Source organism: Pristiophorus japonicus, chromosome 19 (genome assembly GCF_044704955.1).
Source record: "Pristiophorus japonicus isolate sPriJap1 chromosome 19, sPriJap1.hap1, whole genome shotgun sequence".
In the NCBI taxonomy this organism is placed as follows: Eukaryota; Metazoa; Chordata; class Chondrichthyes; family Pristiophoridae; genus Pristiophorus; species Pristiophorus japonicus.
The window spans coordinates 62,655,294-62,727,382 of record NC_091995.1 but is presented as its reverse complement, the minus strand read 5'-3'; the positions used below and the strand labels follow the sequence as shown (position 1 = coordinate 62,727,382).

Genomic DNA, 72,089 nt, shown 5'->3' with positions numbered 1-72,089 from the left:
ATAAAAGACTAAGGTCACACTTTACATTGACCTTACAGTATCCAGTCAGATTCTTCATTCATACAAAACAATCATATTGAATGGTGGTGCAGGCTCGAAGGGCCGAATGGCCTACTCCTACAACTATTTTCTATGTTTCTATGTTTCTATGATGATGGGTGAGAGAGAGAGAGTGTGTGCAAACCTGCTGTGCGATCTTACTGTGCATTTCATGTCATGTGAGAAAAAAGGCATTACGTGCAACTTGAAGCCATACTGATTTGATTGGACACTCCTTCGAGGACTGTCTGACAGTAGAAGAATCTGCTGTGGGATTTTGCTATTCGATATCTTAAAGAAAGCAAAATGCACATGTTAGAAACATAGCGATTTCAGCCAGGGCTTGCGTGTGGGCTGTGTGACATGATTAACTCCTACCCATTTATTTTCAAATTCCAATCAAATCAAATCAAGACAAAACAAGACATGACTAATTGACTAACTTTGTTTCTACACACATATATATGTATATATATATATATATATATATATATAGTATCTTTATATATATTTATATGCAATGTATATATCCCTAGTTTTTCTTTTCTGTCGGCACTGGCCTCTGTTGCTTTTAACCTCTTTCAGAGCACAAGCAGCTGCTGTCAGATCCTGCCATTGCACATCTGAAAAATAGCAGAAAGACACACGCCACTTTAAAAGATCGCCATTGCACCTCACATCTTCCCCCGTGGCTTCTCTTCCACGATGGGCTTACTGTGTGTATGGGTATTTACTGCGGGCTCCCGCTGATTTCCAATGCTATCCATCCAGACACACAGGCTAAGTTCAATCAAAAATATGTAGGTTAGTAATTTATTATTTATTTGTTTAAAACAAATCAAATTCAATTTTTTAAATAAAGTTTACGTTTATTTATTTTTAATACTTTTAAATATATCTATATTTTTAATTGGCTTTTTTTCTGGGCTGGTTTTACGTCACTCCCTCTTTCCTGCCTGTCTATCACCTGGGGCTTCAATAACGGTCCTGAGCCCCACGTTCACTCATACACTGCACAATTGCCTTCAGGATGAAGGAAATCTCACTTTCTTCTTTTCAAAAGGAAAAACGGAACTGCTGTCAGTCAAGGATCATTCTGCATCTGTGTAAAAGGGATGTGCTGGACATTTTTTGTCTGTTTAAACGGGATGGTTGATAGTTCCGGTTCATAATATGTCCCTTTAAGAAGGATTTTCTCATCAACCAGGATCCTCCGGTATATTTTTAAAAGGTGTGCGAATTCAGCTGTGATGACCGAATTGTTAAGCTATTTGTTTCAAGTCATATTGGGGTTGCCTGTGCCGGTGCACATCCAGATCGCTGCGCATCTGTTCATTTACTCAAAATATGCTCATCTTTTCCTTAATCCACTCCTTGATAGAGCAGTTGCCCTGATTTTGCTCCCAATATAAACAACAACACATTGCTCGCTGACCGGGCGGCCTCATTGCCTAGTGGATAAGGCATCCGACTTTGGTTATAACTGCGAAATTATTAGAAGATTGTAGGTTCTAGTCCTGCCGCGGTCAATAAACTCGCTGTGGGAAATTTTATGTTCTCTGTTGTGAATCAGCCGCAAAACCAACCACGTCGTACAGTCGCTCGCCTGAAGTAAAGGGCGGCTGTTTTCTTTCAGAAGCAAATGGCACACATTCATCATTGGTTGCACGGGCAGAACAAGCGGTGAAGTGGATTTTCTTGCAGAGTATTTCTGTTTGGATGCAAAAAGAGGATTGACTGGCTGAGGTTACTGCATAACGAAGACGAGGTGGCCGAGTGGATAAGGCAATAGACTGCTACTTCACTGTACTCTGTTCGAATCCCATCCACGTCTTTATTGTTTTAAGCATTTGACCCTCTAATTGTTTTGTCAATCACATTTAACCTCGTGCCAAATTCACCTGTTACTGACAAGGATGCTGCATTTTGGTCATGTCATGTCTCAACTTAATAATATATTCATCAAAGGGAAAACATTAGCAGGACTATGGAGAGGGGGACTAATTAGATATGTCTCTTAGGAACAGCACAAGCACGATGGGCCGAATAGCTTTCTTCACTACCGTCAGAATCTGAGAGCTACGCTCCTCACATCGGTGGCTCGTTGGTCTTGCTTAGGGATTTTCACAGTTTAATTGGTGCTAATTTACCAAAATTCACTGGATTCAGGGGAGGTCCCAGCAGATTGAAAAATTGCAAATGTAATGCTCCTATTCAAAAAAGGAGGTAGAAAAAGCAGGAAACTATCGACCAGTTAGCCTAACATCTGCGGTTGGGAAAATGTTGGTATCCATTATTAAAGAAGCAGTAACAGGACTTTGAAAAAGCAACATTTAGTCAGGCAAAGTCAGAATGGATTTATGAAGCGGAAGTCATGTTTGACAAAATTGTTGGAATTCTTGGAGGACATAATGAACAGGGTGGATATGAGTGCATCCTGTTTTCTCTCGAGCTGAAAAGAAGTTAGAAGTTGTCTGTTGAAATAGTCCTTTGGCTGCCGAATTCAAACCGGAGAGAAAATCAATACGGGGTGGCCAAGTTGCCTGGTCTTAATAAAAGGCGTTGGCACCTTTTATTTCTGGCCTCAACATCAGTTCAACATATCGGATCATAAGCACCGCTCCCATTGTCTGGTAATGGTTCTGCTATTCCCACTAATACTGGAGGGGCCCGATGGTTAGTTTGTACTACCCATGGCTCAAGCACTCTCTGATGCCAGTCTTGTACATGTTGTTAAGTTTAAAATATTGCATTTTTCCGCACTGGCAATGCATTGACTGATAGCCGTGCTGTAATAACCCGGGTTGATGTGGCGCAAAAAGGTACATGAAAGGCTAAAGAAAGCCATCATTTACAGTGCCTATCACCAATTCTCGTTCCATTTGTTGAGCGAGGTCTAGTCATTTACTACTGACTTTAAAACAGCAGCACAGAATAGTATTTTGTATCACTGCAGATGTGCTTCTGATGGTTGGGGAAGCAGCAGTGCGATATTCAGTAAATTTGGTCAGTGACAGCTGTTGAGTTTACAGTTCCACATCCGAAAATGCACTGTTCCCTGACCGGGAACTGATTCCAGGCTAAGGCGGTGTAAGTGCCGAATCCGAACCAATAGACAAGCAGGAAAGCTGCTGCAAATGTCTTTCCAGCAAGCACATCAATGCAGTCTTCCCTCCTTGCTCCTTCGAAATTCACATCACATTTGTGCCAGGTAAAACTGTTCGGAGAAAGTGGCATTTTTGTTGAGAATACGAAAGACATGTCTGCGCAACCATAGCATTACGTGTGTGTAGGCATCCACTGAAATCTATTTCGTTCTGTCCTTTTCTCTGGATTTTTCACTCTTGGTGCCGGTTGAACACTTCCTTTGGTGTATTTGTCCTCAACTGCAGCCTTTTGCCCATCTCGGGGAGACAGAACCGTTCTGTCTGTCTATTCCTGCTTAGGGCCATTTATCAACAAACCAAGAAACACAAATAAACAGAAAGATGTGCCTCTCGACCCTGGCGGCAAAGAAGCAATGGATGTTATTCCAAATAATTCCAATCCCTTAGGATTCTGTGTGAATTTGTTTCATTAAAAAGATTGGATTTAAATGGTACGAAAAATATGATCAGTAGTACTCGAATGACTCTTAAGGGGACCAAACCCACGGCCTTGGCATTATTACTACCACGCTTTAACCAATTGAGCTAACCGGCCACGAAGTGCACTGAGGGCGTGTGAAAGCCCAGCCTGAGGGGATTGCGTTTCCGGCTCACACTGGGTGACAGAGTTACTGCACAAACATTGAACACATCACATCGTTTAAACATTGTTCACTGTTCATAGACAAAACTGGGCAGTGTGTAAATAGAAAGTAACAGAAAAAGAGCCCTGAATGTAATAACATTCATGCTGAAAAGTATTATCACGCAACCGCTGAACAGCCCATTCCTCAAGCACTGTCCCGCTATAAAACCAGTCTCTCCCCTTAAAATGAAGGGAACGCAAAATAACCAGAAATTGCCAAAATCTGGGATTGAATCAGGAACCTTTAAATCTTCAGTCTAACGCTCTGCGAGCTGAGTTATTTTGGCTCCACAGCAAATGCAGCAATACCTGCTCACACCTTTAAAAAAGGAAACCTAAGCGCGGGAGGAACTGCCCCGTCCACTAAAGCCTCACTTCTCGGCAATGGGTCCCAAACAGATCTCACAGCCCTGGTTGTGTTAATGTAATGTGTAATGATACTGAAAATCTTAATGCTCAGGTTAAGTTATCACTGCCCACGATCCAGACACTCTCTGATTCCGGTCTTATACACGTTGATGAGTTCAAAATGTGCATTTTTCCGCACTGGCAATTAACTTACTGATAGCCGTGCTGTGATCAGCTCGGTTTGTTAGCGTGATGCCTCGCAAGAACATACATGGAAGGATAATGATGATTGTGATTGTTCTCACACAGCAGTTAAATGTTGGCAAAACGTATAGTATCAATCAGCAATTCTAGTTCCATATGTTGATTTAATTTTCTGCTGAGGTTTTCATAAAGACACAAAGATTGCACACCAGGCTAGATCTCACAGTGTTGAAGACACAGTGAAATATACTGGAGAGTTTATAACTGTTTCAGAACATAAAATGTCAGTAAAATTCCCCGTTCTTTTCTTGACACTGATGGGTTGTGAAAGGGAGACGGGCCGAAGTCCCACTGAGCTGCACTGACCCCGAGCCAAGGTGAAATTATCAAAGGTTCAGTCCTTAGCAGTGACATGCTGAAGAGAGATAAGAGTCGCGAATCAAGGATTGATTTAACAATACTGATGTTGAATCTCGTTCAGATCAAACACTCCATGATTTCTCTGCCGCAGAATTCAGAGCTGGGAAATCACCTGTGAACCCTAAACAGAGACACACAGTGAGCCAATGTGCAATACAGGACGGGCCCAGGCCAAATGAATATATTAATGCTCAGGATAAGTAACATTAGGCATTATCAGATGCCAGTCTTGTACATGTAATTAAGTTTAAAATGTTGAATTGTTCCACACTGGCAGTGCATTGATTGTTAGCAGTGTTGTGATAAGTTAGTGTGATGTGGCACAAAAAGTTACATGGAGGACTAATGATTACCATGATTGATCTGACATTTGCAGTTAAATGTTTACAACACTTACAGTGTCAATCCGCAGCTCTAGTTCCACTTGTTGAGAGAGGTCTAATCATTTACTGCTGAGTTTAAAACAGCAGTGTATTTTGTATCGCTGGAATGAATGATGCGCTGCTGATGGTTGGGGCAGCAGCAGTGTGGTGAGCTGTGAATTTGTTCAGGACCGGCAGATTACTTCGCATTTCAGACAATCTAAATCACACTGATCCGCACTGACCCCGAGCCAAGGTGAATTTATGTTAAGTTCACTCTTTAGCAGCGAGAAGCAGAAGAGAGATAATAGTCGCGAATCAAGGAGAGATTATCTGATGATGATGTTGAATCTCCTTTATATCAAACACTCCATGAAACTCTTTTTGGAGTTCACCTGCAAAACAAAAACATTAATCGGTGCCACCCGCCCTGGATGACACACCAGACATTTTTTTTTTTTTTTTGGGCACTAAAATCAAATTTTCCTTTTTCCAGTGCCCCCTATAAAAGGGGAGGGGGACACTAAAAGCACCGGCAATTAAAACAAATTAAACTTTAAAATGTAAAATCAAATTAAAATTTGGTTGCCGGGCGTGATGATGCACTCCAGTCCCTCCGGTGCCCACCTCTCGCGGAAGGCCGCGAGCGTACCGGTGGACACCGCGTACAAACACTCCATGAATCCTCTGCTGGGGGATTCACAGCAGGGGAATCACCTGATTAATCAGCTTAAACATGTGAAACTACAACCTCAGTCTCTGCTCCATGTCTGTCATTGCAGGGAGGCAGCTGCTGGCTCCGCCCCAGGGGCTCAGCTTGTGTGGATTTTGCACATCTCACCCGGTGTGGTACTGAGCCCCACACAACAGAATGCATTCAGGTTCCTTCCTCGGCCTTGCACATGTTAGTTTATTGCACGCGGTGTGGTATGAGGCCACACAGAGCAGTGGAAGTCCAGGCTCCATTCCCCACCTGTGGTATGTTACTCCATGACCTAGTGTGGTACTGTGCCCCACACAGAGCAGGGAAATCCCAGGCTCCATTCCCCACCTGTGGTATGTTACTCCATGACCGAGTGTGGTACTGAGACCCACACAGAGTAGGATGGGTCCAGGCTCCATTACAGACTTGTGATTCCTTGTTGTCATTTTGTGTGCTACTGACCCTCATATAGAGCAGAAAGAGCAGGTCCCATCATTGGCCTGGGCTCTAGAGTGTCTGGTTCCCAGGGCACCCAGTGAAGCAACCACGTGTATATCTGATCCCTACATTGAAGAACAAGTACAATAGCAGAAGAACTCGTGGAAAGGTTCCAACAGTTGTGCGAAACCCAGATACCATGTTAATTGGTTGATGAACCATTCTAATAGTTCAACGCGGGTTTTCTGATCAATTTGTTTGACGTATTTTCTTCCACCAACCATTTGCATGTTTCCAAATTGAATGTTGCGTTCTTTATTGGGATAAGTAAACAGATACTGGATAGTTGCTATCTTACTCATTGTGATCTGAAGTTTTAGTTTGGTAACTGCCTGTTTTAGCATATGTTGTTACTGACAATTTAATTTGTTTCTGTGGTGCAATTGATTGACACGTTCGGCTGTTAAATAAAAGTTTGGTGGTTCGAGACCACTCAGGGTCTGCTTTTACTTCCAGATTTTCAATATGTGCTTCGGCTGCAAGAAAATGGGGTTAAAACTGTGCCAGATTGAATTCAATGTTGGAAAGTGTGAGGTCTTCCAGTTGGATCAGAGAAAGCCATTTTGTAGTATTTTCTTAATGGTGAGTGACTAATAGGAAAAGGAGGAGACCATCCAGCTCTTCAGACCTCGAGACATAGAAAAATAGAAATTCACAGCGCAGAAGGAGGCCACTTCGGCCCATCAGGTCTGTGCCAGCCGACAAAGAGCCGTGCGACCCTTGGTCAGCAGCCCTAAAGGTTACATATAAACATATGAACAATGAACAATGATGAAAGGTAAAGAACACTCACCCCAACCAATCCGCCTCACACAGGTGCGACACCTCTTAAACTGAAACATGCTACATTCCACCCCAACCGGAGCCATGGGATCTCGTAGGAGAAGCAAAAACCAAGTAAAAACCTTGGTCAATTTTGGGGGAAAAAATCCGGGAAAATTCTTCTCCTACCCATCCAGGCGATTTTAACTAGTCCAGGAGATCACCCTGGCAGTATTCGATTCCGTGCAGTACTTAACATCATATCTGCACCGGCCAACAAGAGGTTATCCAGTCTAATCCCAATTAAGAGCTCCAGGTCATTAATCCTGCATTTGCGGCACTGCAATTGCCCACCCAACTATCTCTTAAATGTGGTGAGGATGTCTGCATCCACCACTCTTCCAGGCAGTGAGTTGCAGATACCCATAACCCTCTGCGGAAAGAAGCACCACCCCCATCCCCTCTAATCCAATCTAAGTATTCTACCAACCACCTTACAACTATGCCACTTATAACAGACCCCTCCATCAATGGAAATAGGCCCACTATATCCAGGCCCCTCAATATGTTGTACACCTCAAAGAGGTCTCCACTCAACCTCCCCTGTTTCAATGAGAACAGACCCAGTCTATCCAATTTGTCATCACAACTAAGATTCTCCATTCCAGACAGCATCTTAGTAAATCTCCGCTGCACTCTCTCCAGTGAAATCACGTTCTTCCTATAATACGGTGACCAGAATTGCACGAAGTACTCCAGCTGTGGCCTAACCAAAGTTTTATATAAATTTAAGCATAAACTCCCTGCTCAGATATTATGTGCCTCAGCCAATAAAAGCAAGCATTCCATATGCCTTCTTAACCACCTTATCCAGCTGGCTTGCTAGTTTCTGGGATCTGTGGACAAGCACTCCAAGGTGCCTTTGTTCATCCATGCTATTAAGTAGGTCACCGCATAATGTGTATACCCTTTCCTTATTAACCCTCCCAAAGTGCATTATATCACACTTCTCTGAATTAAATTCCATTTGCCACGGCTCTGCCCACCTGACCAGTAGATTGATATCCTCCTGCAGCCCAATATCAACATCATAGCAAATTTTAATGTTGTCTACAAACTTCTTAATCATACATCCCATATTCAAATCTAAATCGTTGATATATACCACAAAAAGCAAGGGGCCCAGTACTGAGCCCTGCGGAATCCCACTGGAAACATCCTTCCATTCACAAAAACAACAATCAATCATGAAACTTTGCTTCCAACCTCTAAGCCAAATTTGGATCCAACTTGCTACTTTGCCCTGGATCCCATGGGCTTTAATCTTTGTGACTGGTCTACCATGTGGGTCCATATACACTACAACATACACACTACCCTCATCGACCCTCTTGGTTACCGCCTCAAAAAATTCAATCAGGTTAGTCAAACACTATCTTCCCTGCTGACTATCCCTAATTAATCCTTGCCTTTCCAAATGTAGATTTAGCCTGTCTTTCAGGATTTTTTCAATAAAGTCACCACCACTGTGGTTAGGCTGACAGGCCTGTATTTATTCGGCCTTTCCTTTTCTCCCTTGTTAAACAAGGGGACTACATTAGTGGTCCTCAAATCCTCCGGCACCATGCCCAAATCCAAAGAGGACTGGAAAATGATGGTCAAGGCCTCTGCTGTTTCCTCTTTTACCTCGCTCAACAGCCTGGGATGCATTTCATCCGTCCATGGGGCTTATCTACTTTCAAAGCTGCTAAACCCCTTAATACTTCCTCTCTCACTATGTTTATTTCATCCGAAATATCACACTCGTCCTCGATAGCAGTATCTGCATTACCCATTTCCTTTGTGAAAACAGATGCAAAGTTTTCATTAAGAACGTTACCAACATCTTCCGCCCTTCACACAAAGATTACCCTCATGGTCTCTAATAGGCCCTACCCTTTCTTAAGTTGCCCTCTTACACTTAATATATTTATAGAACATCTTGGAGATTTACTTAATTTTACTAGTCAAGAATGTTCATGCTCTCTCTTAGCATTCCTAATAGCCTTTATAAATTTTCCTCTTAACTTTCTATATTCCTCCAAAGATTCTATACTATTTAGCCATTGGTATGTGACATAAGCTTCCATTTTTATCTTTATTCTCGCCTGTAACTCCCTAGACAGGGGCTCCAGAATTGTTATTCCCACCCTTTTTCTTGAAGGACACATGTTTAGCCTGAGCCTTCCGGATCTCTTCCTTGAATGCCTCCTACTGGTCCGACACTGATTTACTCAAAGTAGTTGTTTCCAGTCCACTGTGGCCAAATCATTCCTTAACTTTGCAAAATTACCTTTTCCCCAATTTGAGAATTTAATTCCAGGCCTATCCTTGTCCTTATCCATAACGAACTTGAATCTGACTGAATTATGGTCACTGGCACCCAAGTGCTATCCCAGTAATACCCCCTCAACCTGCTCAGCTTCATTCCCCAAACCTAAATGCAAAACCACCCCCTCTCGTGTTGGGCGTGTTACATCCTCATTGAAAACGTTTTCCTGAATGCATTTCAAGAATTTCGCACCCTCTATACACTTCACACTATATTTGTCCAATCAATATTTGGATATTTAAAATCCCCGACTATTACTACCCTAAGGTTTTTGGACTTCACAGCAATTTGCGTCCATATTTGCTCCTCTATCTCCCTCCCACTGTTTGGGAGTGTATAATACACGCCCAGCAGTGTGATCGCCCTTTTTTATTTTTCAGTTCGACCCATGTGGTCTCATTTGATGACTCCTCAAACATATCATCCCCCTCCATGCTGTAATAGTTTCTTTAATCAATACCACAATGCGTCTTCCCCTTTTATCCCCCTCTCTATCTTGTCAAAAACCCTGTAATCAGGAATATTAATCTGCCAATCTGCCCTTCTTTCAGCCATGTTTCTGTAATGGCTATAATGTCAAACTCCCAAGTATCTAACTGTGCTCTTAGCTCATCTGCCTTATTCGCTATACTCGTTGCATTAAAGTATATACCATTTAGCTGTTGTATCATTCAAGTAGATCAAGGCTGATCTGCATCTCAGCTGCAGTTACGCCTGGATACCATATCCAGCTTCATCTGTTTGTCCTCTCATTTTAGTTAAGCCTGATGCTGCTCCTGGCAAGCTCTTCTACACATCTCATTGAAACAGGTTTGATCTCCTGGCTTGAAGGTAATGGTATAGTGAGTGATAGGTCAGACGAGGACGCTGCAGATTGTGGTTGAATATAATTCTGCTGCTGCTGGTGGCCCAAAATTGTAGAGTGAAAATATATGGGGTTGTATGCGATATTTTACTTTATTCATATTTAACCACAAAATGAATTCAGTTTTTAAAATATTGATTCAGTTTTAATGGGGAAGGTTTTCAAAATGTTCCCACCTGGTTTCGCAGTGGGGATTTTTTGTGTGTGAGGCGATAACCACTGCACTACACAAATTCTGCTCCGAGAGGTATCGTAAGAACATCACAGAAGAGAACATGGTCCACAAATGCAGGTCCTGGATTAACATTTGTATAATACACCTTATCAGAATTTCAAAAACAATTTAAACTCTATTGGAAGATGAACCATTGTTCTAATTGATGCATCAACTTTCTGTTTCAGACTAAAGGACATTGCAACATGGTCACCGAGTGACAGGCAAATCTTTTATAAGTGTTTTGTCTTTTGCTTGTGATACATTTTCATCAGCTCTAATTTTACAGAGGGTATTTTATTAGTTGGTTAAGAATGTTCAGTGTTTCTCACACCGGGAATCTGGTACAGCCGTTGTTCAGTGTAACAGGAAGCAACAATTGTCGCCACTTTTACACAGAGGAGTAAACTCGCCCCTGGAGGTTCGCGTGGAGCAAGTTCCAATTCATTCATTCCACCCGGGATCCCGACTTTTTGCGTGTGAAGCGAGCGTGAAATTAGCTGCAGTCCCGAAACCTGTGCTCAGTGTGTCAGCCGCATGTCAGAAGGATGTGATAAGGGAGAAGGTGAGCCACTGACTCACCTCTCTCTGCACCGATTGAGATTGTGTCGCTTCTCCATCAAACAATATCACTTCTGCCACACACAAAAAGCTCACATTCCTTCTCCTCTTTCACAAACATCTCACAGAGCAAAACTACACCACACACCTGGAAAAATTCTTCATTTTAGAATCAGAAAACTCCTGAAGGAGCAGCAGGGACAGACTTCATTCACCAAAGGTGGAATCTGAAGGGTGTGGGTGTTTTTTCATCCTGAGAGACCACAGACCAGGGACATGGATTTCCTTGGAGTGTATGTCCACAGATCCCTGAAGGTAGCAGGCCGGGTAGATAAGATGGTTAAGAAGGCATATAAAATGCTTGCCTTTATTAACTGAGGCATAGAATACAAGAGCTCGCACTATAAACACTGGGTTACAGTATAGAAGGACGCAATTTTGGACCATCACACCTGTGGCTATCGACAAAGAGCTATACAGCCTAATCCCACTTACCAGCTTGTGGTCCATAACCTTGTTGGTTACAGTACTTCATGTGCAAATGCAAGTACTTTTTCAATGTGGTGAGGGTATCTGCCTCAACCACACTTTCAGGCAGTGAGTTCCAGACCTTCACCACCATCTGGGTGATGAAATTCCCACTCAAAACCCTTCTGAACTTTTTACCAATTACTTTAAATTCATTCTCCATGGTTGTTGACCCCTCTCCCAAGGGAAACAGGTCCTTCCTATCCATTCTGTCTCGGCCCCTGATCATTTTATACATCTCAGTAAGGTCTCCCCTCAGCCTCCTCTGTTTCAAAGAAAAAAACCTAACCATTACAATCTTTCTTCAAAACTAAAATTCTCCGGTCTAGCCAATATCATCATGAATCTCATCTGTACCCTGTGCAGTACAATCACACATTTCCTATAATGTGGTGACCAGAACTGCATGCAGTGCTTTAGCTGCAGCCGAACTAGTCTTTTATACGTTCAAGCATAACCGCCTTGGACTTCTATTCTATGCCTTGGCTAATAAAGGCAAGTATTCTGTAGGCCTTCTTAACCACCTTATCTACCTGGCCTGCTACCTTCAGGGATCTGTGAACATGCACTCTAAGTTCCCTTTGTTCGTCTACGCTTCTCAGCTTGAAGGAATTCAAGCATCCACCACATGAGATGGCAGCCTGCTCCAGAGATCCACTGTTCTGTGGGGAAAGAATCAGCTACCGACAACTAACCTAGATCTAGCCTCAAACACCTATTCCCTTCATTATCGTATCAGCCTCAGTCAGATCATCGCTGAGTCTACGCTTCACGAAAGTGTAGAGTCTCAACTCTTTCACTCTATCTCGAAAACAAACTTGGAATTAGTCTAGTGGCCCACCTCTGGACCTTTTGCAAAGGCTCAGTATCACCCAACGAACGAGGAGACCAAAACATGACACAGTATTCCAAGTGTGGCCTGAATAATGTCTTCGACAAAGACAAAATAGTAAGCTTCGTCTTAGCTCAATTGTCCCATGGATTCACCCCAGCACTCTATTTGCTCCAGCTATCGATTCATGGCATTGCTCAAGTAATTTTAAAGATGTATGTGCTAGAATGCCCAAATCGCTTTCTGTCTCCACCTTCTTTACTGCTTATCCCTGATGCATGAATGAATGTTGAGCATTTACCCTGCCCACGTGCATAAGAATGCAATTAGTTAAATTACACACCATTTGCCAGTCATGATACCAATCTCCCAAAATAGCAAGATCTGCCTGAAGCAGACGAGACCCGAATATTCGCACAAATCTCGGTATCCTTTGTAAATTTGCAGATTATGCCACCATTACCGACATCCAGATCATGAATAAAAATACTATATTAAAAATAATCTCTATCGCTAAAGAAGGAGTACTTGGTAAAATAATGGGACTAAAGGTGGATAAGTCCTCTGGACCTATTGGCTTGCATCCGAGGGTCTTTGAAGAAGTGACTGCAGAGATGGTGGATGCATTGGTTGTAATCTACCAAAATTCCCTGGATTCTGGGAAGTTTCCAGAAGATTGGAAAACCACAAATGTGACACCCCTATTTAAAAAAGGAGGGAGAGAGAAAGTAGACTAGTTAGCCTAACTTCTGTCGTTGGGAATAACCCTGGAGTCCATTATTAAGGAAGCAGTAGCAGGACATTTGGAAAAGCATAATACACACAAGCAGAGTCAGTATGGTTTTATGAAAGGGAAATCATGTTTGACAAATTTGCTGGAATTCTTTGAGGAAGTAATTCGCAGGGTGGATAAGGGGGAACCAGTGGATGTGGTGTATTTGGATTTCCAGAAGGCACTTGATAAGGTTTCACATAACAGGTTAGTACAAGATATAAGTTCACGGGGTTGGGGGAAATATGTTACCATGGATAGAGGGTGGGCTAACTAACAGAAGCAGAGAATTGAGATAAATGGTTCATTTTCTGGTTGTCCAATGGCAATTAGCGGGGTGTCACAGGGATTAGTGCTGGGGCCCGAACTATTTACAATCTATATTAATGATTTGAATGAAGGGACAGAGTGTAATTTAGCCAAGTTTGCTGATGATGCGAAGCTGGGTGGAAAGCAAATTGTGTGGAGGACGCAAATAATCTGCAAAGGGTTGTAGAAAGCCTAATTGAGTGGGCAAACAATTGGGAGATTGAGTATAATGTGGAAAAGTGTGAGATTATCCAGTTTGGCAGGAAAAATAAAAATACAATTTATTATTTAAATGTAGAGATATTACAAAATTCTACAGTACAGAGGGTCCTCGGGTCCTTGTGCATGAAACACAAAAAGTCAGTATGCAGGTACACCAAGTAATTATGAAGACAAAAGGAATGTTGGCCTTTATTGCAAGGGAATGAAGTATAAAAGCAGGGAAGTCCTGCTACAACTGTACAGGGTATTGGTGAGACCACACAGAGTACTGCATACAATTTTGATCTCCTTATTTAAGGAGGGATATATTTGCATTGGAGACAGTTCAGAGACGCTTCACTAGTTTGATTTCTGAGATGAAGGGGTTGACTTATGAAGATAGGTTGAGCAGGTTGGGCTGATACTCATTGGAATTTAGAATTGTGAGATGATCTTATTGAAACAGATGATACTAAGGGGGCTCGACAAGTAGATGCAAGGAGGATGTTTCCAATCTTGAGGAAATCTAGAACTTGGGGGCATAGTTTAAGAATGAGGGGTCGCCGATTTAGAACTGAGATGAGGAGAAATTTCTTCTCTCAGTGTTGTAAATATTTGAAATTCTCTACCCCAGAGAGCTGTAGAGGCTGGGTCATTGAATATATTTAAGGTGGTGATAGCCAGATCTTTGAGCAATAAGGGAGTGAAGGGTTATGGTGAGCAGGCATGGAAGTGGAGCTATGTCCAAGATCATATCAGCCATGATCTTATTAAATGGTAGAGCAGGATCGAGTGGCCAACGTCCTACTCCTGCTCCTATTTCTTATGTTTATTTAAAGGGTGAAGAATGAATGCAAACTTAATCAGCATTTTTTTTTAGCTGACCATTTTTACATTGATTAATTTGTCAAATATCCCAAAAATTAAACTACAGCCCAGTTTTAGAGGGAATCAATATCAGCAGAAAGAAAGCCCAACTGTCAGAATGGACATGATTCAGTCTGGGACAACAGCAGAATCCAAACCCTGAAGTCACTTGTGAACTCCTTGGTGTCTCAGCAGGGTGCATAACTGAGTGAATCCCTTCCCACAAACAGAGCAGATGAACGGCCTCTCCCCAGTGTGAATTCGCTGGTGTCTCAGCAGGTGGGATGAAGTAATGAATTCATTCTCACATACGGAGCATGTGAACGGCCTCGCCCCAGTGTGAGTGTGCTGGTGTCTCAGCAGGTGAGATAACCGAGTGAATCCCTTCCCACACTCAGAGCAGGTGAATGGCCTCTCACGTGTGTGAATTCGCCAATGATCTAGCAGGTTAGATGACTTAGTAAATCTCTTCCCACACTCAGAGCAGGTGAACGGCCTCTCCCCAGTGTGAATTCGCTGGTGCTTCAGCAGGGTGGATGAGGTAATGAATCCCTTCCCACACTCAGAGCAGGCGAACGGCCTCTCCCCAGTGTAATTCGCTGGTATTTCAGCAGGGTGGATGAGGTAATGAATCCCTTCCCACACTCAGAGCAGGTGAACGGTCTCTCCCCAGTGTGGACTCGCTGGTGAATCAACAGGTGAGATGAATGAATGAACCCCTTCCCACACTCAGAGCAGGTGAACAGCCTCTCCCCAGTATGACTGCGCCGATGAGCTTCCAGCTCAGGCGGCTAATTGAATCTCTTCACACAGTCTCCACATTCCCACGGTTTCTCCGTGGTACGGGTGTCCTTGTATCTCTCCAGGTTGGACGATCAGTTGATGCCTGGTCTACACACAGTAGACGTGTATGGTTTCTCCCCGCTGTGAATAGTGAGATGTTTTGTCAGGCTGTGTAACTGGTTAAAGCTCTTTCCACAGTCTGTGCAGTGGAACACTCTCACTTGGGTGTGTGTGTCTCGGTGCTTTTCCAGTCACACTGATGTTTGCATGGCAGAACAGACAAATGTTTCTCCTTCCACATTCAAAGTCCGATGATATTCAGGGCCTGAGGAATTGAGTGATTCTATCAGATTTTGACGTGATATTTGGATTCAGTATCCCGTCTGCAAATCCTCCCCTCCTGATACCCTGGAAAAGGAATTTACAAAAATGATTACTGCAAGTACAGGACAGAAATTCAGAACAGACAATTCTAGAATGTAAGGAACATTCTTTCCTCTCTTGTTCCTCCAAAGCTGGAAATCCCCGTCCCATGCAGTCTTCCCCCTCACTGTCCTGAAATTCAAACACATCGCACGTCTGAAGGCAGCTTGTCCTACGCTCTCAATTATCATCATTAACTCTGGCTGGGTTCAGTTCTACACTCACCATGTTCAGTTCTACACTCACTGGTTCCCCTCCCCTGAAGGTCTTACTCTGGCTGGGTGCAGCTCTACGCTCACTGGTTTCCCTCCCCTGAAGGTGCTGACTCTGGCAGGGTTCAGTTCTACAAATCACTGGTTTCCTTCCCATTCCTCTTGAAGTGCTGAGTCTGGCTGGATTCAGTTCCACATTCACTGGTTCTCCTCCCTTTCCTCCCTTGAAGGTGCTGAGTCTGGCTGGGTTCAGTTCGACGTGCAATGGTTCCCCTCCCTCTCCTCCCCAGAACGTGCTGACTGTGGCAGGGTTCAGTTCGACGCACAATGGTTCCCCTCCCTCTCCTCCCCAGAAAGTGCTGACCGTCGCTGGGTTCAGCTCTACACTAACTGGTTCCCCTCTGCTGAAGGTGCTGCATCTGGCTGGGTCCAGTTCTCCAATAGGTTCAGTGCTTTATTCATTGGTTTCGCTCCCTCATCTCCCCTGAAGGTGCGGACAATGGCTGGGTCCAGTTCTACACTCACTGGTTCCCCTCCACTGAAGATGCCGACTGTGGCTGATTTTAGTTCTACATAGAAATATAGAAATATAGAATGAAGGTGCAGGAGTAGGCATTCGGTTCTTCGAGCCTGCACCACCATTCAATATGATCATGGCTGATCATGCAACTTCAGTACTCCATTCCTGCTTTCTCTCCATATCTCTTGATCTCTTTAGCAGTAAGGCTCATATCTCACTCCATTTTGAATATATCGAATGAATTGGCATCAACAACTTTCACTGGGAGTGAATTCCACAGGTTCGCAATTCTCTGAGTGAAGAAGTTTATCCTCATTTCGGTCCTAAATGGCTTAGCCCTTATCCTTAGACTGTGACCCCTGATTCTGGACATCCACAACATCAGGAACATTTTTCCTGCATCTAACCTGTCCAATCCCGTCAGAATTTTATATGGTTCTATGAGATCCCCTCTCATTCTTCTAAATTCGAGTGAATATAAGCCTAGTCGATCCAGTCTTTCTTCATATGAAGTTCTGCCATCCCGGGAATCAGTCTGGTGAACCTTCGCTGCACTCCCTCAATTGCAGGAATGTCCTGCCACAGATTAGGAGACGAAAAGTGTACACAATATTCAAGGTATGGCCTCACCAACGCCCTGCACAACTGCAGTAAGACCTCCCTGCTCCTATCCTAAAATCCTCTCGCTATGAAGGCCAACATGCGATTTGTCTTCTTCACCACTTGCTGTACCTGCAACTTTCAATGACTGATTTACCATGACATCCAGGTGTCTTTGCACCTCCCCTTTTCCTAATCTTTCACGATTCAGATAATATTCTGCCTTCCTGTTTTTGCCAGAAAAGTGGATAACCTCACATTTACCTACATTATGCTGCACCTCCGATGCATTTGCCTAACCTGTCCAAGTCACCCTGTAGTCTCTTAGCATCCTCCTCACAGCTCACAGTACCACCCAGCTTAGTATCATCTGCAAACTTGGAGATATTACACTCAATTCCTTCATCTAAATCATTAATCTATATTGTAAATAGCTGGGGTCCAAGCATTCAACCTTGCAGTACCCCATTAGTTACTGCCTGTCATTCTGAAAAGGATTCATTTATTCCTACTGTTTGCTGACTGTCTGCCAACCAGTTCTCTATCCATGTCAATCCATTACCCCCAATACCATGTGCTTTAATTTTGCACACTAATCTCTTGTGTGAGACCTTGTCAAATACATCACATCCACTGGTTTTCCCTTGTCCATTTTACTAGTTACGCCCTCAAAAAATTCTCGAAGGTTTATCAAGCATGATTTCCCTTTCATAAATCCATGCTGACTTGGACCGATTCTGTCACTGCTTTCCAAATGTGCTGCTATTATATCTTTAATAATTGATACCACCATTTTCCCCAGTACCAATGTCAGGCTAACCGATCTATAATTCTCTGTTTTCTCTCTCCCCACTTTCTTAAAAAGTGGGTTTACATTCGCTACACTCCAATCCAGAGTAACTGATCCAGAACGTATAGAATTTTGGAAAATGACCAGCACTATTTCTAGGGCCACTTCCTAAGTACTCTGGGATGCAGACTATCAGGCCCTGGGGTACAACTGCAATAAGACCTCCCTGCTCCTATAATCAAATCCCCTAACTATGAAGGCCGACATACCATTTGACTTGTTCACCTAGCCTGTTGTACCTCCATGTCAATTTTCAATGACTGATGTACCATGACAGCCAGGTCACGTTGCACCTCCCCTTTTCCCAATCTGCCGCCATTCAGATAATATTCTGCCATTGTGTTTTTCCACTAAAGTGGATAACCTCACATTTACCAACATTATACTGCATCTGCCATGCATTTGCCCACTCACCTAATCTGTCCAAGTCATCCTGCAGACTCTTAGCATCCTCCTCACAGCTCACACCGCCACCCAGTTTAGTATCATCTGCAAACTTGATATATTACACTCAATTCCTTCATCTAAATCATTAATGTATATTGTAAATATCTTGGGCCCAGCACTGAGCCCTGCAGCATCCCAATAGTCACTGCCTGTCATTCTGAAATGGACCCGTTTACCCCGACTCTCTGCTTCCTGTCTGCCAACTTGTTCTCTATCAACGTCAGTACATTACCCCCAATACCATGTGCTTTAATTTTGCACACCAATCTCTTGTGTGGGACCGTGTCATAAGAACATAAGAACATAAAAATTAGGAACAGGAGTAGGCCATCTAGCACCTCGAGCCTGCTCCGCCATTCAACAAGATCATGGCTGATCTGGTCGTGGACTCTGCTCCACTTACCCGCCTGCTCCCCATCACCCTTAATTCACTTATTGGTTAAAAATCGATCTATCTGTGACTTGAATACATTCAATGAGCTAGCCTCAGCTGCTTCCTTGGGCAGAGAATTCCATAGATTCACAACCCTCTGGGAGAAGAAATTCCTTCTCAACTCGGTTTTAAATTGGCTCCCCCGTATTTTGAGGCTGTGCCCCCTAGTTCTACTCTCTCCGACCAGTGGAAACAATCTCTCTGCCTCTATCTTGTCTATCCCTTTCATTATTTTAAATGTTTCTATAAGATCACCCCTCATCCTTCTGAACTCCAACGAGTAAAGACCCAGTCTACTCAATCTATCATCTTAAGGTAACTCCCTCATTTCCGGAATCAGCCTTGTTATGCGTCTCTGTACCCCCTCCAAAGCTAGTATATCCTTCCTTAAGTAAGGTGACCAAAACTGCACGCAGTACTCCAGGTGCGGCCTCACCAATACCCTATACAGTTGCAGCAGGACTTCTCTGCTTTTGTACTCCATCCCTCTCGCAATGAAGGCCAACATTCCATCCGCCTTCCTGATTACCTGCTGCACCTACAAACTAACTTTTTGGGATTCATTCACAAGGACCCCCAGGTCCCTCTGCACCGCAGCATGTTGTAATTTCTCCCCATTCAAATAATATTCTCTTTTACTGTTTTTTTTTCCCAAAGTGGATGACTTCACACTTTCCGGCATTGTATTCCACCTGCCAAACCTTAGCCCTTTCGCTTAACCTATCTAAATCTCTTTGCAGCCTCTACACAACCCGTTTTTCCACTAATCTTCGTGTCATCTGCAAATTCTGTTACACTACACTCTGTCCCCTCTTCCAGGTCATCTATGTATATTGTAAACAGCCATGTCAAAAGCCATTTGAAAGTCCAAATACACCACATCCACCTGTTCCCCCTTGTCCACTCTACTTATAACATCCTCAAAAAATTCCAGAAGATTTGTTAAGCATGATTTCCCTTTCATAAATCCGTGCTGACTTGGAACGATCCTGTCACTGCTTTACAAATGCGCTGCTATTGCATCTTTAATAATTGATTCCAACATTTTCCCCAATACTCATGTTAGGCTAACTGGTCTATTATTACCCATTTTCTCGCTCCCTTCTTTTTTAAAAAGTGGTGTTACATTAGCTACCCTCCAGTCCATAGGAACTGATCCAGATTCGATAGACTTTTGGAAAATGATCACCAATACATACATTATTTATCGGGCCACTTCGTTAAATACTCTGGGATGCAGACTATCAGGCCCCAGGGATTTATTGGCCTTCAATCCCATCAAATTCCCTAACACAATTTCCCTCCTAATAAGGATTTCCTTCAGTTCCTCCTTCTCACTAGACCCTCAGTCCCCTGGTATTTCCGGAAGGTTATTTGTGTCTTCCTTATTGAAGACAGAACCCAAATATTTGTTCAACTGATCTGCCATTTCTTTGTTCCCCATTATAAATTCACCTGATTCTGACTGCAAATTACCAACATTGGTCTTCATTAAACTTTTTCTCTTCACATATATATATAGAAGCTTTTGCAGTCAGTTTTTATATTCCCGGCAAACTTCCTCTCATACTCTATTTTCCCCCTCTAATTAAACGCTTTGTCCTCCTCTGCTGAATTCTAAATTTCTCCCAGTCCTCAGGTTTGCTGCTTTTTCTCGCCAATTTATATGCCTCTGCCTTGGATTTAACACTATCCTTCATATCCCTTCTTAGCCACGGTTTAATTTTACTCCAGACAGGGATGTACAATTGTTGAAGTTCATCCATGTGATCTTTACATGTTTGCCATTGCCTATCCACCGTCAACCCTTTAAGTATCATTTGCTAGTCTATTCTAGTCAATTCACATCTCATACCTTCGAAGTTATCTTTCCTTAAGTTCAGGACGCTAGTCTCTGCATTAACTGTTTCACTCTCCATCTTAATTAAGAATTCAACATATTATGGTCACTCTTCCCCAAGGGGCCTCGCACAACAAGATTGCTAATTAGTCCTTTCTCATTACACATCACCCAGTCCAGAATGGCCAGCCCTCTAGTTTGTTACTCGATATATTGGTGTAGAAAACCATCCCTAAAACACTCCAGGAAATCCTCCTCCACCATTTTGCTATCAGTTTGGTTAGCCCAATCTATATGTAGATTAAAGTCGCCCATGATAACTGCTGTACCTTTATTCCAAGCATCCCTAATTTCTTGTTTGATGCTGTCCCCAACCTCTACTACTGTTTGGTGGTCGGTACACAACTCCCACGAGCACTTTCTGCCCTTTGGTATTCCGCAGCTTCACCCATACAGATTACACATCATCCAAGCTAATGTCCTTCCTTACTATTACGTTAATTTCATTTTTAACCAGCAACGCTACTCCACCCCCTTTTCCTTTCTCTCTATCCTTCCTGAATGTTAAATATCCTTGGATGTTGAGTTCCCAGCCTTGGTCATCATGGAGCCATGTCTCAGTGATGCCAATTGTATCATATTCATTAATTGCTGCCTGCGCAGTTAATTTGCCCACCTTATTATGAATACTCTTGCATCGAAGCACAGAGCCTTCAGGCTTGTCTTTTTAAACACACTTTGCCCTTAGAATTTTGCTGTAATGTGGCCCTTTTTGATTTTTGCCTTGGGTTTCTCTGCCCTCGACTTTTACTTTTCTTCTTTCTATCATTTGCTTCTGCCCCCATTGTACTTCCCTCTGTCTCCCTGCATAGGTTCCCATCCCCCTGCCATAATAGCTTAACCCCTCCCCAACAGCACTAGCAAACACTCCCCCGAGGACCATCCGGTTTGTACTGGTGCAACCTCCCCAGAACCAGTTACAATGTCCCAGGAATTTGAATCCCTCCCTTCTGCACCATTCCTCATACCACATATACATCTGAGCTATCCCGTGATTCCTACTCTGATGAGCATGTGGCACTGGTAGCAATCCTGAGATTACTCTCTTTGAAGTCCTATTTTTGAATTTAACTCCCTAAATTCAGATTGTCGGACCTCATCACGTTTTTAACCTATGTCTTTGGTACCTATATGCACCACGACAACTGGCTGTTCACCCCCCTCCTTCAAAATGTCCATCAACCGCTCTGAGACATCCTTGACCCTTGCACCAGGCAGGCAACATACTATCCTGGAGACTCAATTGCGGCCGCAGAAACGTCTATCTATTCCCTTTACAATAGAATCCCTTACCACTATAGCTCTCCCACTCTTTTTCCTGCCCTCTTGTGCAGCAGAGCCACCCACAGTGCCATGGACTTGGCTGCTGCTCCCGTCCCCTGGTGAGTCATCCCCCGCAACAGTATCCAAAGCAGTGTATCTGTTTTGGAGGGCGATGACCGCAGGGAACCTCTGCAATACCTTCCTTCCACTGCTCTTCCTGTTGGCCACCCATTCCCTATCTGTCTGTGTAAACTTTACCTGCGGTATGACCAACTCACTAAACATGCTATTCACGATTCACGGCATCGTCAGCTTCGCGGATGCTCCAGAATGAAACCACCCACAGCTCCAGTGCCACGATGTGGTCTGTCAGGAGCTGCAACAGGATACACTTCCTTCACATGTAGTTGTCAGGGACGCTTCCCACATAGCACAGAAGGAGCAGGACACGTGTCTGAGCTCTCCTGCCATGACTTAACCCCTAGTTTCATTTTATTTGGCAACAACAATGATAAAGGTTACCTACTGATAAAGTGAAAAAAAAGAAAAAAGAAAAACTACTCACCAATCACCAGCCAATCACTTGCCCCCTTGGCTGTGAAGTGACCATTTGATTTATTTCTACTTTTTTGTTTACCTTCTACCCCTGCTGCAGATGCACCAGCTGGCCTCCGACTCACCGGACTCCTGCCTCTCTTGGATCTTTTATAGGCCTCCGACTCCCCAAACTGCAGCTCGACGAACTCCCTCCTCTCGCGGGCCTTTTTTCGGCCTCTGACTCCCCAAACTCCCACTCCACGAACTCCCACCTCTCACGGGCCTTTTATAGGCCCCCGACTCCCGAAACTCCCACTCCACGAACTCCCGCCTCTCGACTCTCGCAGGCCTTTTACAGGCCTCCTCGACTCCCTGGAAATCCGTCCACAAATTCCTGCCTATCGACTCTCGCGGGCCTTTTATAGGTATGTGAATGAGGATTGTACTCTGTATGTCAGTTTTTGATCCGAGAATGTGGGTTTTATCCTGCACCTGTCAATTTCTGTAATTGCTTGTGGGTTTAATTCTGTATATTTTCATTCCTGGTGTGTGAGTGTTTGTTTTGCACTGTATCTGTCCATCTCTGTTATATGAATGTGCCATACCCGTCATTCTCCAGTATGTTAGTATTATTTTACTCTGTACCACCAATTCCTGATAGAGTATTCATTTTACTTTCTGTCAATTTTTGATATGGAGGTGAGTGTTTGTGCTGAATGTATCGGTCTCTGATATGTGAGTTTGAGTTTTACTCTGTATCTCTCTGTCACTGGTATGTGAGTGTGGGCCTTTCTCTGTATCTCTCCTTTTCTGTTATGGGAGTCTGGGTTTTGTTCTGTACCTATTAGGTTCTGATATGTGAGTGTGGGCCTTACTTTATAACTGCCAGTTTTGCTTGATTAAAAGTGGGCTTTCCTTTGTATCTGTCAGTTTCTGATATGGAAGAGGGGACTTTACCCTGTACCTGTCAATTATTGGTAAGTGAGTATGGGTTTTTCACTGTATGTCACTTCATGTAATGGGAACAGGATTTTAAAATGTCAGTCTCTGATGTATGAGTGTGGGTTTTATACTGTATCTCTAAGTCTCTGATATGTGAGTGTGCGTATTATTCTGTACCTGCCAGGTTTTGGCATATGTGAGGGGGTTTAAGCTGTGCCTCTAAGTTTCTGGTATGTTAGTCTGCCTTTAATTTCTATGTATTAATCTACGTGGTTGTAAGTTTTATGTTATGTGTGTGAAGCATTTATTCTGTATCTGTCAGTTTCTGGTATGTGAGTGTGGGGTATAATCTGTACCTGTCAGTGTCTGGTATGCGATTGTGGGTTTAATCTGTATCTGTCAGTCTCTGGTATGTGAGTGTGGGGTATAATCTGTACTGGTCCATTTCTGGTATGTGAGTGTGGGGTTTAATCTGTACCGGTCTGTCTCTGGTATGTGAGTGTGGGGTATAATCTGTACTGGTCCGTTTCTGGTATGTGAGTGTGGGCTATAATCTGTATCTGTCACTTTCTGGTATGTGAGTGTGGGGTTTAATATGTACCGGTCCGTCTCTGGTTTGTGAGTGTGGGATACATTCTGTACCTGTCAGTTTCTGTTATGTGAGTGTGGCTTCAATCTGTACCTGTCAGTGTCTAGTATGTGTACTGAGGTTTAATCTGTGCCTCTCAGTTTCTGCGATGTTAATCTGGGATTAAGCTGTAACTATTTGTTCCTGCTACTTGATTATATGTTTTAGACTGTACCTGTCAGTTCCTGCTATGTGAGTGTGGATTTTACTCTGTATCTGCCAGTCTCTGGTATGAGAACGTGAGAATGAATTTAAGTTTTTACCTGTATTTCTCTGATATGTGAGTGAAGATTTTGCCTTCTACATGTCATTTTTCTGATGTGCGCATGTTGGTTTTACTCTGCCCCTATCAGTTTCTGCGATGTAAGTAACAATTTTACTTACTGCCTTTCAATTTTCCAATATGTGCACATGGGATTTACACTATACCTGTCATTCTCTGGTATGCAAATGTGAATTTTATTCTGTTACTGTCACTTTCATATATGTGGGTGTGTGTTTCATGCTGTATCTGTCAGACTATGGTACGGGAATGTGGGTTTTATTCTGCACCTGTCATCTTCTGGTATGTTCAGGGGGTTAAATACTGAATCCGTCAGATTCTGAAACATGATTATGGCTTTTACTCTGCACCCGTCAGCTTCTGATATGCGAATGTGGTTGATGCTACCTGTTTTTCATTTTTTCTGATAGATGATTGTGTTTTATTCTCTAGCTGCCAGATTCTGGCAAGTGAGTGTGGTTGTTTAATTTATCTGACAGTGTGATCTGTTTCAATGGTGAAACAGCATCTGATTCGACTGCTCTATGTGGCTGTAAGATTCACAATGTAACTCTGACACTTCAGATCACTGTGAGACTGACAATTTTTGCTGCCTGTGACAATAGGATTGAGGCCAGTTCTGTGTCTCTGTGCTCTACGAGTGGTAATCGACTTAGTGTGTGAGAGAAGGAGCTGCCTGCGCTGTTCCTTGTGTTCTGGTGGAGGAGGAAAGCTCACATTTGTTCAGGCTGGTTAAAGAATTTTGCTCTGAGAATAATAATATGAGAATATTAGTTCTACGATATGGAGGTGAACATGATGTTGCTGAGGGAGCGACAATGTATAATCTAGAATTTTTTGAGGATGTAACTAATAGAGTGGACAAGGGAGAGTCAGTGGATGTAGGTCCAATACAATAGATTATTGTGCAAAATTAAATCCCATGGTATTGGCGGTAATGTATTTATGTGGATAGAGAACTGGCTGGCAGACAGGAAGCAACGAGTAGGAATAAACAGGTCCTTTTCAGAATGGCAGGCAGTGAGTCGTGGTGAAGCGCAAGGTTCAGTGCTGGGAACCCAGCTATTTACAATATACATTAATGATTTAGACGAAGGAATTGAAGGTAATATCTCCAAATTTGCAGATGACACTAAGCTGGGTGGCAGTGTGAGCTGTGAGGACGAAGCTATTAGGTTACAGGGTGACTTGGACAGGTTAGGTGAGTGGGCAAATGCATGGCAGATGCAGTATAACGTAGATAAATGTGAGGTTATCCACTTTGGCGCCAAAAAACAGGAAGGCAGAATATTATCTGAATAGTGACAGATTAGGAAAAGGGGAGGTGCAACGAGACCTGGATGTCATGGTACATCAGTCGTTGAAGGTTGGCATGCAGGTACAGCAGGCAGTGAAGAAGGCAAATGGCATGTTGGTCTTCATAGCTAGGGGATTTGAGTACAGGAGCAGAGAGGTCTTACTGCAGTTGTACAGGTCCATGTTGAGGCAACACCTTGAATATTGTGTACTGTTTAGGTCTCCTAATCTGAGGAAGGACATTCTTGCTATTGAGGGAGTGCAGCGAAGGTAACCAGACTGATTCCCGGGATGGCAGGACTGACATATGAAGAAAGACGAGATTGACTAGGCTTATATTCACTGGAATTTAGAAGAATGAGAGGGGATCTCATAGAAACATATAACATTCTGACGGGACTGGACAGATTAGATGCAGGAAGAATGTTCCCGATGTTGGCGAAGTCCAGAACCAAGGGTCACAGTCGAAGGATAAGGGGTAAGCCATTTAGGGCAGAGATGAGGAAAAACGTATTCACTCAGAGAATTGAGAACCTGTGGAATTCTCTACCACAGAAAGTTGTTGAGGCAGTTCGTTAGATATATGCCGCTAAAGGGATCAAGGGGTACAGTGAGAAAGCAGGAATGGGGTACTGAAGTTGCATGATAGGCCATGATCATATTGAATGGTGGTGCAGTCTTGAAGGGCCGAATGGCCTATTCCTGCACCTATTTTCTATGTTTCGAAGTTTCGGTTCTGGAGAACTCAGCTCACCGAAACAATATAACTGGTCTTTAAAATATATTCTCCTACACTCCTCTCCTGGTGCCTGCAATAGATGCACTTTGTGAAATTCTCCATATCCTCACTGTCAGGCTGTGTTTCCACTGCTCACTATTCAAGAACAACAGACACGTTGAGATTGGAACTGAATCAGGAACATTCACTACTGATTTGGGGAAAGAATGCAGCAATGATTTGAAAGAGCGAGGTGGTTTACTTTCTCTATTGCCTTACACTATCCACACACAGCCCGAGAATGGCCTCTCACTTCCCCCACTCCCACCATGTTCCGGATCTAGTTCCTCCTTCACTCTGCCTCTTACACACAGCCCCCGACGGAATTAAACCAGGAACATCCACGATTGGTTTGGAGAGAGAAAGCAGCAATGATTGTAAGTAGCAGATTCTGCCCATTCTGTCTCCCTTACCATGGACACACGCTGTCCATACACAGCCCGAGAATGGCCTCTCCCTTCCCCCACTCACACCATGCACTGACACTGCTTCTTGGTCCACTCTGCCCCTTACACACAGTCCATGACTCCCCCCGGACTCAATGTCGATCTCTGAGCCCAACTGCGGACACGCTCCCAAAGCACTGCGCTGCTGTAAGGAGGCTGCTGCTGCTCGCTGCCTTACCCCGGGGCCGCGACGTTTCCAATCCAGGCTGTTTTAAACCATCTTCTTCCGATCACTGAGTAAATAGCGATCACAGGCAGGGCTGGGGGAGGGGAGGGCGCACGCGCTCTTCTGCTCATGGAAATCGACACAGGGGGCGGGGTTTAGCGGCGCATGCGCAGCTCTCTGCACTAATTCAGCCTGTAAAACTCAAAGTGCACTTTTCCCAATTTACTTTTATCAGAATCTGAGCAAAGGAACTGGGCCTGGGGGTAAAGGACAGAGAATGATTAAAGCTGGGAGCCTTGTCCCTTGGAGATGCTCAATTTGGGATCATTCCGTGCAGGGTGTTTCTCTCCATGAGCCCGTCTTCACAAAGCAATCCTGCAGCTACATCGGAGGGACGAGGAGTGGGAGTGTTTGCTGGGACCGTGCAGGAGTTAATATCTGACAGAAGCAGTCCGAGATCAGTTTAATTAGAGTAAAACACTCGGTCACTGAGAGTAATACCGAGCGGCCCTGAGCTGCAGGATTGCAGAGATTACAACAGGCAAGCGAGGATTTAATGTGGGCCATTGTTTCTCTCACTCTCTGACACTGTCCCGCAGTGTGGGATTAATAATGTGTCTGTCTCTGGTACAATATCAGTGAGAGAGGAGACTGCATCTTCTGTCTCTCCAATGGGAACTTTCAGGATAAAACGGGACTTCACAGGTCAGTCTGGAACTGATACTGTGCATGTCTTTCTGTGTCTCACCGCCCTACCTCGCAATCTCCTGCCTCTCGCTCTGCCCTCTCCCCTCGCTCTGTCTCTCTGTCGCTATCCGCTCTTGTACTGGTTACGAATGTGGGATACTGTTATTTAGCGTGATGTGGAAACACTGTTGGAAGTGTAAGACTGATAATGTCTCTGTTTCTCTCTCTGGTGCAATACGTGAAGGTGTGAATATTGTTACTGAGCGTAATATGGAGACACTGATACAAAGTGTAAGACTGATACTGCGTCTGTCTCTGTCTTTTCCATTGGTGCTGTACATGAATGTGTGATACTATTATTGAGCATAATATGGAGACACAGTTCGGGAGTGTAAGACTGATACTGTGTCTGTCTCTCTGCCGCTCTCACTGATAGCCATCTCTGGGTGTTGAGTATGGGATGTCACCATCATAGGCAGTCACTCGGAATCGAGGAAGACTTGATTCCACTCTAAAAATGAGTCCTTATGTGGTGAACAGTCCAATACGAGAACCATAGTCCCTGTCACAGGTGAGACAGATAGTCGTTGAGAGTAAGGGTGGGTGGGACTGGTTTGCCGCACGCTGTTTCCGCAGCATGTGCTTGAATTTTGTATGCTCAGCGATGAGACGCGAGGTGCTCAGCGCCCTCCCGGATGCACTTCCTCCACTTAGGGTGGTCTTTGGCCAGGGACTCCCAGGTGTCATTGGAGAGGTTGAACTTTTTCAGGGCGGCTTTGAAGGTGTCCTTGTAACATTTCCTCTGCCCACCTTTGGCTCGTTTTCCGTGAATGAGTTCTGAGTCGATCGCTTGCTTTGGAAGCCTCGTGTCTGGCATGGGAACAAAGTGTCATGCCCAGCAGAGCTGGTCAAGTGTGGTCAGCGCTTCAATGTTGGGAAAGTTGGCCTAGTCGAGGACACGAACTGTGGTATGTCTATCCTCCCAGGGGATTTGTAGGATCTTGCAATATGGGATGGATAGGACACCAGTTACTCAAATGGCACTCATTTTCAGAGGAGAGAGAGACAAAGAGATGCCGCAGGGGCGGTGAGTACATCATTTGTATTTTCATGTTAGTCAAACATATTTCTGCACTCGAACAATATAACAACTTAAAGCAGAGATGGGTTAAGCCAGCCACAGCTATGATTGGCTCCTGCCCCTGACTCTGGGAATAGACACTGTGAGGAGCGCCGGCCTCAGAGTGTTTAACATTTACTGAGCTAGGAAACTACAACTGTCCGGAGAATCGGCAGCACAGCCGAGCGGAGAGGAAAACCTGTGCTGGGAACTGTAAATCTGGGAACAGTTTGTGTGTGAATGTACAGATTTCAACATTGAGTGAGTGAAAGTGTGTTACAGGGGCGGGCGTGCTAGACTAATGTCACTGTGTTTGTGTGTCCGCTTTCATCGCCGGATTTCAGGGTCCCTCCTGTGTAAAATTCAAAGTTTTCCCTGTCACAGGATTGCCCTGCTGCCCTGCTCAGGCCTGAAGCGGGAATTAAACAGGAAGTTTGATTTGATTTCAAATTTCAGTCGGAACAGAGAAGATATCCGCGATCGGCTGAGAGAGCGCGACAAGTTCAGCAATGAAACGGGTTTAATCGAAATTGCTGCCTTCCATTCGGATGAAACTTTCTCGACAGCAAACATCCCGGTCTTGGGGAGAGAAAGAAGCCAGTCTGGGAATTTGGAGGTCCCGAGTTGAATTGGAATCGGAGAGTTAGTGAGGAGAGAGAAACACAGAGAGGCTAGAGGGGCGGGGAGCTGACAGCAGGATGTCTCCGCCCCGTTCGCTCGCTGCCTTTAAGTTGCTCTGTGTCGCCGCCTCTCGTTTCATTTCTGACCCAGCTCTGACTGTCAGAGAGATTTTCCACAGAGTCGCGGACATGACTGATAACTGCAGCCGCCGACACGGCCCCTGCTGCCGCCGCCGCTCAAACCAAGGCTCCCAGCAAGATGTCCCTGGCCGCGATAAAGAAAGCTCTGGCGGCCAAAGGCGTCGATGTGGAGAAGCGCGGGTCCCAGATCAGGTTCAGTATCAAGAAGAATGTGACAAATGGTTCCCTGAAGCAGATCAAGAGCACAAGGGCCCCGCGGCTCCTTCAAAGTCGCTAAGAAGGTGCAGACACTGGGATAGGGGAAAATGATCCCAGGATCCCTGGTGACTCGTTGAAATTGTCTGTACCCACCCCTCCCCCCAATGTCTGCACCCAGCCATCCCCCCCAGCGTCTGCACCCACCCCTAACCCCCCCCCCAGGCTGGATAAACTATGAGTAAAAGAATGGCGGCCGAGATAGTTTTTGCTGGATATGGAGCTTGGATGCTCAATACGGTGGAACATAACCTAGAACAACTCCAGAATGGGATTGGATAACCAATGATGTATTTGCTGAATGGACAAAGGGTAAGAATGACACTCAAGCTTGTGAGGTCCGGAGGAATAGCCATGCCTGGATCCCTAAGAACAGGTGTGTAACCGGACCTCAGAATATAATAGGGTTTGTGTAATCAATATCACAATACGGCATGACAAAGGGAAAAATATTGCACTAAGTAAGCAATATCAGAGAAATAAGGAATCAGACCCGTGTGCGGTATCACAAATTGCACCAGTACGTAAGTAAAACGGGAAACAATACTAAAGGTGTCTACATTAAAGATTGTTATAAGAATAATCAAGTTGTTTTATGCGAGAGCACCCAGACCTCGATAACAACGACTGTGGATCTGGCCGAACAGAAGGATGTGTGTTGAGTGTACAACGCTGAAACTGGACTCTCAAATGACCACAGCCTCACAGGGAAAGGGACGATGGCGTGTGAGCACCACGGCGGTCAAACATGATGGTGGGGGGAGTTACCCACTGCCCGATCACGACCACAGACTTCTGTTTTGTGCCAAAAGTCGGCGTCGATATTCAGGGATATATCATATATCCAGAATTGAAAGGAGAATCGGTCAGTGGGACGGCAGTGGACACTATCAAAGCAGGGTATAAAGATTAAGGAACTACAAGGATGACATAAACCCAAACTTAATGAAGAACAAACAAAGTTGGAACAGGACATTCATGAACAACGGCAGAAGTATATCATCCTGATGAAGATGATCGACAAACTAAAGAAATGTTGGCAAACCAATCCTGGTAAAGAAGGGTTTGGACGAAACATGCAGGTGCACCCCTGGATAAGAATAATATCCCATGTATTGGTGATTGTGCAATGTGTGATTTTAATGGTTTTGTTGATTGAATTATGTTGGAGATGTAGACAGGCGAGGAAAGCCATAGCTCAGGCCACCATAAAAGCCTTAGAAGAAACTAAGCTTTTAGTATCTCAGGAAAAATCTGTAAAATGTGTAAAGGGAAAGAGATACGAGAAGCCATCCGAAATTAAGAGCGTGGCCACTCAGACGGGATTAAGCTGACAATATCACTTCCCCTTTGGATGAAATAATGAGGGGATGGCACATTGGCCTATCTTGGGGTATATAGCCAAGGGCCAAAGAGGGAGATTTTAAGGGCAAGATTGATTATCAAAGATGTTATCTGGCTATTGTGAAGGCCCTGAGCTGGCTAAACAAGAGGAATGTTTAAAACCACACGTACACATAAAACATAATAAAGCCACAAGATGACCACGCATTGACCTCAGGCTCAAGGGAGCAGTGAAAAAATCCAAAAAGAACTAATATAACCATGTAACAATATAAGGCGAATGATACCTGGAAGGGAACAAATGAATATTTGATCATGCGTTTGTACAACCAATCAGGTCACTGTTAAGGTCCATCTACGAGGACACTTGTGCCAAAACATGTATAATGAAGGTATAATATGAACAGCTTGGTGGAGATCCTCTCTCAGGCAGCTGAGAAGTGAGATGCTCCCCCTGCATGTACTGGAATAAAACATCGTTGAAACTTATCCAAGCTATCCGTCTGTTGAATCCGGGCTTGTTGAGAGGAGAAGGGCAATTCTCCCCATCAAAGAGACCGAGCGTAATGTATAGAAGTTTGCTGATGATACAAAACTAGGTGGGAGGAGAACACAAGAGTCTGCAAAGAGACATAGATAGACTATGTGAGTGGGCAGTAAGGTGGCAGATGGAGTATAATGTAGGGAAATCTGAGGTTATTCACTTTGGTAGGAATAACAGAAAAACAGGTTATCTTTTAAATGATGAGAAACTTTTAAATGTTGGTGTTCAGAGAGATGTGGGTGTCCTTGTGCAAGAACCACAAAGCGAGCATTCAGGTAAAGCAAGCAATAAGGCAGGCAAATGGCGTGTTGTCCTTTATTGCAAGGGGGTTGGAGTATAAGAGTAAGGGTTTCTTGCTACAATTGTACAGGGCCTTAAGTGAGACCACACCTGGAGTACTGTGCAGTGTTGGTCTCCTTATTTCGGTCGCCTTGGAGACAGTGCAACAAAGGTTCACAAAATTGATTCCTGGGATGAGAGGGCCGTCTTATGATGAGAGATTGTGTCGAATGGGCCGATACACTCTGGAGTTTAGAAGAATGAGAGATGATCTCATTGAAACATATGAGATTCTAAAGCAGATTGACAGGGTTGATGCTTAGAGGTTGATTCCCCTGGCTGGAAGTCTAAGACCAGGGGGTACAGTTTCAGGATAAGGGACAGGCCATGTAAGACAGAGATGAGGAGGAATTTCTTCACTCAGAGATGTGAATCTTTAAAATTCTCTGTCCCAGAGGGCTGTGGATGCCGAGTCTCAAGGCTGAGATAGATAGATTTTTGGACTCTAGTGGAATCAAGGGATATGGAGATCAAACGGGAAAGTGGGGTTGAGGTCGATGATCATCCATGAGCAGGCTTCAAGGGCCGTATGGCCTACTCCTTCTCCTATTTCTTATGTTGACATCAAGGGGGCTCTAGATTTATTAGGCGCACACTTTTTCTTTAAGTGAACATACTTGCTCTGAACCTTCACGATCTCTCCTTGAATGCCTGTCCCTGCTGTGACACTGATTTACCTTCAAGTAGCTGTTTCCAGTCCATTGGCGAAAACACATCTCAGCTTCGAAAAATTAGCTTTTCCTCATTGAAGAATTTTTTATTCCAGGTCTATCTTTGTCCTTTTCCATAACTACCCTAAATCTAACTGAATTGTGATCTGGGAGACCGAAGAGGGATTTGGGGGTTCTTGTATATGAAATCCAAAAGGTTTATATGCAGGTAGAGCAAGTAATCGGAAGGCAAATGGAATGTTGGCCTTTATTGCAAGGGTGATGGAGTATAAAAGTAGGGAAGTCCTGCTACAACTGGACAGGGTATTGGCAAGACCACACCTGGAGTACTGCGTACAGTTTTGTTCTCTTTATTTAAGGAAGGATATACTTGCATTGGAGGCAGTTCAGAGAAATTTCACGAGGTTGATTCCTGAGATGAAGGAGTTGTCATATGAAGAGAAGTTCAGCCTACACTCATTGGAGTTTAGAAGAAATGGCGGTGATCTTCTTCAAACAGTTAACATTCTGGGGGGGGGGGTGGGGGCTGATCGGGGTGGATGCAGAAAGGAGGCTTCTCCTCATGGGGGAATCTGGAACTAGGGTGCATAGTTTTAGAATAAGGGGTCGCCCATTTAAGTCAGAAATGAGGAGGAATTTCTTCTCTCAGAGCGTCGTGACTCTTTGGAATTTTCTACCCCAAGGAGCTTGGAGGCTGGGTCATTGAATATATTTAAGGTGGAGATAGACAGATTTTTAAATAAGGGAGACAAAGGTTATGAGGAGCAGGTGGGAAAGTAGAGCTGAGACAATGATCAGATCAGCCATGATCTGATTGAATGGAGCAGCAGGCTCGAGGGGCCAAATGGCCAACTCCTGCTCCTATTTCTCATATTCTTATGATCACCAGCACCAAAAATTATTTTCCACTGATACCTTTTCCACCTGTCCAATCTTCATCCAGCCTAATCCCACTTTCCGGCTCTTGGTCCATAGCCCTGTAGATTATGGCACTTCAAGTGCACATCCAAATAATTTTTTTTAAGGTGGTGAAGGTTTCTGCTCTATCAGCCCTTCAGGCAGTGAGTTCCAGATCCCCACCATCCTTTGGGTGCAGAGATTTCAACCCAAATTACCTCTAAACCTCCTACCAATTACTTTGAATCTATGCCCCCTGGTCGTTGACCCTGCTGCGAAGGGAAATCGGTCCTTCCTATCCACTCTATCTCGGCCACTCATAATTTTATACACCTCATTAAGCTCATCCTCGACCTCCTCTGTTCCAAAGAAAACAAGTCCAGACTATTAAGAGGGTTGGTGGGCTGGAGGAAGTACAGAGATAGGGAGGGCTAAGGTCCTGGAGAGATTTGAACAAGACAATGAGTATTTTAAAGGCCGATGCCATCAGCCATCTCGCCCAGCACAGAATGAGACTCACTACCAACAGGAAGGATGTTACTTTAACTACAACAAATGCATAATGAGCGGACATCAATCTCTGCTTTCCATTTAACTAGCAGCGACATGGAAAGAGGGAATTGAATGATATTTAAACACATAATCCATTTGGCACTGAAGTGTCTGAAACTCATAATAGAAACTCCAGGGAAACAAAATTCTGACAAATGTTAAACTGTTTAGTTGAAAAAAGAAATCCGGATTTAACTTTTAAAAGATCAATTGTTTAATATGGATCTGGATTTAACATTTAAAAGAGAAATTGTTCAACAGGGGTTCACAATGACGCACCGGACAGGCAGACGCAGGATCCAACCCTCGAGCACCATGATTGGTTTCAGAACATGCTGATCCCCGAGCTCACCAGACTCTGAGCTTTCTTCCTGTTGGTTCCCAGCGCAATCACTCACCACCGGTCAACATTACGCTGCCAGATTAAGTTGAGGGGCTCAGAGGAAGAACTAAAATGAAGCCGTGAATCTGAATTAGGAAATAAAATTGGAGAAGCATGATTAAATGAAGGAGGCAAGGCCATGTAAACTAAAGCGTACAACCCTAAAGGGGGTGCATGTACAGTGAGACCTGCGGGTATATGTGCACATATCCCTGAAGGTGGCAGGACAGGTTGAGAAAGTGATTAAAAAAGCTTACGGAATCCTGGGCCTCACAGATGCGTAGAGTACAAAAGCAGCAAAGAATGTTGTGATGAACCTTTAGAAAACACTAGTTTGGCCTTAACTGGAGTATTGTGTCCAATTCTGGGCACCGCACTTTAGGATGCGAAGGCCTTAGAGAGGGTGCAGTAAAGATTTACAAGAATGATTCACGAGATGAGGGACTTCAGTTACTTGGATATATTGGGATTGTTCTCCTTGGAGCAGAGAAATGAGAGGAGATTTGATAGCGGTGTTCAAAATCATGAGGGGTCTGGACAGAGTAGACAGAGAATCTGTTCCCATTGGCGAAAGGGTCAAGAACCAGAGAACACAGATTTAAGGCGATTGGCGAGGGGGGAAAGGGTGGGGAGGGGGAAAGGGCGGGGGACTCGCTGGGAGCCGGCACGGGTTCGATGGGCCGAATGGCCTTCCGTGCTGTAACTATTCTCCGATTCTGTGAGCAGAACCACTCTGTTCCCTGACTCAATCTAACGCTTCCTGATTTAAAGCTGCCCTGTATCTTGACTGCTCCACGGAGAACCACCCCAGCTGCTGCAGCTTGATTCATGTCACTGCTCACCATCCTTATAAGATATTAAACTTATAAGATATTGAGGGGGCTCGACAAGGTGGATGCAGGAAGGATATTTCAACTCAGGGGAAACTAAAACTAGGGGACATATCTTAGAATAAGTGGCCACCCATTTGAAAGGGAGATGAGGAATTTCTTCTCTGAGGGTTGTAAATCTATGGAATCCTCTGCCTCAGAGAGCTGTGGAGGCTGGGTCTTTGAATATAATTAAGGCAGAGATAGACAGATTTGAGTGATAAGAGATTAAAGGGTTATGCGGAGCAGCCAGTGAAGTGGAGCTGAGTCCATGATCAGATCAGCGATGATCTTCTTCAATGGCAGAGCAGGCTCGAGGGTCCAAATATCCTTCTCCTATTTCATAATTTCTAACTGAACATTTCTCCCAGTATAATGTTTGTTGTATTGAAATGTGTGTATTTTAATAAGCTTCAGGTCCTTGCTCATGCCTGCTGCAATTGTGTAGAAAGGTATGTGTAAAGTGATGGTCTTTGTATGGAGATGTGAAACAAGCAAACACTACCTGTGTGTGACAGTGACACAGCCTTGTGATCATAGGCAGAACAATACCCTTGTGGTTATGGTTTATGCAGGGTCAGTTCACCAATGCTCAAGCTAAGAGGTGGCAGGAATCGGGAGCAGCACCAGTAAATAAAATCAGAATGTCAATTCTGATATAGTTTATCTTCATTTATTCCTATTTTAATAGCTTTTGCCGAATGTGGCCCACGCCAAGTGCCAGGATATCGGATCAGGCCCACCATAGAAAATGAGTTTGACAGCCCAAAGGCAGACAATGTCAATCGGATTCCCCCCATCCACCAACCTAACCACTTCTTCACTAACTAAAGCTACTTTGTAAGACTTGACCTTATTTTGAGGAAGACATTTTCAGTACCTGTAATGGCCTCTTCACTTTCACCATGAAAACAGCACCTCTCAGGATCTGTTCGAGCATCTTCCTGGTGATCGAGGTCACGTTGATGGGCCTTTATTACCTGGCTCAGATTTGTCCCCAATTTGGAAAGTGGGAACTACATGTGCTGCCTTCTAATCACAGGGAACAACCCATGACTCTACTGAGCTGTTGGAGATATGGGCAAGGGGCTGACAGAGCGCCCATCCCATTTCTTTAATCACCCTTGGGTGGGTATCATCTGGACCGTACACGTGTCAGGATTAACCCTCATGGCAACTTTGCTGTCAGTGAAGAGAGATGAGAAAGACTAAAGTGCTGCTTGCCTCTCTCAGTGTGGCCCTGAAGGACTGTGTCCAGGCTGAAGTTCTGTTCCCCCTGTAAGATCCTCCTCCCAGATTATCCTTACTCAGCTCCAGCCAGGTGATGCTAAACACTCAGGTGGCAAAGACAAAATTTCACAGCAATGTGTTGAACGAAATACTAATTTATGTGTCTATATAGAGTTATTAACACCAGCGTTACAGGAGTTATAAACCCCAACTATCAGAATAAACACGATTCAGTCCGGGATGTGATTAACAGCAGCAATAAAAGCAGAATCCAACCCCTGCAGTCACTTGTGAACTCGCTGGTGTCTCAGCAGGTACTGTTTGCTTTTAAAACTCTTCTCACAGTCAGAACATTTTAAAGGTCTCTTCCCCAGTGTGAACTCGCTGGTGTGTCAGGAGATACTGTTTGCTTTTAAAACTCTTCTCACAGTGAGAACATTTAAAAGGTTTCTCCCCAGTGTGAACTCGCTGATGTGTCAGCAGGTAGGATAATGCAGTGAATCCCTTCTCACACCCAGAGCAGGTGAACGGCCTCTCCCCAGTGTGAACTCGCTGGTGTGTGCGTAGGTGGGATGAACGAGTGAATCCCTTCCCACAGTTGGAGCAGGTGAATGGCCTTGCCCCGGTGTGAACTCGCTGGTGTGCCAGCAGGTCAGATAACTGAGTGAATCCCTTCCGACTCTCGGAGCAGGTGAACGGCCTCTCCCCAGTGTGAACACGCTGGTGAGTAAGAAGGTTGGATGACTGAGTGAATCCCTTTCCACACTCGGAGCAGGTGAACGGCCTCTCCCCAGTGTGAACTCGCTGATGTGTCCGCAGGTGGGATAACCGAGTGAATCCCTTCCCACAGTCGGAGCATGTGAACGGCCTCTCCCCGGTGTGAATTCGATGGTGTGTTTCCAGCTGGGACAGGTAGTTGAATCTTTTCCCACAGTCCCCACATTTAAATGGTTTCTCCCCAGTGTGACTGCGCTTGTGTCTTTCCAGGTTGGATGATCGGCTCAAGCCTTGTCCACACACAGAGCACATGTACAGTTTCTCCACACTGTGAACGGTGGTTTCTGCTTCCATGATCAAAAGCTGATGATATTCCAGTCCCAATGGATCGAGTGACTGTCAGATCTTGAGGTGATGTTTGGTTTGAGCTTTCAGTCTAGAAATCCTCCCCTTTTAACACCCTGCAAAGTGAATTTCAAACAGGAAAAAGGGAGTCTGAGAGAGAACCCATACAGAGTCGGGATAAATGGTTCATTCATGGTCTGGCAATCATTAATTAGTGTCAAATGCCTTCTGGAAGTCCAAATACACCACATCCACTTTATTACCCTGTTCGTTACATCCTCAAAGAATTCCAGCAAATTTGTCAAATATGACTTGCACTTCATAAATCCATGCCATCTCTGCCGCAGGGATCAGTGCTGGGACCCCAACTATTTACAATCTACGTTAACGATTTTGAAGAAGGGACCGAGTGTAACCTCGCCAAGTTTGCTGACAATACAAAGATGGGAGGAAAAGCAATGTGTGAGGTGGACACAGAACCTGCAAAAGGACACAGAATGGCTAAGTGAGTGGGCAAAAATTTAGCAGATGGAGTATAATGTTGGAAATAAAAAAATCAAAGAGCAAGTTATTACTTAAATGCAGAAAGATTGCAAAGTGCTGCATTACAGCGGGACCTGGAGGTACTTATGCATGAAACACAAAAGGTTAGTATGCAGGTACATCAAGTGATCAGGAAGGCCAATGGAGTCTTGGCCTTTATTGCAAAGCGGATAAAACCAAGGAAGTTTTGCTACAGTTATACAGGTTAATGGGGAGGCCACACCTGGAATGCTGCATGCAGTTTTGGTTTCCATATTTACAAAAGGATATACTTGCTTTGGAGGCAGTTGAGAGAAGGTTCACTAGGTTGATTCCGGAGATGAGGGGGTTGACTTATGAGAAAAGGTTGAGGAGGTTGGGTCTCTACACATTAGAATTCAGAAGAAAGAATGAGAGGTGATGTATCAAACCGTATAAGATTATAACGGGGTTTGACAAGATGGATTGCGAGAGGATGTTTCCACTGATAGGGAAGACTTGAACTAGGGGGCATAATCTTAGATTAAGGTGTCGCCCATTTAAAACGGAGATGAGGAGGAATTTCGTCTCTCACAGGGTTGCAAATCTGTGGAATTCGCTTCCTCAGAGAGCTGAGGAACCTGGGACATTGAATAAATTTAAGACACAGATAGACAGTTTCTGAACCGATAAGGGAATAAGGGGTTATGGGTAGTGGACAGGGAAGTGGACCCGAGTCCATGATCGGATCAGCCATGATCGTATTAAATGTAGATGTCTCCGCAAGATCCTGCAAAACTCCTGGGAGGACAGGCGTACCAACATCAGTGTCCTCATCAAGGCTAACATCCTGATAGTGAATTCAAACAGGCTGCATTTAGACAGGTTGAGAAAACACAGACTCCCATGTCTACATGCGACTGAGCACATTGCATTAAGTCATCAATCAACTTGACATTTCAGGTCCTTTGACAGTGAGCCAATTCGGGGTTAGGAATATATCAATTGAGCCAATAAGGTCAAAGGAGGCGAGCTCTTTTCTGTACATTGAACCAGGTATAAGTACAGTCATTTTGACCATGTCGACTCAGAAGGACAAAGCACTGGCTTAAAGCCAGAAGCTTGTTGCTGCTGCCAGAATAAAGTTACATTAAAACTACTATCGGAGTTCGTATTTCATTGGAAATTAAGAAATCTAACAATTTTGGCGTCATGGACAGGATCGCTGAGGGAAGAAAATTAATTTTGGACATCGGACCTACATACTGGGGTAAGGACTCCTCTTTATAAAAGTCCTCGGTCAAAAGTCTAAATTCGCCTCTCCTTCTACTCGATTCCAAAAGCCTCCGGTTTGCGAACCCTCCGGTTGGTAGTAGGCATGAGGTCCCATAGAGGTCTAACTTCGGTGGTGTGTTAGTTAATTAATCACCGACCCACTGATCGGCTGGAAAGCCTATGACTCGAGACCCCAGTAATGAAATCAGTATTATGGCAGCAGGAGATAAGAGCAAAGAATTGCCTACAACTGTTAAAGGTGGGGAGGCACCACCTGAGGTTTCGATAGATGAAATCCTCCAACAGTTGAAAGAATACATAGAGCAACAATTCGACTTATCTAAAACCTGTATTAAGATCGAACAAAAGTATGGAACCTCCAAAGGACAATGGTCCTGGGACGAGATTAAAAGGGTCTGGGGAAAAACGACCCGTATGAAAAATAGAGCGAACTAGATGCTCCCTAGTTGTTATGGGAAAGATCCGAAAGCGGAATGAAATTATTATGCGTTCCCAATATGATCGAGAACTGACCAGTACAAAGGACCAATTGCAAGCTGTTTGTGCACAGCTCCGACAGAAAAAACTTGAACTTGAAAAGTCGGAAGCGGAAGTTAAAATCTTAAAGGTGAAATTAAAGAATGGAAAAAATCATTAGGTTAAGAGACAGTAATAGGAAAAGGAAAATGTATCGGTCAATTCACTGGGTACCCATGTTTGGATAAATTAAAAGCGCAAACCCGAAGGCACGACCGAGGAATAGATACGGATTCTGAATCCTCTGATGATACAGGGTGAGAGGATGAAGAATTAGGGGTGTGTTTGCCCCATTTAAAAAAAAAGACGAGTTGTAGTGAAATCGGAAGAGACTGCGGATGAGGGTGGAACCAAAAAAACGAGGAAAAGGGTGTATGCAGAATACTTAGTTCATGATCAGGCAGACCCAGAGAAAATTGCTAAATGATCCAAGGAATTGCCCAATCCGAAGAAAGGGGGAGTAAAAACGTGGGACCAATTGGACCGCTTAAGAAATATATATCAACTTCATCCCTGGGACGGAGTGCAAATTTTGACCATAATGCACATGCAGGGCAAAACAGCAAAGTTGTGGCAGGGAAAGAGGACGGAGCCAGTGATACAATTCAGCCAACAAACCAGGCTTGTCACAAGATAACGACCTCATAGAAGCATTTAAGCGACTGATAATACAACAACAGAAGGAGTTACTTGGGATCGCAAAAAACGATTAGAGCCCAACCTGATCCATCTCCTCGCACTAATACAACAAAGGGGAGATGGGCTATATATAACTGTGATGGTGGGCGATAAGGATGTGGACTGTCTTTTAGACACAGGGGTGGAATTAACATGCTTACCCCTACAATATGGAGACTTTTTGTCGTTGGATGGTAAGGCATTTACAGCCTCTGGAGTTGGTGGCCATAAAATGGAAATTAAAAGAAAAACACCGGTACTTATAGGGCTGGGTCCACATGAACTAACCACGCCGGTCTGGATAGGCCCAGTAGATAAACCCCTTTTGGGAATGGACGTTCTAATCCAAGTAGTTTCATCACTGCATTTCGAGGATAATCGGGTGACATGGTCAATTAGAACTTTCAAGAAAGAAGAATTGAAGGAATACCCGATATAGGCTAAAGATAAGAATGATTGTGGCCTACTCCAGATGGAGCTTACTTAATTTACCGGGACCAAGCCTCCATGCACTAAACAGTATCCCATCAGTCCAACTGCCATCGCGGGAATCTTACCGGTTATTCAGCAATTGGAGAAACAAGGGGTGCTATTTGAAACGCATAGCTCCTGCAATAGCCCCGTGTGGCCGGTACAGAAATCTAATGAAACTTGGCGTTTGACTGTCGATTATAGGAAAGCTAACCAGTGTATTGATCAAAAAGCTCCTTTGGTCGCGGATCCCTCCACCATTTTTAATGCTCTCAAACCGGAACATAAATATTTCTCGGTAATAGAAAAGGCCAACGGATTTTGGTCGTTGCCTCTACAACCGGATTTCGACAGTGGTTTGCTTTCACGGTCCAAGGACAACAATATACTTGGACCCGGTTACCGCAGGGTTTCCACAACAGCCCTACGGTATTCCACATGGCTTTACAAAGCCATTTGCGAGAATTACCTCCCCTGTCATCCAATATGTAGACGATATCCTGCTAGCTTCAAACACGGAAGAACAGCATGAACAAGATTTACGAGCTTTGCAGGACCACCTTTGGCTGAAAGAACATAAAGCCAGCATCGACAAAGCACAAATATCCCAAGAAGAGGTTGTATACCTGCGACAAAAGATTTTAGAAGGGAAGAGAGAACTTACCTAGGATAGAACTGCAGCCATACGGGCTGCTAAAAAAACCCACCACTATTCTGGAACGAAGGTCTTTTTTGGGATTGTGTAACTTTAACAGAAATTGGATAGACTCCTTCACGCAGCTTGCTCAGCCACTGATATTTTAAAGGGGAAACGTGCCTCTAAAGAAGCCATCACCCTCACTAAGGAACAGCAAGAGGCCTTCCTGAGTTTGAAAAATGTTTTGTGTTCGGCACCGGCTCTGGGAATCCCCGACAGTGGCAAGCCATTTACCCTGTTTGTCCATGACAAAGAAGGATACATGACAGCGATACTGACACAAGAAAATGGGGATCGACAAACACCTATTGCTATTATTCGGCAACACTGGATGCGGTAGCCCTCGGATGGGGAAGTTGCCTAAGGGCCATGGAAGCTACATAGTAGAGTACCAAGGGAATTACATGTAAATACCTTTTTATATATGTCATACATTTCTGCCAAACAAGGTAATATTTCCAGTTGTTGAGTATGTGCGCATATTCCTATTCACTCAAAGGGAGGGATTCCCTTGAGGCTAGTTCCCTTGAATATCTCGGAAATGGCTGAGTGGATAATTAATCAAAACAAAACAGGCAAGGCATTTCAGGATACGGAAAACTGGGCACGTAAATGGAAGTCAGCAGGTTAAAATCTGACTACATTTGAAGGGGGATACCAACTATGCTGCAATAATTCCAAAGGGCCCCCATTTTTTGTTATCACTAATACAACGGGAGTAGGAAGACGGGGGAATCGGTCTGTCTGATTAGAAACATCAAAGGAGGCCAAAATATGGGGAATAGTAACTGCTCCCGGAATTATAATATAATCAAGCCACGGAATCGTCCAAACTGGGCCGATGTTGGAATTTTTAACGTAACGGGGATTCTGAATAAAACGGATGGAAAAGCCTGAACAGGACCCGGAGTGTTGCTGACAAAGAAACAGCTAACCTTCATTGCTTATAATGGCACCTATTGGGTGTGTGGCCACAAGGCCGACCCTTGGCTGCCCCAAAATTGGACGGGATCCTGCTATAAAGCCTACATTGCGCCTTATATGTATCATATAAAGTCACTGTCGGAACATTTATACCGTCCTAAGAGAGCTATCACAGAAACAGAGAGGTTCTTTGCCATTCTGATTCCCAGGTATGGGACCGCCAGACTGGCAAGGGAATCCATTAACATGGCATCCGTTGTGGAACGGGTAGCCAATAATACCTCAGAGGCCCTAGTTAAAATCAATGCAGAAATAGTAGCAATCCGCACAGTAGCCCTACAGAATAGACTGGCCCTTGATTACATCCTGGCTGAAAAGGGAGGTACTTGTGCCCTACTCGGAACTGAGTGTTGCACATATATCCCACATAGCTCTGAAGAAATTACCCACTTAGCAGAGCATATCCAAAAGGAGGTGGAAAAACTTAAGCAACCCCCATCATTCACTTTGTGGAACGGAGCCACTGAATGGCTAGTTTCAATGGGAACTTCACTGGTGGAAGGTTTAATTCTATTTGTTGTAATTATTTTACTTTTATATTGTTCGTTAAGTTGATTAAATGTTGTTGCAACCAGGCAGCTGTAGCTGCTGTCCCGCATGTGAGACACCTTGCAGGTCCCAGCAGACCGTCTGTAGGTAGCACAGGGGTATGTTATGCTTAAGGGAAGGTTCTTTACTGGTTGAATTAATATATTGATTTGGATTAAATTGGAATAAGGTTAATTAACCTACTAAAACCAGACTTCTATTGTGGCCACGATGGAACTCGGGTTGGTGTAAATTTGTGTGGAAGCTCCTAGTCCGGATATGTGGCGAAACACATCAACAAATTTTAGAAGTAAACTCTATTAACATGTATGAAATTATTTTGAAGAATGTTTAACCAGTGATACCTGATGTTTTATGATTCAGTTTGTGAAAGAATCAAAGGGGGATTGATAGAGAATTCAAACAGGCTGCATTTAAACAGGTTGAGAAAACACAGACTCCCATGTCTACATGCGACTGAGCACATTGCATTAAGTCATCAATCAACTTGACATTTCAGGACCTTTGACAGTGAGCCAATTCAGGGTTAAGAATATATCAATTGAGCCAATAACGTCAAAGGAGGCGAGTTCTTTTCTGTAAATTGAAGCAGGCATAAGTACAGCTATTTTGACCATGTGGTCTCAGAAGGACAAAGGCCTGGCTTAAAGCCAGAACCTTGTTGCTGCTACCAGAATAAAGTTACGTTAAAACTACAATCGGAGTTCGTATTTCATTGGAAATTATGAGATGTAACACATCCCCAGCATTGAAGCACTGACCACAATCGATCAGCTTCGTTGGCCAGGTCACATAGTTCGCATGACAGACACGAGACACCCCAAACAAATGCTCTATGCGGAGCCCCTTCATGGCAAACGAGCAAAAGGTGGGTAGTGGAAACGTTACAAGGACACGCTCAAAGCCTCCCTGGTAAAGTGCGACATCACCACTGACAGCTGGGAGTGCCAGGCCGAAGACCGCTCTAGGTGGAAAAAGTGCATCCGGGACTTCTTCGAATCTTAACGCCGAGAGCATGAAGTGGTCAAGCGCAGTCAGTGGAAGGAGCGTGCGGCAAACCAGTCCCACCCACACCTTCCCTCGGCGAATACCTGTCCCACCTGTGACAGATTCCATGGCTCCCGTATTGACTGTTCAGCTACCAAAGAACTCACTTCAGGAGTGGAAGCAAGTCTTCCTCAATTCCGAGGGGCTGCCTGTGATGAAATGGCAGAGCAGGCTCGAGGGGCCGTATGTCCTGCTCCTGCTCCTATTTCTTATGTTCTTACATTGTGGGTGTCTGGTGTGGGAGTGTGGATTTTACTCTGTATCTGTCCATCTCTGGTATGTGAATGAACGTTTTAATCGGTGTCAGTTTCTGATACGAGACCGTGGGTTTTATCCTGTACCTGTCAATTTCTGGTAATTTCCTGTGGGTTTCATTCTGCTTCTTTCCATTCCTGATGTGTGAATGTGTGTTTTGCGCTGTATCTGTCCATCTCTTATGTGAATGTGATCTTTGCTCTATACCCGTCATTCTCCAATATAGAAACATAGAAACTTACAGCACAGAACGAGGCCATTTCGGCCCATCATATCCACGGGGGCCGACAAAGAGCCGCACGGCCCTTGGACAGCAACCCAAAAGGTTACATAAAACTATGAATAATGACGGAAAGGCAAAGAGCATCCAGCCCAACAAGTCCGACTCACACAACTTATACTGAAACATTCTACACACCAAACGAAGCCATGTGATCTCCTGGGAGAAGCAAAAACCAGATCAAACACAGGCCAATTGAGGGAGATAAAATCTGGGAAAATTCCTCTCCGACACATCCAGGCGATCGAAACAATTCCAGGAGATCACCCTGGTCATGTTCGATTCCCAGCAGTACTTACCATTATATCTGTGCCGTCTAATAAGGGGTCATTCAGTCTAATCCCAATTACCAGCTCTCGGTCTGTAACTCTGCAGGTTACAGCACTTTAAGTACCCATCCTGCCATCTCTTAAAAGTGGTGAGGCTTTCTGCATCAATCACCAAGTTCCAGGTCCCCACAACCCTGTGTAAAGAAGTGCCCCCTTAAATCCTCTCCAAACCTTCCACTAACCACCTTAAAGCTATGCCCCTCATAACAGATCCCTCCACCAATGGAAATAGACCCTTACTATCCACTAAATCCAGGCCCCTCAATATTTTGTACACCTCAATCAGGTCTCCTCTCAACCTCCTCTGTTCCAATGAGAACAAACCCAGCATATCCAATCTGTCCTCATAACTAACATTTACATTCTGGGCAGCATCCTCGGAAATCTCCTCTGCACCCTCTCTAGTGCAATCACGCCCTTCCTATAATATGGCGACAAGAACTGCATGCAGTACTCCAGCTGTGGCCTAACTAAAGTATAATACAATTTAAACATAACCTTCCTGCTCTTATGTTCTATGCCTCGACCAATAAAGGCAAGTATTCTGTATGCATTCTTAACCACCTGATCCACCTGTCCTGCTACTTTCAGGGATCTGCGGATAAGCACTCCAAGGTCACTTTGTACATCTACACTATTAAGCGGCCTACCGCTTAATGTGTATACCCTTTCCTTATTAGTCCTTCCAAAGTGCATCACCTCACACTTCTGTGAATTAAATTCCATTTGCCACTGCTCTGCCCACCTGACCAATAGATTGATATCCTCCTGCAGCCCATGACTTTCCTCTTCATCATCAATCACACAGCCAATTTTAGTGTAATCTGCAAGCTTCTTAATCATACTCCCTATATTCAAATTTAAATAATTGATGTAAACCAAAAATAGCAAGGGTCCCAGTACTGAGCCCTGCGCAACCCCACTGGAAACATCCTTTCAGTCACAAAAACATCCATCAATCATTACCCTTTGCTTCCTACCTCCAAGCCAATTTTGGATCCAACTTGCCACTTTGTCCTGGATCGCACGAGCTTTAACCTTCATGACCAGTCTACCATGTGGGACTTTATCAAAATTTTTGCTGAAGTCCAGATATACTACATCGTACGTATGTTAGTATTGTTTTGTCAATTTTTGTTATGGAGGTGAGTATTTATGTTGAATCTTTCGGTCTTTGATAAATGAGTCTGTGTTTCACTCTGCATCTATCAATCTCTGGTATGTGAGTGTGGGCCTTTCTCTGTATCTCCATTTCTGTTATGGGAGTCTGGGTTTTATTCTCTATCTGTCAAATTCTGATATGTGATTGTGGGCCTTACTCTATACCTGCCAGTTTCTGCTTAATATGGAGTGTGGGCTTTCCTTTGTACCTGTCAGTTTCTGGTATGAAAGAGAGGTCTTTACCCTGTACATGTTAATTACTGGTTCGTGAGTCTGGGCATTTCACTGTATGTCAATTTATGTTATGGGAATATGGATTTTAACATGTCAGCCTCTGATGTGTGAGTGTTGGTTTTATACTGTATTGCTCAGCCTCTGATATGAGTGTGGGTGTTATATTGTATCTCTCAGACTCTGATAAGCAAGTGTGTATATTTTTCTGTAACTGTCAGGTTTTGGTATGTGTATTGAGGTTTAATCTGTGCTTCTCAGTTTCTGCTATGTTGGTCTTGGTTTAATCTGTACCTATTTGTTCCTGCTACTTGATTGTGTGTTTTAGACTGCACCTGTCAGTTCCTGCTACGTGAGTGTGGAATTTACTCTGTATTTGCCAGTCTCTGGTCTGTGAACGTGAGAATCAATTTACCTGTATTTCTGATATGTGAGTGAAGATTTTGTTTTCTGCGTGTGATTTTTCTGATGTGTGGGTTTTACTCTGCCCCATCAGTTTCTGCGATGCAAGTAACAATTGTACTTACTGCCTTTCAGATTTCCGTATGTGCACATTTGATTTACACTTTACCTGTCACTCTCTGGTATGCAAGTGTGAATTTTATTCTGTTAGTTACTTTCATATATGTGGGTGTGTGTTGTATACTGTATCTGTCAGTCTATGGTACGGGAAAGTGGGTTTTATTCTGCACCTGTCATCTTCTGGTATGTTCGGGGGGGTTAAATACTGAACCTGTCAGATTCTGAAACATGAATATGGCTTTTGCTCTGTACCTGTCAGCTTCTGATATGCGAGTGTGGTTTATACGTTCTGTTTCACATTTTCTCTGATAGATGATTGTGTGATTTAATCTCGACCCGCCAGTTTCTGGCAAGTGAGTGTGGGTGTTTAATGTGTGATCTGTTTCAATGGTGAAACAATATCTGATTCTACTGCTCAATGTGGCTGTGAGATTCACAATGTAACTCTGCCACTTCGGAACACTGTGGGACTGACAGCTTCTGCTGCCTGTGATAATAGGATTGAGGCCAGTTCTGTGTCTTTGCGCTCTGCCAGTGATAATCTACTTACTGTGTGTGAGAAGGAGTTGCCTGCACTTTCCTTGTGTTCCAGGTGGAGGAGGAAAGCTCACATTTGTTCTGGCTGGTTAAAACATTTTGCTCTGAGAATAATAATACGAGAACATTATTAGTTCTAAGATATGGATGCGGGGGAGAATATTATGTATCTGAGGGAGCAACAATATATCTCTCAATCACCAGCAACATAGTTCTGGAGAACTCAGCTCGCCGACACAATATAACTGGTCTTTAAAATATATTCTCCCACACTCCTCTCCTGGTGCCTGCAATAGATGCACTTTGTGAAACTCCCCTCATCCTCACTGTCAGGCTGTGTTTCCACTGCTCACTATCCAAGAATAACAGACACGGTGAGATTTGAACTGAATCAGGAATATTCACCACTGATTTGGGGAAAGAAAGCAGCAATGAGGTGGTTTACTTTTTCTGTTACCTTAAACTGTACACACACAGCCTGAGAATTGCCTCTCCCTTCCCCCACTCACTCCATGTTCCGGAACTAGGTCCTGCTTCACACTGCCTCTTACACACAGCCCTCAACTGAAGTAAACCAGGAACATTCACTACTGGTTTGAAGACAGAAAGCAGCAATGATTGTAAATATCAGATTCTGCCCATTCTGTCTCCATTACTCTGGACACACGCTGTCTACACACAGCCCGAGAATAGCCTCTCTCTTCCCTCACTCACACCATACACTGAGACTGGTACCTGCTCCATGATGCCTCTTACACAGAGCCCCTGACTCCCCCTGAATTTCCCCCTTATTCTAAGATCATGCCCTCTAGTTCTAATCTCCCCCATCAGTGGAAACATCCTCTCTGCATCCACCTTGTCAAGCCCCCTCATAATCTTATACATTTCGATAAGATCACCTCACATTCTTCTGAATTCCAATGAGTAGAGGCTCAAACCTCTCAACCTTCCCTCATAAGTCAACCCCCTCATCTCCGGAATCAGCTGAGTGAACCTTCTCTGAAATGCCTCCAAAGCAAGTATATCCTTTCATAAATATGGAAACCAAAACTGAACGCAGTAGTCCAGGTGTGGCCTCACCATACCCTGTATAGGTGTAGCAAGAATTCCCTGGTTTTATACTCCATCCCCTTTGCAATAAAGAACAAGATTTCATTGGCATTCCTGATCAATTGCTGTACCTGCATACTATCCAATTTGTGTCTCATGCACAAGTACACCAAGTTCCCGCAGCATTTTGCAATCTTTCTCCATTTAAATAATAATTTGGTCTTTTATTTTTTCTGCCAAAGAACATGACCTCACACTTTCCAACTTTATACTCCATCTGCCAAATTTTTGCCCACTCACTTAGCCTGTCTATGTCCTTTTGCAGATTTTTTGTGTGCTCCTCACACATTGCTTTTCCTCCCATCTTTGTATCGTCAGCAAATTAGGCTATGTTACACTCAGTCCCGTCGTCCATGTCGTTAATATGGATTGTAAATAGTTGGGGTCCCAGCACTGATACCTGCGGCACCCCACTCATTACTGATTGCCAACCAGAGAATTAACCATTTATCCCGATTCTCTGTTTTCTGGTAGCTAGCCAATCATCTATCCATTCTAATATATTACCCCCAACCCTGTGAACTTTTACCTTATGCAGTAACCTTTTATGTGGCACCTTGTGAAATGCCTTCTGGAAGTCCAAATACATCACATCTACTGGTTTCCTTTTATCCACCCTGTTCGTTACATCCTCAAAGAATTCCAGCAAATTTTTCAAATTTGATTTCCCCTTCATAAATCCATGCTGACTCTAGCTGACTGAATTTTGCTTTTCCAAATGTCCTGCTGCTGCTTCTTTAATAATGGACTCCAACATTTTGCCAACCACAGATGTTAGGCTAACTGGTCTATAGTTTCCTGCTTTTTGTCAGCCTCCTTTTTTAAATAGGGGCATTACATTTGCAGTTTTTCAATCTGCTGGGAGCTCGCCAAAATCCAGGGAATTTTGGTAAATTACAACCAATGCATGCACAATCCCTGCTGTTATTTTTCAAGACCCTAGGATGCAAGACATGACGTCCAGGGGATTTATCTGTCTTTAGTCCAATTATCTTACCGAATACCACCTTGTTAGTGATTGCGATTGTGTTAAGTTCCTCCCCCGCTATAGCCCCTTGACTATCCACTATTGGAATATAGTTAGTGTCCTCTACCGTAAAGACTGATACAAAATGTTTGTTCAGAGTTTCTGCCATCTCCATGTTTCTCATTACTAATTCCCCAGTCCCATCCTCTAAGGGATCAACATTTACTTTAGAAAATCTTTTCCTTTTTATATACCTACAGAAACTCTTGCTCTCTGTTGTGGTCTGTGTGTTGAGGTTTAATCTGTGCGTCTCAGTTTCTGGTATGTTAGTCTGGGTTTAACCTGTACCTATATGTTCCTGCTACTTGATTTATGTTTTAGACTGTACCTGTCAGTTCCTGCAATGTGAGTGTGGAATTTACTCTGTACCTGCCAGTCTTTGGTATGTGAACGTGATTATCAATTTACTTTTAACCTGTATTTCTCTGATATGTGACTGAAGATTTTACCTTCCAGCTGTCAGTTTTCTGATATGTGCATGTGGGTTTTACTCTGCCCCTATCAGTTTCTGCGATGCAGGTAACAAATTAACTTGCTGCCTTTCAATTTTCCGATATGTGCACATGAGATTTACACTTTACCTGTCACTCTCTGGTATGCAAGTGGAGATTTTATTCTGTTAGTCACTTTCATATATGTGGGTGTGTGTTGTATACTGTATCGGTCAGTCTATGGTACGGGAATGTGGGTTTTATTCTGCACTTGTCATCTTCTGGTATGTTCGGTGGGTTAAATACTGAACCTGTCAGATTCTGAAACATGAATATGGCTTTTGCTCTGTACCCATCAGCTTCTGATATGCGAGTGTAGTTTATACTATCTGTTTCACATTTTTTCTGATAGATGATTGTGTGATTTAATCTCTACCTGCAAGTTTCTGGCAAGTGAGTGTGGGTGTTTAATGTACCTGTCAGTGTGATCTGTTTCAATGGTGAAACAGCATCTGATTCTACTGTTCCATGTGGCTGTAAGATTATCAATGTAACTCTGCCACTTCGGATCACTGTGGGACTGACAGCTTCTGCTGCCTGCGATCATCGGATTGAGGCCAGTTCTGTGTCTCTGCATTCTGCCAGTGATAATCTACTTACTGTATGTGTGAAGGAGCTGCCTGCATTGTTCCTTGTGTTCCAGATGGAGGAAAGATCATATTTGTTCTGGCTGGTTGAAGAAGTTGCTTTGAGAATTATAATACGAGAACATTATTAGTTCTTAGATATGGATGCGGGGGAGAATATAATGTATCTGAGGGAGCAACAATATATCCCTTGACCACCAGAAACACGGTTCTGGAGAACTCAGCTCACCGAAACAATATAACTGCTCTTTAAAATATCTTCTCCCACACTCCTCTCCTGGTTACTGCAATAGATGCACTTTGTGAAACTCCCCACATCCTCACTGTCAGGCTGTGTTTCCACTGCTCACTGTCCAAGAACAACAGACACGGTGAGATTGGAACTGAATCAGGAACATTCACTACTGATTTGGGGAAAGAAAGCAGAAATGATTTGAAAGAGCGAGGTGATTTACTTGCTCTGTTATCTTACAACTGCCCGAGAATGGCCTCTCCCTTCCCCCACTCACTCCATGTTCCGGAACTAGTTCCTGCTTCACTCTGTCTCTTACACACAGCTCCCAACAGAACTAAACCAGGAACGTTCACTGCTGGTTTGGAGAGAGAAAGCAGAAGATTGTAAATAGCAGATTCTGCCCATTCTGTCTCCCTTACCCTGGACACACACAGCCCGAGAATGGCCTCTCTCTTCCCCCACTCACACCACACACTGAGACTGGTTCTTGGTCCAATCTGCCTCTTACACACAGACCCCGACTCCCCCTGAACTCCCTCCGGACTCAATGCCGATCTCTGAGCCCATCTGCGGACACGCTCCCAAAGTGCTCCGCTGCCGTAAGGAGGCTGCTGCTCACTGCCTTACGCCGGGGCCGCATTGTCTCCATTCCCGGCTGTTTTAAACAATCTTCTTCCGCTCACTGAGTGAATGGCGATCACAGGCAGGACTGGGGGAGAGGAGGGCGCATGCGCTATTCTGCTCACTGGAAATCGACACAGGGGGCGGGGCTTATCCGCGCATGCGCAGCTCTCTGCACTAATTCAGCCTGTAAATATCAAAGTGCACTTTTACCAATTTACTTTTATTAGAATCTGAGCAAAGGAACTGGGCCTGGGGGGGTGGGGCGGGAGCACAGAGAATGATTACAGCTGGGAGCCTTGTCCCTTGGAGATGCTCAATTTGGGATCATTCCGTGCAGGTTGTTTCTGTCCATGAGCCCGTCTTCACAAAGCAATCCTGCAGAAACATCGGAGGGACAAGGGAGTGGGAGTGTTTGCTGGGACCGTGCAGGATTTAATATCTGACAGAAACAGTCCGAGATCAGTTTAATTAGAGTAAAACACTCGGTCACTGAGAGTAATACCGAGCAGCCCTGAGCTGCAAGATTGCAGAGATTACAACAGGCAAGCGAGGGTGAAATGTGGGCCATTGTTTCTCTCACTCTCGGACACTGTCCCGCAGTGTGGGATTAATAATGTGTCTGTCTCTGGTACAATATCAGTGAGAGAGGAAACTGCATCTTCTGTCTCTCCAATGGGAACTTTCAGGAAAAAACGGGACTTCACAGATCAGTCTGGAACTGATATTGTGCATGTCTTTCTGTGTCTCACCGCCCTACTTCGCACTCTCCTGTCTCTCCTCTCCAAGTCTCTGTCACTATCCGCTCTTGTACCGGTTGTGATGTGGGATACTGTTATTTAGCGTGATGTCGAAACACTGTTGGAGATGTAAGACTGATAATGTCTCTGTTTCTCTCCCTCATGCAATACGTGAAGGTGTGGCACTGTTACTGAGCTTAATATGGTGACACTGATACAAAGTGTAAGACTGATACTGTGTCTGTCTCTCTGTCGCTCTCTCTGATAGCCATCTCTGGGTGTTGAGTATGGGATGTCACCATCACAGGCAGTCACTCAGAATCGAGGAAGACTTGCTTCCACTCTAAAAAATGAGCCCTTAGGTGGCTGAACAGTCCAATACGAGAACCACAGTCCCTGTCACAGGTGAGGCAGATCGTTGTTGAGGGTAAGGGTGGGTGACTTGTTTGCCGCACGCTCTTTCCGCAATGACACTCTAGGTGCTCAGCGCCCTCCCGGATGCATTTCCTCCACTTAGGTCGGTCTTTGGCCAGGGACTCCCAGGTGTCTTTGGGAACAATGTGTTCAATGACGGTCAGTCTCACGTTCAGGTTCCGTCTGTTTTGTTTCTCTATGAGGCCAGTCCCTCTCTATTGATTCACTGATCTGTGCAGCGTTTGTTGATATAGATTCCTACATGTTCGACATGTTTGTAACTGAGAATGTCTGAGACTTATTCCTGATCAGGAAACTCTCAACTTAATACAAGAACACAATAGCAGAGATTAATGCTATCGGTATCGATGTCCATGAAGATCCGGGGATTGTTGCCGGCCATCGTGCGGGAGGGTTTGCTGAGATGCTGAGCTCAGTGTGTGAGAGACTGTGAGGGCAAGTGGCGCGGAACATAAGCAGCCCTTTCAGATACTATGGATGGCTCTGAAAAGAGCCGTTCTGTTATTAAATTCAATCCTGTCCGCTTTACTTGCTCTTGGACACACTGGTGGTTTTCTTGGACAGCAGCACAGCGTGGATATTAAGCAGCACCCTGTGATGGTCACCTTTCCCAGCAGCTTGTTGAGCTCCTCGTCTTTGCGGATGGCCAGCTGCAGGTGTCAGGGGATGATGCGGGTCTTTTTGTTGTCGCGGGCCGCGTTGCAGGCCAGCTCCAGGATTTCAGCGGTCAGATACTCGCGCACAGCAGCCATGTAGATCGGGGCTCCGGCACCCATATGCTCAGCATAGTTCCCCTTCCGCAGGAGCCTGTGAACACGGCCCACAGGAAAGTGCAGTCCGGCCCGGGAGGAGCGAGACTTGGCCTTAGCCCGAGCTTTACCGCCGCTTTTTCCTCTTCCCGACATTTCCACAATCCACACGTTCAGAGAAAGAATGAGAAACTTCTCCCACATCTGCCTTTCTTATACTTTCTGCAGGAATGCCGGGAGCGAGCTTGTGATTGGTCGCTCTGTGGAGCATTTCATTGGTTATCGGAAAAGACCAATCACAGTTTGTTTAGCGCACGAATGAAAGTGGAGCCGAAATTACTGTCGCCAACAGTCAGAATAACGATTTTTAAATTCAAAAACCCCACCAAGAATGATTCAAATAGGGGATTATGTTAATAAATTCACTATTAGTCAAAGATTTGCCAACACGTTTTAATTTATTTTGTCTTATTCCACATATCCCTTGCAAGATCCAGGCTGTTACAATCAGGATTAAATTCGGGTACTGTTTGAAACTGTCTGTAATGGCCGGAAATCAATCTCCACTGATTCTGTAACGGGACACATTCCAACTCAATCTTTCTAAATGTTGGGTTTCAAAGATTATCGATCGATCCCCCGCAGAGGCGGGAGTGTGACCAGAACTGGGATTCTTTCTGTGAAAAGAGAAGAGGGACAGAGTGTTCAAATTGCTCCGGTTCTGGTCTCTAAGAACTCCCATTCTGGGTTGTTACACTGCGGAGAGTGTCCGGTTAATAAACGGACTGACCCGCAACAGGAATTGAAAAATAAACTTGAGAAGGGCTTGCGAGAGACAATATGAGACTGAAACCTGAGTCTCAGCCCCTAAGCAAACTCTTAATTCGGCAGGCGGTGTAAATGAACGGGTCTGAGACAAAAGTCAAACTGCGACCGTGTTTGTAGTTTGTGGACGGTAAATTCTGGCCACACTGAGGTCGAACGAGACAGTGAAGCTGTGAAATCTACAGCTGGAACTGCAAAGGTTCTCACACTTGTTCAGGAAATAATTAGTGATTTGAGTCTAAAGGGAGGTGCATTTGTGGAGCTCTTTCAGAGAGGTTCTGCGTGGCTCTCAAAAGAGCCATTGTGTTTGGTTTGATCTCACAGGACAGTGCGTAGTTTTACTTGGAGCTTCACCACCTTTGTCCCTTCCGACACGGCATGCTTGGCCAGCTCCCCGGGCAGCAGGCACACTGCGGTCTGGATCCCCCGGAAGCTGATGGTGCGGCGCTTGTTGTAATGAACCAGGCGGGAAGCCTCAATCGCGATGCGCTCAAAAATATCATTCACAACCGAGTTCATGATGCCCATGGCCTTGGAGGAGATGCCGGTGTCGGGGTGAACCTGCTTCATCACTTTGTATATGTCGATGGAGTATCTCTCCTATCTCGACTTTCTGCGCTTCCTGCCGTCCTTCGGTGGTGTTTTCTTGATGACGTTCTTGGCGGTAACTGTTTACTTTCCGTCAGCCATCATATCGGTCAGTCCGACGCAGATTTAAAGAAACTCTGTTCCGAGCCCGCATTATATGGGCAGCCCCACACTCCGCCCACAGCCCTATGCTAATGAGGGGTGGGTGGCTATGATTGTGATTGGTTCATTGGCTGCCTTGTCAATATCCATAGTTCTGTATCTCTCTGATTAGTCTCTTTAAACATCCAATCAGATTTGTTGCTCGCCACAATCACACATTCTTGTATGAGGTCATCAGTTACAACCCTTCCTGATTCATAGTCTGTTCTTTGAGTTTATATTCTGCTCTCAGGCAAAAATCTTATGAGGAGGTTCATTAATGTTTTAGTATATATTGAATGAACTGAACAGAATGAAATGAACCAAACTCGCTGCTCTATTTGTCGATCTACATTACGACTGTTCAACAGACATTGACTGGTTTATAACTGAGATCGACTGAGGGTCACCTGGTTTGGAAACTCCCAGCTTATCAACCGCAGGGATTTTAATTAAGCAGAGAAATAGGGACTTGGATTTATATTGCGCCTTTCAGGACTATCGGACTTCTGATGGTGCTTCGCAGCCAATGAAGTACTTTTTGAAGTGTAGACACTGTAGTAATGTAGGAAAGGCGGCAGGCATTTCGGGCACAGCAAGCTCCCACAAAACAGCAAAGTGATAATGTCTGGATAGGTTGTTGTGTTATGTTGGTCGAGGGGTAAGTTTTGGCTGGACACCGGGGGTAATTGCCTGCTATTCTTCAAATTAGTGGCTGTGGAATGTATTATGCCCACCAGAAAGAGTTGAAGGGGCCTCGGTTTAACGTATCTTCCTATAGATGGAACCTCCAACAGTGCAGCACTCCCTCATCACTGCATTGGTGTGTCAGCTTCGACTTTGTACTTAATTCCCTGCAGTGGGACTTGGACCCACAACCTTCTGACACAGAAGCGAGAGTGCTACCAACTGAAGCACAGCTGATAAGTTTGTGATCAATCGTTCAGTTTCTTCAGACAGTAAGCAGCCCTTTCACAGATAATAGAAACATCGGAACACAGAAATTTACAGCAGAGAATGAGACCACTTCAGCACATCATGTCCGCGCCGGCCGACAAAAAGCTGCACGGCCCTGTGTCAGCAACCCTAAAGTTTACATATAAACCTATGAACAATGACAAAAAGGCAAAGAGCTCCCAGCCCAACCAGCCCACCTCACACAACTGCGACACCCCTCATACTGAAACATTCTACACTCAACCCCAACCAGATCCATGTGATCTCCTCGGAGAGGCAAAAACCAGATAAAAACACAGGCCAATTTAGGGAGAAAAAATCTGGGAAAATTCCTCTCCAACCCATCCAGGCGATCGAAACGAGTCTAGGAGATCACACTGGCCGTATTCAATTCCCTTCAGTACTTACCCATATAACTGCACCGTCCAACGAAAGGTCATCCATTCTAATCCCAATTACAAGTTCGAGATCAGTAACCCTGCAGGTTACTGCACTATAAGTGCCCATCCAAACATTTCTTAAAAGTGGCGAGGGTTTCTGCATCCTCCACTCTTCCAGGCAGCGAGTTCCAGATCCCCACAACCACCTGCATAAAAGTAGCCCCCGAGCCCCACTCTCAAATCCCCTCTAACCCTTCCACAGACCCACCCTAAAACTATGTCCCCTCGTAATAGATCCCGCCATCAATGGAAATAGACCCTCACTATGTCCAAGCTCCTCAATATTTTGTACTCCTCAATCAGGTCTCCTCTCAACCTCCTCTGTTCCAATGAGAACAAACCCAGCTTATCCAATCTGTTCTCAAAGCTAAGATTCTTTATTCCAGGTAGCATCCTAGTAAACATCCTCTGCACCCTCTCCAGTGCAATCACGTCCTTTCTATAATATGGCGACAAGAACTGCACGTAGTACTCCAGCTGTGGCCTAACTAAAGTATAATACAATTTAAACATAACCTCCCTGCTCTTATGTTCTATGCCTCGACCAATAAAGGCAAGTATTCCGTATGCTTTCTTAACCACCTTATCCACCTGGCCTGCTACTTTCAAGGGATCTGTGGACCAATGGTGGAGCTTTGGAGGCGTGGCCTATTCAGTTGGAGCTCTGTTGCTGTGAGAGAAGGAACTCCCTGCTGAAGCTCCTGTCTGGAAAGCCTGGAGTGAGCCCAGGAAGAGGAGGAGGAGGTTTTCTACATTCCAGTCCATCCAGAGGGAGACCAGCCTTCAAAAGGGACTTGGATAATGATTTGAAGGAGAAGAAATTGCAGGGATAAGGGGAAAGCGAAGGAGATGGGACTAACCGGATTGCTCTTCGAAAGCGCTGGCAAATATTCGATGGACAGAATATTCTCATTCTGTGCGGTACTATTCGATGAGTGTGTGAAAATCTCTTTCTATTTTAATATTGTTGATGTCATTGTCGATATCACATCCCACAGCTGGAACCTTAGCATCATGCACAGGAGTGTAGACTGATGTGAAAATCATCTTTAACTGTCTACTGATCTCTCACATAGCTGGAAAAGCTTTTGCTTCCACTGGAACAATTGTGCACTATCAGCTCTACCAAAGGTCTCTTAGCTTCTCTAGTGGCTGCTTTCGTCTCGCTCAGTTGTGGATGATGTTTGTCTCTCTTCTTCTGTAAATGGAATGCATCTTGATGGCTCGCTTGCCGTGTAGGAGTTCTAAGTAGAACTCTTGCTATGGGAGTCTTGTGTCACGCATGCGGACAATGTGGCCCACCCAACGGTGCTGGTCGAGTGTTGTCATTGCTTCGATATTGGGGATGTTGGCGTGATCCAGTTGGGCAGAGGAAACGTTTCAAGGACACCCTCATAGCCTCCTTAATATAATGTAACAACCCCACCGCCACCTGGAATTCCCTAGTCAAAGACTGTCCTAAATGGAGGCAGAGCATCTGGGAGGACGCTGAGTACCTCGAGTCTCGTCGCCAAAAGCATGTCAAAATCAAGCGCAGGCACCGGAATGAGCGTGCGGCAAACCAGACTCCCTTTTCCTTCAACGACTGCCTGTCCCTCCTGTGACAGAGACTTTAAGTCCTGTATTGGACGGTACAGTCACCTGAGAACTCACTTTTAGAGTGGAATTAAGTCTTCCTCGATTTCAAAGGACTGCCTATGATGATGATGCGTCTACATCTAAACTGGGTTCAATGTAAAATAATTCTGGGAGTCAGGAATCATTTACCCCTAGACCTACACTGCCGGCTCCTTCATTTAGCGCCTATTTTCACCATTTGACCAAAGTTACGGCCACCCCCATCTTGGCCAACTCTTTAGCACCTAAAGTATTTGGTAGAAATAGCTCCTCCCTCCCTCTGCAGTAGTGTGTTCAGTTCTGGGCATCATATCTTCAGACGGATATATTGGCCTTAGAGTGCAGTGTACCTGAAAGATAAATAAAGTCCAAGGGTTAAATTTCGAAGCGAGATTACACAATTAGAGTTATATTCCCTGTGATTTATAAGATTAAGGAGTGATTTGATCTAAGTTTTCAAGTTATTAAAGCAAACTGATAGTTTATCTTATCGACTCTATTTCCGCTGGTTGGGAATTATAAAAGAGAGGCCATAGGCTACGAATTAGAGCCAGTTCTTTTAAGGCGGAGTTTAGGAAATATTTATAGATGCAAATGGTGGTAGAAGTTTCGAATTCCCTTCCAGAAACGGCAGTTGTTGCTGGGTCATTTGATCATTTTAAATCTGAGGTGGATAGATTTTTGTTAACCAAAAGTATTAAGGGATATGGGTCAAATGCAGGTATATTGAGTTAGATCACAGATCAGCCACGATCTGATTGAACGGCGCGATAGACTCGTGGAGCTAACTGGCCTGATGATATTCCTATGTTCCCTCCTTCATAAAGTCAGAAATGGGACCATTCGCTAATGATTATTATATTCAGCTCCACGCACAACTCCTCGGATAATGAAACACTCCATAATAACCACCTCCAACAAGAGAGTTTCAACACCTCCCCTTCACATTCAATGGTATTACCTTCACGAAATCCCACCTCATCCGCAGTCTGGGTGTGGCCATTGATAAGAAACTGAACTGGATGAGACACGTAAATGGCGTGACTACGAGAGCTGAGTATACCTCGTATAAGGCACCAGGCAGGAAGGTAATGGAATAGTTGTCTAGAAGGATGCTGCTGCAAGATTCAAGAAGATGTACGCCACCTAATTCAAAGCAGTATGATATAATGGTGAATGGGCCAAGAAACGCGATCAAAGTCGTAAACTGCAAGGTTCAGTGAAATCAGGAAGTTGATCACAAACACTGATCAAATGATTGGATGCAACGTTTGTCAGAGTAGTGGGATCAATGTTCCCCGTATTGTTGGGTTATTAAGGTCTGGGCCGGACACTGTCACCAATACTGAACCCGTCCCCAATACTGACCCCGTCCCCAATACTGACCCCGTTCCCAATACTGACCCTGTCCTCAATACTAACCCTGTCCTCAATACTGACTCTGTCACCAATACTGACCCCGTCCTCAATACTGACCCCGTCCCCAATACTAACCCTGTCCTCAATACTGACCCTGACACCAATACTGACCCCGTCCTCAATACTGACCCCGTCCCCAATACTAACCCCGTCCCCAATACTGACACTGTCCCCAATACTGACACTGTCCCCAAAAAATACTGACCCTGTCCCCAATACTATCCCCAACACTGACACTGCCCCCACAACAGTAATACTGCCCCCCAATGCTCACACTGCCCCCCAATGCCCACACTGCCCCCAATGCTCACACTGCCCCCCAATGCTCAAACTGCCCCCCAATGCGCACACTGCCGCCCAATGTTCACACTGCCCCCCTCAATGTTCACACTGCCCCCCCAATGCTCACACTGCCCCCCAATGCTCACACTGTGCATCCCTCCAATGTTCACACTGCCTCCCCCAATGCTCACACTGCCCCCCCAATGCTCACACTGCCCCCCCAATGCTCACACTGCCCCCCAACGCTCACACTGCCCCCCCCCAATGCTAACACTGCCCCCCCAATGCTCACACTGTGCTCCCCCCCAATGTTCACACTGCCCCCCAATGTTCACACTGCCCCCCAATGCTCACACTGCCCCCCAATGCTCACACTGCCCCCCCAATGATTACTTTGCCCCCACAATGCTCACACTGCTCCCAGCAATGCTGACACTGTGCTCCCCCCAATGTTCACACTGCCCCACAATGCTCACAATGCCCCCCCAATGCTCACACTGCCCCCCCAATGCTCATTCTGCCCCCCCCAATGTTCACACTGCTACCCAATGCTCACACTGCCATCCAATGCTGACACTGTGCTCCCCCCCAATGTTCACACGCCCCCCCCCAATGCTCACACTGCCCCCAATGCTCACACTGCCCCCCCAACGCTCGCACTGCCCCCCCAATGCTAACCTTCCCCCCAATGCTTTCTCTGTGCTCCCCCACAATGCTCACACTGTGCTCCCCCCCAATGTTCAAACTGCCCCCCAATTCTCACACTGCCCCCCGCAATGCTGACACTATGCTCCCCCCAAATGTTCACACTCTCCCCCCAATTCTCACACTGCCCCCCTAATGTTCACATTGTACCCCCAATGCTCACACTGCCCCCGCAATGCTGACACTGTGCTCCCCCCCAATGTTCACACTGCCCCCCAATGCTCACACTGCCCCCCCAATGCTCACACAGCCCCCCCAATGCTCACACTGCACCCCCCAATGCTCACACTGCCCCCCAACGCTCACACTGCCCCCCCAATGCTAACACTGCCCCCCAATGCTCACACTGTGCTCCCCCGCAATGCTCACACTGTGCTCCCCCCCAATGTTCACACTGCCCCCCCAATGCTCACACTGCCCCCCCAATGCTCATACTGCCCCCAATGCTCACACTGTGCTCCCCCCCAATGTACACACTGCCCCCCCAATGCTCACACTGCCCCCCAAATGCTCACACTGCCCCCCAATCCTCACAATGCACCCCAATGTTCACACTGCCCCCCAATGCTCACAATGCCCCCCCCCACAATGCTGACACTGTGCTCCCCCCCAAAGTTCACACTGCCCCCCCAATGCTCACACTGCCCCCCCAATGTTCACAGTGCCCCCCCCAATGCTCACACTGCCCCCCAATGCTAACACTGTGCTCCCCCCAATGTTCACACTGCCCCCAATGCTCACATTGCCCCCCCCAATGCTGACACTGCCCCCCCTAATGCTCACACTGCCCCCCCAATGTTCACACTGCCCCCCAATGCTGACACTGTGCTCCCCCCCAATGTTCACACTGCCCCGCCAATGCTCACACTGACCCCCAATGCTCACACTGCCCCCCCAATGCTCACACTGCCCCCCCAATGCTCCCACTGCCCCCCAACGCTAACACTGCCGCCCCAATGCTCACACTGCCACCGACAATGCTAACACTGCCCCCGCAATGCTCACACTGCCCCCTCAATGCTAACACTGCCCCCCCAATGCTCACACTGCCCCCCAATTCTCACACTGCCACCCCCAATGCTAACACTACCCCCCAATGCTCATACTGCCCCCCCAATGATCACACTACACCCTCAATGCTCACACTGCCCCCCAATGCTCACACTGTGCTCCCCCCCAATGTTCACACTGCCCCCCCAATGCTCACACTGCCCTCCAAATACTCACACTGCCCCTCAATGCTCACACTGCACCCCAATGTTCACACTGCCCCCCAATGCTCACACTGCCCCCCCAATGCTCACACTGCCCTCCAATGTTCAGAGTGTCCCCCCCAATGCTCACACTGCCCCCCCAATGCTGACACTGTGCTCCTCCCCAATGTTCACACTGCCCCCAATGCTCACACTGCCCCCCCAATGCAGACACTGCCCCCCTAATGCTCACACTGCACCCCCAATGTTCACACTGCCCCTAAATGCTGACACTGTGCTCCCCCCAATGTTCACACTGCCCCCCAATGCTTACACTGCCTCCCCAATGCTCACTCTGCACCCCCCAATGTTCACAGTGTCCCCCCCAATGATCACACTGCCCCCACCCAATGCTCACACTGTCCCCCCAATGCTCCCACTGCCCCCAATGCTCACACCGCCCCCCCAATGCTCACACTGCCCCCTCAATGCTAACACTGCCCCCCAATGCTCACACTGCCCCCCAATTCTCACACTGGCACCCCCAATGCTCATATTACCCCCCCAATGCTCACACTGCCCCCCCAATGATCACACTGCACCCCATTGCTGACACTGCCCCCCCCAATGTTCACACTGCCCCCCCAATGTTCACACTGCCCCCCCAATGATCACACTGTGCTCACCCCCAATGCTCACACTGCCCCCCAATGTTCACAATTACCCCCAATGTTCACACTGCCCTCCAATGTTCACACTGCCCCCCAATGCTTACAATACCCCCCAATTCTCACACTGCACCCCATTGCTCACACTGCCTCCCCAATTTTCACACTGCCCCCCAATGTTCACACTGCCCCCACATGTTCACACTGCACCCCCCCAATGTTCACACTGTGCCACCTAATGTTCACAATTTCCCCCAATGTTCACACTGCCCTCCAATGTTCACACTGCCCCCCAATGCTTACACAACCCCCCAATGTTCACACTGCCCCCCAATGCTCACACTGCCCCCGCAATGCTCACACTGCCTCCCCAATGTTCACACTGTCCCCCCCAATGCTCACACTACGCCCCCAATGTACACGATGCCCCACAATGTTCACACTGCCCCCCCCAATGCTCACACTACGCCCCCAATGTTCATGCTGCCCCCCAATGTTCACACTGTCCCCCCAATGCTCACACTGTCCCCCCAATGCTAAAACTGCCCCCCCAATGTTCACACTGTCCCCCATCCCTTCAACTATTTTGTTGTAAAACGTAAATCAATTGCCCACCTGATTTTTTTTATTTTTTTTTATTTGCCCCAACCCTACAACTCTTTTGGTTGTATACAAAATAAACCAGTTAACTCAAGTGCCTCCTGATCTGGTGGACACTCCAAACACTTATCAAGTCCCTTATTTGTTTTTTGTGCGTATTTTTTGTGTTTTTTTGGGGGGCACTAAAACCATGCATTATACAATTGCCCCCTATAAAAGTGGAGGGGGACACTAAAACCCGGCAATAAAACAAATTAAACTTTAAAACATATAAAATGTGGTTGCCGGGGTGATGATGCACTCCCGTCCCTCGGGTGACAACTCCCGTAGAAGACGGTGAGTGTACTGCTGGACACTACGTGCTCCATCTCCAGGGACACCCTGGCTCGAATGTAAACGTGGAAGAAAGGCAGGCAGTCGGGCTCAACGACCCCCTTGTCTATGCCCGGCAGCAGTCCCACGAGGAGGCCTTCCGACTGCCCGCTCCCCTCCGCACAGGAAGCCCATAGATTAGGAGCGTGGGACTGAAGTGCTGCCAGAAATCTAGGAGCAGCCCCTTTAAATTATGGAAGAGGGGCTGAAATCTCACACACTCTATAAAAGCGTGGAACATGGACTCTGGTCACTGGCCACTAGGGCCGGCCAATGAGAATTAAACGTGTGATTTGATTGGTCAATTCACGGTTAGAATCCCAGTATAAAGAGCAGCTGCTGTTATTACCAGCTGTGTAGCGCTCTGATGGTTTCAGCGCTCTTCCTGAAGGTTGCTGGAGTTGGGAAAGAGCAACATTTTACTGAGCGGCTGGTTATTTTTCCTGACCCGAACCTCAGTTTATTGTTTACCTCTGTCTCGAGTTAGGAATCAAAAAGTTTTGCGTTGAATCTGGACCACTTCCTGTGCTAATGCTGTTTGACATTGTTGCTTTAATCTTTTATTTTCGGCTGTAGATAACCGTTTTGTTGGGTTTCCCGGTCTGGGGTGAGCTCCTGGTCTGGGCTGCAGGTAACCGTATGGTTGGGTTTTCCCTTTTTTGCCAGCAATTCGGACGTGAGTGCAGCGCTGTCATTTCAGAGCTCGCTTCATTTAGTTTTCTCTCTATTTACCTACACATTACCGGATCCTCAAGATATCGTCAGGGTAACCTCTTAACTGAGTTGATATTGTGATTCCTTCTGCTGCGCATTAGATCTGATATTCGGAGTAAAACTTGCAGATATGGTTATTGGTGCCAAAATAAATTTGCCTTGTAAACCTTGGAAATGTGACATACCAAAGGCTGTCGTGAGTCCTATGATTGGATGGGAAAGTCTCTACAATTACGGTAAGTTCTTTTTACACTTGCGCTCAATCTAGTTGTTTGAAGTTTCATGGTTTATTGGCTGAGTCTGGAGAAGGTTCACTCTCTATCCGAGGTGTTTAATGTCTCCTCACTAAAACCCTACCGCCAACAGAAAGGAGATTAGAATAAAGAGAAACTTGCATTTATGTCGTGCCTTTCATGATCTGGAGGTCTCAAAGCGCATTACAGCCAATGCAGTAACTTGTGAAGGGTACTCTGTTGTGATGTGAGCCTGGAAATTAATCTCGTCCCAGTTATAATGGGCTGCCCCACATTCAGCTGTTTGCAATCTTACTCTGGGCCTGTAGACATGAACTGTATCGGGAGTAGAATTGTTCCCTTGCAACCTCACTGGTGCAGGGGCCTTTTCTTGCAGGAGTTGTGCTGGTGGCATGAGGCCGCGGGCCTCGGGGTATTCTTCAGCTCCGAATGCTCCTAGTTCATCTGGCCCCTAATGGTTTGTTAACTTTGGAAAGAGCTTTGAGGTTACAATCTGGCATGTCTTTCGCATGCAGGTAGTCCACCGTGTAATTACTTCAATCTAACGAGAAAATGGCAATTAAACCCGTCAGCCTGCATCCTTTGAACCCGATGTTGGCTGTTGAAACGGACGAAGTTCCAGCTGTTCGTGGTCCACTTCACGGCTCAATTTGTCTCGGGTGAATTTTTAAAAAGAGGAGCTGGTAGTTTTGCAACTAAACTTTATATTTCAAGGCTAATCGGCAAGGTCTAATTAGGGCCTCGATAGACTCCAAGGCCAGGTACTTGAGCATAATTTATGATGAAAAAGACATTTTCGATTAAGTGCCTATTAGAACGCCATTGTCAGTCAAAATATATGTAACCAAAGGGACACCGACACGATCAATACAAAAACCAAGAACATTTATAAATTAATATAATTATGTACTTTACTTCCCCTCTATTGTGCTGGAAACTCGTTTCTACTCTTAATCGCCCCAATTGGTAGACATTGAGTTGTCCAATGTCATCAACAGAGAAACACTAGCTCTTGTTTTAAGGAGGTGCAGTGGTGTGGGTTCAACCAAAACGGAAATTTATTCAGGACAAGCTGAAGTTCCATGATCTCTTTTTCTGAACAAACTAAACTAGGCTAGAACCGGTAATCTAAAAAGAGGAAGCCATTCAACCACTCAAGCCTGTTTCTACATTCAATGAGATCATGGTTGATCTGTGACCGAACTCTCTCTACGTGCCTTTGCCCCATTTCCAGCAAATCTATCAAACTCAGCTGTCTTGACTTGCCGTTCGTGAAGAGTTCCCAAATTCCACCACCATTTTTGTGTAATTTCTTGGCTCCGAGAAGAATGGTTCACTTTGTACATTAAATCGGTGAAGCCAGGTGAGACACGGTGAAGTTTGCTTCTCTTCTTGTGCCTCGGTAAGTAGTCTGTCTGACCTGGCCGCCCGCGTGGACAACTCGAGGGATGTTTCCAAACCATGAGCTCGGGACTCCGGGCGCACAACCCCAGACAAGACTTCAATAAAATGTTGCGTGAAAAGGTTGAACCCCGAACAGTATTCAACTTCTCACGGGGCCCTCATCCATTGTCTGCCGCATAGTCTCTGGGCTGGAAGTTTCCGAACTTGGAATGTTACTGAAGTGTCACTGCCCGAGTAACAAGGGAGGGAATTAATAACTGTGCTGATCCGGCTATTGTCTCCCTAAAGCAGGGCTTGGATCCCTTTTTAAAGATTGATGAATTAAATGTCTCTGTTACAGCTTCGTTTGCATGGTCCAACACACCGGGAGTGCACATTGTTCAAATCTAATAACTCTGGTTAGTGCTTGTATGCCGGCTGCTAAAAGCAAGCGAACCCGCCAATAGAATGAAATGTACTAGTGAGCCTCCAATGAGTAGATGGGCAGGCTTCAGGGGCCCAGGAATTAACCCCCTTCCAGGATTAACCGCTCATCCCCTGTACATGGTTGACCTGCGGATTCATCCTCCAGGGCTTCTCTAGTGTGGGCTGGGGCACTGACAACATTCTGAACAAGCCCTGGACATGGATCCTGGAGTTTGTGTAAATGTGACTTTTTAAACTTACTCAATGACGCTTTGTCCTCAGTATCTATACTTGAGGACATCTGACTTCTTCCACATTCTGCCTCAATTCTACTTTGCCCCACCTGTGGTTGCAGAAGGTGAAGCGGTGAGCGCTGGAATCCCCAGCACGCCTCCGAACTCAGTGAATTGGCTGGCGGCCTGGAAAGGGTCCACAGATGGCCGTCTGTTTGCCACCGAGGGGGTGGGTGCCGCGTGGCCTCGGGGGTAAGTAAGGCCCGTGTCCCTCAATCTCTAGCGGTTGAAGCCTTCAGACTGGCCGTTTCACCGCTGGGCCTGATTTTTTTCAAGCGGCGAATGAGCTCGCGTATCTCGGAGGGATCCAAGATCTGCGGAACCTGCCTACTGGCACCGTCCGGCATTTCCGAGCTCGCTCTCCGTCGACCGATGACAGCCGAAGGATTGGGGGATTAGGTTCGTCGAGTTGGTGCTCGAACTGGTTTCAACATGGATTTGAGGGAGGATCGTTGACACTAGCAATGTAATCTAGCATCAAGTTATAAAGCAGGCCCTCGGGTGACCGTTGCTAGCTTATTCCCAGGGCCACGGGCTGTTGAGCAGAAATAGGACGATATGGCAGGTTAATACGTGGCTTGAAACATGGTGTAGGAGGGAGTGAGGGCTTCCGATTACTGTGAAATTGGGACCAGTTCTGTGGCAGGAGGGACTTGTTCAAGATGGAAGAGCTGCGACCAATATCCTTGTGACCGGTTAATAGTACTAATAAGGGTGGGTTTATACTAAATCGGGTGTGCGCAGAGATGTAGCATGAAAAAGCTGCGAACTGTACAATACTGAAGATAGAGTTGGGAATACAATATTGGATGGAAACAAATGCAAGAACTGTTTGTTCAGAGCTGCAACACAAATAACCACGTAGTCCGATGTAGTAATACGAACGAGACCTGGCTCAAATGGCAGGGTTGCATGCTTCATATTCTTGACGACAAGATGGGGCTGGAACAAAGACGTGGCGTGGCAGTTTTGACTGAGGAGAGTATTGTTCAAAATGTCCTTCAGGAATCAAAGACGGTTGTAGTTGATGATGAAAAAAGGTGCTATTGCGCTACTTGGTATATTTATTAGGCCATTTAATAGTAGAGATTCAGAGGCAGATTTTTTCCAACGAGATACGTGTGAACGATAGGAATACAGCAGAGAAGGGATGTATTTCTGATAAGCTCAGGAGCATTTTCTAGATCAGTATGTTTATTACACATGAGGAAGGAGACATTGCTGGATTTAGTCCTGGGGAATGAAGTGGGTCAAGTGGAGAATATCCAAGTTGCAATGTATCTCAATAGTATGAGGTTTAGCCTAGTTATATGTAGGGCAAGGAGCAATCTAGACTGGAGGGCTATTCAGCGAGTTGAGGGATCTGGCCTGGGTTAAATGAAGTCGAGACTTGAAGTCCGGAATATAACTGAGCAAAGCATGGACCAGAAGAACTAGTTTGGGCTCGGACCACATTCCTATAAGGGAATGCATGCAGAGCTTTCTGGTTGAACGAATTGGAGTAGGATGACTCAAAAGGATGTATTCCATGTCGACTTGAATATACAAAGGAGGATCAGGATGAATATAAAGTAGGAGCGAAATACCGTATGAATGCATTTGTGGCTAAAATAACGGAAATGCAAAGGCAAGTGAAACAAGAATTTTCAGAAGCGGTTATGCTAGTTGATGATTTATTGGTGGAGGCAGAAGGCATAACTGAGGTACAAAACTAGTTTACCAAGCAAGTGTACTTTGTGAAAACTATAGTAAATGAGGAGATTGCCATGATACAGGAAGCGATAAAATAGATGGATACTAAATGAGCTGGTGGTTAAAGGGATATGTCATCTGGTCCAGATGAGATGCAGCCTGGGTTACTGAGAATTGAGTTCCTTTTTTTTTCTCTTTTTTTTCTTCAAAAGGCTTCCAGGAACACAGGCATGTGTGCTTCTGCACAAATGTTTGAAGGTGGCAGGACAGTTTAATGATACATATGGGATCGTGTGCGCTTTATAAATAGCGGCATAGAGCACAAAATCCAGGAAGTTGTTAAACCTTAAACATTACTTCTGCCTAAATGCAGTCTTGTCTCCAACTTGGGTCACAGTTTAAGGACTTGAAGGTTTTGGAGAGGCCACAGACTAGATTATTGGGTATTGTTTCGTGAATGATGAATACAGTTGCATAGATAACTGCAGAAGCTGGTTCTCCCTGAATGGGAGAAGCCCAAGAGGCTACTCGATCGAAATGTTCCAAATCATGAAGGGTTCAGAAATGATTGGTTGCCAAGGATTTGGAATGCTCTACCTCATAGGGTGGTGGACGGAGATTGAATAGGGAATTGGATCAAATATTGCGTGGATATGGAGTGGGACCAACAGGATTGATCTGCAAATGAGCAGACGCAGTCGCAACACTGCTCTCTGGATATCGCCCTGGCGGCTCCTCTTGCACTTCGCTTGCTGTAAGTGGAGCAGTCCACTAATGCAGTTTGCAGATTCGCCTTGTTATACCCAATTACATCCCCGAAGCAGGGGGGCTGCGGTCAATTGCCCATCTTAACTGTCGCCTGAAATCGGACTGGATTCTACCATCTTTCCAATTTGCTGTATCCTTTGAGGACAGGTTGATAATGGCAGTAATATCTCCTACCTCCAGTTGCTTATTGTCCGGATTCCACAGTAATTTGCCCGGAAAATAAATCTCGTTCATTAATACCAAACGTGTTTCACATGCTCCGTGTAACGCATCCTTATTACACCGGGCAGATGATCATCTAAAGATGACTTTGATAAATTAATTGCCCTCAGCAGGATTGCTACAGACGAATAACCGGGCGATAGAGCTGTTGTGGCCATCCCCTGGAAGCCCAAGGTGACGGTGCCTCGAACTCTCTCAGTTCTCAAGTTGCAACCAACACGTCAGTCTGAAGTAGGCTTGTTCCTTTAGTATCCAGCTTCCCCTATCACCTAACTGTAGTTTGACAAAGGATCGGGCACAGCGGTACAATGGCAAGGTTCTTATGGCAACTTCTGCTTTTGACAATGTTGTGGTTCTGATGGGGACCAGGGAAAAGATTTTCTCCTCAACCCCCACAGCTAGCGCACTGCATAAGATCAGTCATGCTATTGAATGGCGGAGTAGGCTCGAGGGGCCGTATGGCCTACTCATCCTATTATGTTCTGCTCATAATTGATGAAACGGAGTAATGTATGCAATGTGTAAGTGATCTTGGCTCCTTTTTTCAATTAGACTCGAGTGCAGGTACAGCGTGGGAGGCCTGCTTTATACAAAGTGCGCACAAGGGATGCTGGTATCCCTTGGGACTCCAAAAGATAGGCCCTCTGGTGGTGGTGTGATGCAAGTTGCCAAGGGTTAAATACATAATACTTATGATCTTGGTTCTGGTCACTGTATTACAGAAAATTGCAATGGAGGGTACAGATGAGATTTACGAGGATGTTGCCAGGACTGGAGAATTTTAGCTGAGCAAAGATTAGATGGCTGGTTTCTTTGGAAGGAGGGAAGCTGGACTTGTGTATATAACTGAGGGGCCTATATTAAACGGTTAGGAAGGACCTACTTCCCTTGGCAGAGGGGTCAATAACCAGGATGAACAGATTTAAAATAATTGGTACGAGGATTGGTGAAACAACGTTCTCCTAATCAGTGGTGGAAGTCTGGAATTCGCTACCTGAGGGCGGTGGAGGCATAAAACCTCAACACATGTATTTGGATGTGCACTTGCTGAACCGACAAGGCTACGGACAAAGAGTTGGGATTTGAGGTTGTTTGACAAGGTGGATGCAGAGACGAAGTTTCCACTCATAGTGGAGACTAGCACTAGAGGGCATTAACTTAGAATAAGGGTCCCCCTCCTTCATTTAATAGTGAGTTGATAAATTTATTAAGGGTTGTGGATCTGTGGAATTCGCTGCCTCAGAGCTGTGGAAGCTAGGACATTAATATAAGACCGAAATAGACAGTTTCATAAACGATAAGGATGTATGGAGAGCCGGCAAGGAAGTGGATCGGAGTCCATGATTGGATCAGCCATATACGCACTAAATGGTGGAGCAGCATCGAGGGGCTGTATGGCTTACTCCTGCTCCATGTTCTAAGTGCCATTAGACTGGATAGCTCTTTTAGGCCGGCACGATGGGCCGAATGGCCTCCTGTGCCATAAACTGATACAGGGTTCGTGTAAATCAATTATGTACCACATTGAGCGCCATCTGCTGTTGTCACCCGTGCTAACTGCTCACCTTGCAAATCAAACCTCCTTTATTCCAGAGCTACATCCAGATTAATTGAGTAAATTTGGGTACTACCTTCGTGGTCTAAGTTCTTTTGCGCTGCTTCTTGCAGCGACTCTTTGGTTAAAGGCACCACTTAATGCAGCAATTCCTGTCTACTTACAAAATGATTGGAGCTTAATGCCTTTGTCTGGACCTGAGATTTCTGCCCCGTCTGATTGCTTCAGACTCATTAAATTTGGAGAATTGGACCATCGGGTGTACTCTACCCATTCCCCCTCCCCCAAAGGGAAAATGGATATAATTTAAGTAGCGTCAGCACCTCTGTCTACTGGTCTGGCGAACCTGAGGCGCTCGCTCCAGGCACCTGCGGCCCACTGCGTGAGGCTCAAACCCGTGAAAGTCAAATCAGAAACGAGAAACTAGCGACCATCCAGTGACGCTGGGGGCGGGGTGCCAAGTGGGATTAGATGCGATTGAGATAACAGGCCTGGTACTTTTTAAAGTTCAGAACAAAATTAGCTGTCGCAGCCTCACTGATGGGTTACATGAGCTCGGCAAGTCTAAAGCACTCCAAACTGGTCTCTCACTCTGGCTTGAGCCTTAACTCTATGCTGGAGGCATTCTTTTCCTCCGAATAACACAACGTAAGTGGCCCTATATTTAACTTGGGGATGATCACCTGATGTGTTTTCTTATAGACAATCAAATAGTGGGAAATATATGGACGAGCAAAATTAGGGGTGCAAGACGTAGAGTAGTAATATTGGGGGACAAAGAATCCTAATATAGACTGCATCATAGTATCATAAAGGACAGAAAAGGAGCTTAATTTCTGAAGATAAGGCGAATGATCACTTCCAATCCGAAGATGCTGGATCTGGTTCTCGGCAAATGAGGTGGGTGAACATTTGGGGAACAGCAATCATATCATGCGGTTTACATTGACGATGGAAAAGGGCAGCGAACAATCTAGAGTAAAACTTGTTTAACTGGGAAAGGCCGATTTCAGTGAGACGAGAACAAAAACTGGAATCAAAAGATTGGCTGACAAAAA

At 45.2% G+C, this 72,089-nt stretch overlaps 1 protein-coding gene and 2 long non-coding RNA genes across 4 annotated transcripts; all 3 read right to left on the bottom strand.

Moving 5' to 3' along the window:
* Nucleotides 1–13,964: 13,964 nt before the first annotated feature.
* On the bottom strand, nucleotides 13,965–27,254 carry LOC139229908 (uncharacterized). Its single transcript, XR_011587856.1, has 2 exons — nucleotides 27,168–27,254; nucleotides 13,965–15,839 (listed from the first exon to the last, which is right to left on the bottom strand). It is a non-coding gene; the product is annotated as an uncharacterized lncRNA (long non-coding RNA).
* A 7,340-nt stretch (nucleotides 27,255–34,594) lies between these two features.
* LOC139229912 (uncharacterized) lies at nucleotides 34,595–52,076 on the bottom strand. Of its 2 annotated transcripts, XR_011587860.1 has the most exons (4): nucleotides 51,992–52,020; nucleotides 51,151–51,236; nucleotides 47,936–48,026; nucleotides 34,595–34,793 (listed from the first exon to the last, which is right to left on the bottom strand). It is a non-coding gene; the product is annotated as an uncharacterized lncRNA (long non-coding RNA). The 2 variants fall into 2 exon arrangements; XR_011587861.1 differs by lacking the exon at nucleotides 51,151–51,236 and having other exon boundaries at nucleotides 51,992–52,076.
* LOC139230600 (zinc finger protein 34-like) lies at nucleotides 37,109–37,877 on the bottom strand. The gene has a single exon (XM_070862421.1). It carries the CDS (start codon nucleotides 37,875–37,877, stop codon nucleotides 37,152–37,154), a length of 726 nt encoding a protein of 241 aa, XP_070718522.1. The 3' UTR covers nucleotides 37,109–37,151.
* Nucleotides 52,077–72,089: the final 20,013 nt, after the last annotated feature.

Coding starts and splice junctions, on each gene's coding strand:
- LOC139230600 (XM_070862421.1), bottom strand. CDS start 37,877: ATGGAAGCAGAAACCACCGTTCACAGTGTGGAGAAACTGTACATGTGC.